The sequence below is a fragment of the Oncorhynchus kisutch genome, unplaced genomic scaffold (genome assembly GCF_002021735.2).
Source record: "Oncorhynchus kisutch isolate 150728-3 unplaced genomic scaffold, Okis_V2 Okis02a-Okis13b_hom, whole genome shotgun sequence".
In the NCBI taxonomy this organism is placed as follows: Eukaryota; Metazoa; Chordata; class Actinopteri; order Salmoniformes; family Salmonidae; genus Oncorhynchus; species Oncorhynchus kisutch.
The window spans coordinates 2113183-2184200 of NW_022261979.1; the positions used below are offsets into that span (position 1 = coordinate 2113183).

At 41.3% G+C, this 71018-nt stretch overlaps 5 protein-coding genes across 7 annotated transcripts; 3 read left to right on the forward strand and 2 right to left on the reverse strand.

Moving 5' to 3' along the window:
* Positions 1-7111: 7111 nt before the first annotated feature.
* LOC116359293 (uncharacterized) lies at positions 7112-13330 on the reverse strand. Of its 2 annotated transcripts, XM_031812067.1 has the most exons (13): positions 13235-13330; positions 10668-10729; positions 10399-10431; positions 10181-10231; positions 10043-10081; positions 9911-9949; positions 9752-9796; positions 9580-9636; positions 9458-9496; positions 9175-9222; positions 8414-8716; positions 8030-8068; positions 7112-7522 (listed from the first exon to the last, which is right to left on the reverse strand). In XM_031812067.1, the coding sequence occupies exons 1-13, from the start codon at positions 13240-13242 to the stop codon at positions 7512-7514; spliced, it is 774 nt and encodes a 257-aa protein (XP_031667927.1). In that variant the 5' UTR covers positions 13243-13330; the 3' UTR covers positions 7112-7511. The 2 variants fall into 2 exon arrangements, with proteins under 2 accessions (XP_031667927.1, XP_031667928.1); XM_031812068.1 differs by lacking the exon at positions 10399-10431.
* Positions 13331-18578: 5248 nt separating this feature from the next.
* Positions 18579-31504, forward strand: csnk2a1 (casein kinase 2, alpha 1 polypeptide). The gene is made up of 15 exons (XM_031812008.1): positions 18579-18688; positions 19451-19547; positions 19779-19853; positions 21020-21148; positions 21290-21401; positions 21491-21592; positions 25267-25317; positions 25426-25485; positions 26392-26475; positions 26727-26837; positions 27021-27122; positions 27522-27622; positions 28023-28171; positions 29302-29391; positions 30335-31504. Exons 4-15 carry the CDS (start codon positions 21048-21050, stop codon positions 30436-30438), a joined length of 1167 nt encoding a protein of 388 aa, XP_031667868.1. The 5' UTR covers positions 18579-18688; positions 19451-19547; positions 19779-19853; positions 21020-21047; the 3' UTR covers positions 30439-31504.
* A 1355-nt stretch (positions 31505-32859) lies between these two features.
* Positions 32860-38875, forward strand: LOC116359295 (serum paraoxonase/arylesterase 2-like). The gene is made up of 9 exons (XM_031812074.1): positions 32860-33157; positions 33654-33724; positions 33907-33962; positions 34085-34253; positions 34476-34602; positions 34908-35108; positions 35540-35621; positions 36150-36278; positions 36911-38875. Exons 1-9 carry the CDS (start codon positions 33081-33083, stop codon positions 37082-37084), a joined length of 1086 nt encoding a protein of 361 aa, XP_031667934.1. The 5' UTR covers positions 32860-33080; the 3' UTR covers positions 37085-38875.
* A 1155-nt stretch (positions 38876-40030) lies between these two features.
* LOC109905505 (serum paraoxonase/arylesterase 2-like) lies at positions 40031-45023 on the forward strand. Its single transcript, XM_031811987.1, has 9 exons — positions 40031-40161; positions 40463-40533; positions 40948-41003; positions 41325-41490; positions 42463-42592; positions 42732-42932; positions 43067-43148; positions 43290-43418; positions 44474-45023. Exons 1-9 carry the CDS (start codon positions 40088-40090, stop codon positions 44633-44635), a joined length of 1071 nt encoding a protein of 356 aa, XP_031667847.1. The 5' UTR covers positions 40031-40087; the 3' UTR covers positions 44636-45023.
* A 154-nt stretch (positions 45024-45177) lies between these two features.
* LOC109905497 (potassium channel subfamily K member 5) lies at positions 45178-55997 on the reverse strand. 2 transcript variants are annotated; one of them, XM_020502899.2, is made up of 5 exons: positions 50650-51216; positions 48458-48569; positions 48140-48306; positions 47159-47327; positions 45178-46947 (listed from the first exon to the last, which is right to left on the reverse strand). In XM_020502899.2, exons 1-5 carry the CDS (start codon positions 50833-50835, stop codon positions 46241-46243), a joined length of 1341 nt encoding a protein of 446 aa, XP_020358488.2. In that variant the 5' UTR covers positions 50836-51216; the 3' UTR covers positions 45178-46240. The 2 variants fall into 2 exon arrangements, with proteins under 2 accessions (XP_020358488.2, XP_031667846.1); XM_031811986.1 differs by lacking the exon at positions 50650-51216 and adding an exon at positions 54178-55997 and having other exon boundaries at positions 45180-46947.
* Between the last annotated feature and the right edge of the window lie 15021 nt (positions 55998-71018).

A 71018-nucleotide genomic window follows, 5' to 3' on the forward strand; every position in this document is an offset into this window, starting at 1 on the left:
ACTAAGCTGATTTAGTCAACGTCACTAAGCTGATTTAACAACGTCACTAAGCTGATTTAATCACTAATCTGATTTAGTCAACGTCACTAAGCTGATTTAGTCAACGTCACTAAGCTGATTTAATCAACGTCACTAAGCTGATTTAATCAACGTCACTAAGCTGATTTAATCAACGCCACTAAGCTGATTTAATCACTAAGCTGATTTAGTCAACATCACTAAGCTGATTTAATCAACGTCACTAAGCTGATTTAATCAACGCCACTAAGCTGATTTAATCACTAAGCTGATTTAGTCAACGTCACTAAGCTGATTTAATCAACGTCACTAAGCTGATTTAATCACTAAGCTGATTTAGTCAATGTCACTAGGCTGATTTAATCAACGTCACTAGGCTGATTTAGTCAACGTCACTAAGCTGATTTAATCAACGTCACTAAGCTGTTTTAATCAACACAGCCAATCAGCAGTGGCCTACTGTAGTCAGTTAGATAGACACATTGACCCCTTCCGGGAGTGGTCAATACTCCACAGCCAATCTGCAGTGGCCTACTGTAGTCAGTTAGATAGACACATTGACCCCTTCCGGGAGTGGTCAATACTCCACAGACAATCTGCAGTGGCCTACTGTAGTCAGTTAGATAGACACATTGACCCCTTCCGGGAGTGGTCAATACTCCACAGCCAATCTGCAGTGGCCTACTGTAGTCAGTTAGACAGATCGGAGACAGTTGACCGTAATAAGAGGTACTAACACTTGTACACAGCTGTGAGCGTTTTATCCTATTACAAGTCCAATGAAACAGGAGGCCCTTCCCATTTTACAAGGCTCCAATCTAATATACATGTTTAGCATATTCCGACATATGTGCACAAGACTTCCAATCCACCGCACCTTTGGGCCCACGGCCCCTTGGCCCTGTAACCAGCTCTGCCTTGCACGTACAATTTTGGAACTGAAAAAAACTGAGCTGATATGTTTTGATTCTAAAGGAAGCATAATGCTCCTCCGGGCTAACCTGTCAGCTCCCAGTGGTTTACCACAAAGCATGGGAGGAGAGGAGAGGAGAGGAGAGGAGAGGAGAGGAGAGGAGAGGAGAGGAGAGGAGAGGAGAGGAGAGGAGAGGAGAGGAGAGGAGAGGAGAGGAGAGGAGAGGAGAAGAGAAGAGAAGAGAAGAGAAGAGAAGAGAAGAGAAGAGAAGAGAAGAGAAGAGAAGAGAAGAGAAGAGAAGAGAAGAGAAGAGAAGACACCACATCCCCTAAAGCCTGTGTACTACAGCCAGTAGCATAATGCCAGGGCCCAGTGCTCTCTGTCCTCTTCAATTGGGCCTGGATTTACAGAGTGGAAAAATCTCTCTGTGCTGTCAATCACTGGATTTAATAAAAACAAAGTATAATATTGCGGTCTCGCTTGCTTTCCGTCCCCTCTGAGAGTTTGAACACGAGGGAGGGTGTTTGCATGCCGAACTGTGAAAATCTATGGCTTTTATTACCCCTCCTCCACTAACGCTTAGGAAAATTGGGATCGTTGCAACAAACCCCCATCTGGTCCACATTAGCTAAACCACCTTGAGTTTTTCTAATCATCAAATGAAACGTTGGTATATTAGAATTAGAAAAAAACCTCAATAGCTCAAAGCTCCTTCTTCAATCCAGACATGGTGCCACTACTTTTTCAATGGTGTTTAAACAGATTTCCTAAAGAAAAATAGCCTTAACCCCCCACATGATACCACCTCCACTTCACTGAGCCTACAGACTGTGTTTGCTTGGCTTTGTGATGGAAAGTCAAACTTGCGGTGGGTCAGTTGTATATTTAGCCAGCGTCTTCCTGAGCCAGCCAGGGATATTGTCTACATCCCAAATAGCACCCTATTCCCCATGTAGTGCACTATTTTTTGCCAGGGCCCCATCCAATTCCCTGTGTAGTGCAGTACCTATAGGGCTTTGGTCAAAAGTAGTGCAGGGGAATAGTGTGCCATTTTGGACGCAGACATTGAGAGGTGTGAGGAGGAAGGGAACATTATAGACAGAGTGGTCTGCTTATATTGTCCCCTACGTCTAATGGAGGTTTGAGTTTGACGTATTTCTTCATGATCCTTTGAATGATGCTCTATTTGTAATGTTTCTGAATGAATAGGTGAAGGGAAGACAGAATGTAAATGACTTGTGATATGGGACCAATAGGGGCATGATAACTGTAATTATAAACTGGGTGGTTCGAGCCCTGAATGCTGATTGGCTGACAGCCGTGGTATATCAGACCAAATGTCACACCCCTTCTGGCCTTATTGCTTAAGTATAGTGTAAACGGTTTGTTAAACTCATTTGTAGGTATGCCTACTATCCACCAAATGACTATTTATTGATATCAGGGTCAGTATGATCATTTCAAAAGCTCATATTCCTAACCCCAGGGTTCATAACACTGATATTTGACATTTTTCAATGACATGTCAAAGAAAAATAGTATTTCTGAAATAGACTGTGTACTGGGTTTAAATCAATGAAAATATATTCTAACCTCATTCTTGGTATTTGGCATTCCCACAAAACCCAGGTATGCACCACAACAGACCAAAATGTCATAGGAAACATTGGCGTTAATATAAGACAAATGCCACACATTCAGAGAACAGGAATGATCCCAATATCGCCGGAGGTGCCTATTACCCAAAACCCAGGTCCAGGTTTCACGTCTCTCTCTACCCAGACATATTAGGCCTGTCTGTGAACTGTCAAACACAGGGGCCAATGACTAATCTGAGAGCACTGCCGTCCTGTGCCTGGTTTCAAGCCAAAGCGCCTTCGAAAAGCAGAAAGAGAGAGCGAGAGAGACCATTTCTGCTCTGACAAATCTACTCAGGACTTGGCTAGCTGGGGTGTGTACTCTTGTGATTTCCCCTTGAACCCCACCTTCCCGTTTTCTCTCCTACAGCTACTGAATAAAACTCTAAGACTAAGAGGTCTGAGGAGAAGGTGAGGAGGAGGAGTGGTGAGGAGGAGGGGGAGAAGGGATGAAGAGGAGGAGGGGTGAGAAGGAGAGGGGATAAGTAGGAGGAGGGGTGAGTAGGAGGGAGGAGGAGGAAGAGGGGAGATGAGGAAGATGGGTAAGGAAGCAGGCTTCTTACAGAAGCCCAGGCAGCCTTTTCATATCCCTCAATGTGTCTTCATTCATTTAACCTTCACCTGGAAAAGTCATTGGAGAGAGAAACGTCTTCCTCCCCAAGAGACCTGACTACAGACACATGTTCTCTTTCAGTCTACAGTAGAGGAAACGTCTGTTTATTCCAGACACACAGGCTGATTCCATGCTTGGTGCTGTAGTTGTAGACAGTTTGTGTTAAGAACCAGAAGAGGTTCAGATGTAACTCTATCCAGTGCCCACAGGTAGGAGGGGAAAGTGGGGGAGGACCAAAGCACTAGACACCAGCCCCCATACTAACGACATTACAGTGACCACAGACAGCTATGAGCTGAAACCTAACCACACTAGGGATTGGATAGGATAAATCTTCATCAGGTTCAGAATGAGATTTATAAATACATGACATGAACACATTAAGATCAGCTGACAAATCACCACAATTGACTGCAAGATAAAACAATGATTTTTCTTGTCATTCTGTATTTGTAACTGCCTACATGGATTGCTACACAGCACACACTACACACACATACAGTCCAATAGGTGACGAGATCTACACAACATTAGACTGGCACATGTTTATTTATTGAACCTTTACTTAACTAGACAAGTCAATTAAGAACTAATTCTTATTTACAATGACAGTCTACCCCGACCAAACCCGGGCGACACTTGGCCAACTGTACGCCTCCCTATGTGACTCCCAATCACGTCCGGATGTGACACAGCCTGGATACGAACCAGGGACTGTAGTGATGCCTCTGAGATGCAGTGTCTTGGACCGCTGCGTCACTCAGGAGCCCACATCAGTCGAGTCAGCTTCATAATATGTTCCCTTCAATATATTCAAAATGATTTCAACATGTTTCCAAGCCAAAGAAAACAGCCAGAAACCAATTAGGATGGCTGCCATTCAAGGTGGCATGGCCTGGCAAATGATCCCAACCACAGTTAAGCATGGTTCAAGGGTTTTCAATCAACTCATTCCCTCTCGTCTGGTTTAATTTACAAGGTTTAACATTCAACAACGCAAAATGGGATGCTTTGGCTACTGCATTTTGATTAGCTGTTACTTAGCTCTACACCAGAACTGTCCAGTTGTTCACTAAATCAACTAACTCCTTATTACGGTCATTACAGCAGAGGCTGAAATACTCAATCTGTCTCTCAGGAATAGGATTGCAACATTTCCCAAAATTCCCTGGTTTTCAAGAAATCCCGGTTGGAAGATTCCCGGAATCAATAGAGGGAATAAGCAGGAAGTCTAATATTTTGGGGAAAGTTACTGTAATTTTGGAACCCTACAGCAGAGACTGAAAGACAAAATCAGTAACATCTCAGGAAAGTCACCTCTTATCCAGGAAGGAGGACCATTTTGTCCTCCTATAAAGGGGTAATTGGTACATTCATTTTGGGACGTTTAATGAACGATATCTACCCATTATATTTTTGTATAAACTACAGATTTCCCCTTTAAGGAGTGACTTTGAAATTGATTTTAAACTGCAGCTACAAATGGCTTCAAAGGAATTATAGTACATTAATAGCTCAAATCCTAATGTATTCTTAATCCAGACGTAATAATGGTAGAAACAGATGGATTGACCAGATTGTGTGAGAACAGCCAAAGCCTGATCTTGCATAGTTCCACTGGACATTGAGAACAAGAGTGCTACCCATTGCCTGACCACAACCACCAGGAAAATGAAGTGTGACCGTATGTGGTCAAGTAGGGGGGAGCTTTTCCCCTGTGGCAAAACCTTACCCCTGTTCAATAAAATCAGTCCATTGATGTTTCCTCGTCTTCTTGGGTCTATTGAATACTAAGACCATGAGGTCTGGATAAATCCAGACACACAAATGTGTGTGTGTTACAAACGAAGCCTGGAGGGCGGACACGGTGCAGTCCTGTCTTCCACCCAGCAGAGCAGTCGGCCCAGGGACACCAGTTCCCCCTGTCTGTTAACCCTCCTCTGACCACAACACTACCGGACAGAATCTACGGTCCAAGTCCACCCATTTAGTGTTAAAGCCATATGGTGTAATAACCAATAGCAATAACCCATAAACCAAATATCTATGTTAACCTCTGTTTAACTTGTTAAGAGAAGGAGCAGCCTGACCTTTCATCTTAGCAGTTTAAGTAGTACGACATGATGCATGGAGGAGAGCCTCCTGTCTGGCCCACTAATGACTGCCTCAGCAGAGGAGAAATCAGACCCGGCAGCGGCTCACAGAGGAACTCAACTGTCAGACACCATCACTTCTCCCATTTAGCACTGGGTTGTAATTCATCCTTCCCAACAACCCGACGACTCAGTTTGGATTTGTTTAGTCTGCCTGTTCAGGTCCTGTCTGAACAATACAAGTGGGATATGTTACGTTTTGCTAAGTTTGTGTTTGTTGAGGTCTTTCTCTCTCTCTCTCTCTACTGTGTGTGTGTGTGTGTGTGTGTGTGTGTGTGTGTGTGTGTGTGTGTGTGTGTGTGTGTGTGTGTGTGTGTGTGTGTGTGTGTGTGTGTGTGTGTGTGTGTGTGTGTGTGTGTGTGTGTGTGAGATTTTACAGTGATTGTCATGTAAAATCAGTTTCATAAGAGAGATAAAGAGATGTCGTACTGTTTAGGACTTGGAGAAATCCATTCGGCTCACTCATTCCCCAAGATGCTGTCCTCTAGATGAGGGGATGGGATATTTCTGTCTAAACATTTGTCTAAGGATTCTTCTTCCTCTCCATAAACCCCAGAGCAGCTGACCATTTGAGACTTCTCTGTCCAGGCACCACACTGTTTCTGGCAGGTTCCAGGTTCTAAGACAGCACAGATAGAAGAGCTAGCTTCCTGTGCAGACTGCTTTTTACAGAAACAGAGTTTTATAAGCATCAGAGCCAGTACATGGAGGTCTGGAAAGGAACACTGAGAATGTAATAGTGGAGGATCTCCGTGGTTGGTATCCACCACAAAATGAAGCCATATTGGAGTGTCACTTCAGATTCCAACTTGTGGTGTGTTTACTATATAAGTAAACAGTGACTTCTCTTACAGCTGGAATCCTTATCGTTGAAACAACCAGGTCTGTTTGGGATATTACAACAACATAGAAGTTACTGGAAACAACCAACACAGTTTTTCCCCTCAGACATTGCAGGTGCGATAGAAAAGCACAATATGTACTGCAGTTGTTTTCATCATGATGATCCTCAGCTGGGCAACAAAAACAACAACAACGGTGTTGGGGCGGCCAGTGGTAATGTTTCCACCTACTGGGGATTCCAGCTGTAAGGTCCAGTGAATTTACCTTCTACCAATCGTGACACAAGACTATGGTAGCCTGCTAAGCTAAAGCCTAGACATCAGCTCAGGGAGCTACCACAAGTCCTCAGGTCTCAGACAAGGTAACTCATCACACGAGGGTCACAAGCTCATCATGTATGTATATTTTGTAATCAGCTGCTCCTCATTCTGTGCCACTGGTTTTGCTCAGCACAGCAGTTGATGTTGAAGCTGTGCCTCAGGCCACAGTACATGTGTTACTGCCTGTGTGCAAACAGCAAGGCTGATGTGTCAGGGCAGTCACCCCATGTCAACTCCAACACATGGGAGAGATCACTATAAAACACTGTTGGATGAGAGAAGCGTTCATGTCTGGAAAATTGCTGCCGCAGCAAGAAGGTAACAGTGACATGTTCTGTCAACATATTTTTCTTCCGTTGTTGAATCACTGACATATTATATTTTATACAAAGTTACCAAATGTTGTTTGTATGGGCCAAGTTGACAGTTGAATGATTGGATGAAGTTGAAATGTAGAAAATGTTCTGTGTAGAATGGTCATGTAGTCCAAGCAGTTGTGTAACACTGTAAGACATTCTGCCTTCAAACAGTGTATTGTCTTTCCTTACAATTGTGAATTAGCATGTATACACAGCCTTTTATTGAATTACCTCGAATTAGTACAACAAACAATGCTTTATGAGAAACCTTTATTTCATCAGATTGATCAGATCAGATTGGAGCCAAACATCTTATTTCCATTCATCTACAATTCAAATTGACTACCGGCAATAAGACCAGGGGGCACAGCTGCTGTCAGAATACCATTTATACCATTTCAAGATCAAGTGAAAAATTGGTGGTAAATATCCACAGATGTACTGACGTCTCTGTCATGAATATAAGTGTGAGAGGGACTCTGCGGTCTGGTAGAGTCGGTGGAGCTTGAGGGAGACGACACACGAGTGAGAGGCAGGGAGATTTACAGGCCCTGCAGGGTAGAGCTGAGCCAACTCTACCTGGAGGAAGCCTCTGGCACTGACAGGCTCCTGGCTGGAGCTCCTGGCTGGGGCTCCTGGCTGGGGCTCCTGGAGGCTAACCAATCACTAGAACACAGAGCAGCCAACATGGAGAACACTCAGTATGATTTAAACATTTTGCCTGTGAGGGGTAAGATAAGTTTGAAAACAGTGGTGTGTTGTTGAATGTGTAATATGGATGTAGGTTGACCTCCGGTAGGTAACACCTCTGCTCTGTTTCTACTTAGGTCTTAGAAGCAGTGGTCTTATTTGAAACAGAAATTGTTATACAAAGTATTCACTGGGGTAATGTTTCGAATTCACCACATCAATGTAAATATTTTTGCAAAACAGGAAATATTTTCAGACCTGCTAGAGAACATTTGTGGGTTTCGCAATACGAGAAAGTGATATTTTCCTCACCAAAGTGTTTCCAGCACATATTTAGGTGGATATAAATAATCTGCTGTTTCTCTGTATCTTCCCTTACCAGAACACATAACCCTACTTACCATCTGAACAGAAGTGCTCAGGGACCTCAGGGGTTTTACTGGGATTGTTTTATTGTTCACCATGTGTTTCCTCTAAACCTACCGACTGGGTTCGTCTCAGTGCTGATGTCATCTCTGGTTTCTGTTAGGATAAAAAGCAATCATTCAGATATTTTTCAATAATATAGGTTCAGTAGTTAAAGAATTCTGCTGTGGATCTTCATTTTTGTAAAGCCGTAGTTTGGAATCATGGTAGAATAGAAGCCAGATGAACCTCTACTCTTGGCTTCATCAGTACCATTGGGTCTACCATTGACATGCTCCATACTGTCCAAGTCCTGCTGTTCTCTGGCTGTGTCCAACACTCCATTCACTACACCCCTACAACTATCCCTACATAGGGCCTGCTCCGTGGCTGTGCCTGTGACCTCTTGGCTTTGGATATCTCTATCTCTACTGTTTAGACTTATATTCTCATCATTTTCACCTCCATTGACTGTAGTCCCCTGCTCTCCGGGCACACAGACAGTACCCTGACAGCCCACCATCACATCCTCTTCACTGTTGAGATCAATGAGCACTCTGCTGGTTCTCTCTCTCCCCACTGTGGGGTCCCTCTGAGTCTCTCTATCCAGCTCCTCGCTCCCATTGGTTGGATCCTGCCTGGTGGTTGTCTGCATGCTGTCGACATGGTCTGGGTTTATGGTTCTCCTTCCTGGAGGTTGTTTGTATTTTCTCACATCACTTGGAGGAGAACTGTCAGTCTCGTCGCTGCTACTGTCGTCTGTCACTGTATTGGGGAAGAAGAGTCGGTTAGAACTGTCAACTGATTCCATTTTGAATTTACTCTTTGTACAAAAATCTATGGATATGAATAAGTGCTATTGGTTTAATATGTTTTTATTCTAAGTATGTTAATTCTATGTTTGATTAAATACACTGTTGGCCAAGGACTTCATCTAGTAGATAATGACATATCTTGAATCTCAGTAGAGGGTTTGGCGCCTGCTACAACCACATGATCTCTGTTGCTGTCCTACAACAAGACAAGCCCAGGTGATGTCATGTTCAGTCTCTTACATAGTGTTAGTTACATGTCTATGGGATGTAATTATAAGAGGCTGGAATTCTGACCAGCAGAATTAGAATCCTGTGGTACCTTCTGCATTTCTGTTTGTGGTAAAAACAGTGACGCTACATCAATTATCTAGCTACCATTTCTTTACATTGATGTAAAACATGACATACCAGTTTGTGTAATCTTTGTATTAGATCCCAGAGAGTCATCATAATCCTCTGAAGAAAGAAAGAAAGAAAGAAAGAAAGAAAGAAAGAAAGAAAGAAAGAAAGAAAGAAAGAAAGAAAGAAAGAAAGAAAGAAAGAAAGAAAGAAAGAAAGAAAGAAAGAAAGAAAGAAAGAAAGAAAGAGAATCAGAATTGGTGTGGCCGTAACAGTCTATGAAATCAATATTACCAGATTCATTTTCCCCTACGGATATTTCAGTGACAGATTATTTTGATATTTAATATACCTCTGCTTTCTGCGGAGTTACTTTCAGATCGTTCTGCATCTGTGGGACATTGAATAAAACAACTCTGAAAATGATATTGAAACTTCCTATATAGCATTATTTTCAAACCATATTCCACACACCTGTAAGATCATCGGAGTTGCATTTCTCTTTGGATCTGGCATCTGAGTCTACAACATCTGATACATGATCAGATAATGATCAATAACACAAAAAACACATGATCAACCACATATCAATAACACTAACTACTGACTATTGATAACTTCCCAGCTCAACCTTCCTCACACTAACCTGTTAAACAAGCAGAGTTTTCAGTCTGTGTAACATTTGAGATTTCTGGAAGACAAATGATTGCGGAGTAATGATTCACGTAATGTAACATTGATTTCATTATATTTCACAACAAAGTTTGACCGTTTGATTATAAACTAAACGTAATAAAAAAACTACCTGCAGAGTTCTCTGTTGGTCTTAAAGGACTTGGTCTTGCTGTTGAACACGGTAATAAATTAGGTCAACATGGCAATAATAGATGCTAGTTAGAAACATTTCCCTCAAACATCAAAATCTACTTTCACTAACCTGGGGTTGGAGCTGGTTTACCAAAGGTGTTCTCAGGACCTGGGGAAAGTAGAGAAGAAAGACGGCAGATCGAGTTAATGATTTTAAAAGTAACAAAAGGAGGATATATAAATAAATATATAAGTATGAAGAATAGACCTTTGATTTTTCCTGAGGTGCTTTGAGTAGCGGGAGCAACATCAAGGGCACCTGTAACAACATCTGAGAATGAGCTACCTAACCAACAGCTTATTAGAATCTCACCACCTCTGATCATTTTTTGAAAATGTGATTTCTCCATCAAGACTGACAACTGTTCGGGTCTCATCAACACAAGACAATAAACAGGTGCATTAGCATGTAGCCAACCATCTCACCATTCAAAAAGCTTAACACATCCTCACTTCTGTCTGAAAAGGAAACAGGACTATTATTAACTGATTGAATCTCCATAACCTCAGTAATATCATGTCATATTACTGTATCAGACCTTTTCACCACAGCTATAAAAGCAGGTTGTTTTTGGCCAGTGTATGACACGCTGAACTATTCACTGGAAACGCTTACTGGAGCAAATCCATATAGGCTGATATATGATCCTTGTTTAGGTGATATATGATCCTTGTTTAGGGAAAATGAAGCTTACCTTTCATTGGTACCATGAACACAACAGCCACTAGCATCAGAACTGACAGAGAACACAGGGAGCTACGAGAAAAATAAAGAGCATTGGCCTTTTCAGTTGAACAGTTGACTAGGTATCCCCCCCATTCCCTTCCCTTTTATAAAGATAGTTGTACAGTTGGCTAGGTATCCCCCCATTCCCTTCCCTTTTATAAAGAAGATAGTTGTACAGTTGACTAGGTATCCCCCCATTCCCTTCCCTTTTATAAAGAAGATAGTTGTACAGTTGGCTAGGTATCCCCCCATTCCCTTCCCTTTTATAAAGAAGATAGTTGTACAGTTGACTAGGTATCCCCCCATTCCCTTCCCTTTTATAAAGAAGATAGTTGTACAGTTGACTAGGTATCCCCCCATTCCCTTCCCTTTTATAAAGAAGATAGTTGTACAGTTGGCTAGGTATCCCCCCATTCCCTTCCCTTTTATAAAGAAGATAGTTGTACAGTTGACTAGGTATCCCCCCATTCCCTTCCCTTTTATAAAGAAGATAGTTGTACTGTTGACTAGGTATCCCCCCATTCCCTTCCCTTTTATAAAGAAGATAGTTGTACAGTTGACTAGGTATCCCCCCATTCCCTTCCCTTTTATAAAGATAGTTGTACAGTTGACTAGGTATCCCCCCATTCCCTTCCCTTTTATAAAGATAGTTGAACAGTTGACTAGGTATCCCCCCATTCCCTTCCCTTTTATAAAGAAGATAGTTGTACTGTTGACTAGGTATCCCCCCATTCCCTTCCCTTTTATAAAGAAGATAGTTGTACAGTTGACTAGGTATCCCCCCATTCCCTTCCCTTTTATAAAGATAGTTGAACAGTTGACTAGGTATCCCCCCATTCCCTTCCCTTTTATAAAGATAGTTGAACAGTTGACTAGGTATCCCCCCATTCCCTTCCCTTTTATAAAGAAGATAGTTGTACTGTTGACTAGGTATCCCCCCATTCCCTTCCCTTTTATAAAGAAGATAGTTGTACAGTTGACTAGGTATCCCCCCATTCCCTTCCCTTTTATAAAGAAGATAGTTGTACTGTTGACTAGGTATCCCCCCATTCCCTTCCCTTTTATAAAGAAGATAGTTGTACTGTTGACTAGGTATCCCCCCATTCCCTTCCCTTTTATAAAGAAGATAGTTGTACTGTTGACTAGGTATCCCCCCATTCCCTTCCCTTTTATAAAGAAGATAGTTGTACAGTTGACTAGGTATCCCCCCATTCCCTTCCCTTTTATAAAGATAGTTGAACAGTTGACTAGGTATCCCCCCATTCCCTTCCCTTTTATAAAGATAGTTGAACAGTTGACTAGGTATCCCCCCATTCCCTTCCCTTTTATAAAGAAGATAGTTGTACTGTTGACTAGGTATCCCCCCATTCCCTTCCCTTTTATAAAGAAGATAGTTGTACAGTTGACTAGGTATCCCCCCATTCCCTTCCCTTTTATAAAGATAGTTGAACAGTTGACTAGGTATCCCCCCATTCCCTTCCCTTTTATAAAGAAGATAGTTGTACTGTTGACTAGGTATCCCCCCATTCCCTTCCCTTTTATAAAGAAGATAGTTGTACAGTTGACTAGGTATCCCCCCATTCCCTTCCCTTTTATAAAGAAGATAGTTGTACAGTTGACTAGGTATCCCCCCATTCCCTTCCCTTTTATAAAGAAGATAGTTGTACAGTTGGCTAGGTATCCCCCCATTCCCTTCCCTTTTATAAAGAAGATAGTTGTACAGTTGACTAGGTATCCCCCCATTCCCTTCCCTTTTATAAAGAAGATAGTTGTACAGTTGACTAGGTATCCCCCCATTCCCTTCCCTTTTATAAAGAAGATAGTTGTACTGTTGACTAGGTATCCCCCCATTCCCTTCCCTTTTATAAAGAAGATAGTTGTACAGTTGACTAGGTATCCCCCCATTCCCTTCCCTTTTATAAAGATAGTTGAACAGTTGACTAGGTATCCCCCCATTCCCTTCCCTTTTATAAAGAAGATAGTTGTACTGTTGACTAGGTATCCCCCCATTCCCTTCCCTTTTATAAAGAAGATAGTTGTACAGTTGACTAGGTATCCCCCCATTCCCTTCCCTTTTATAAAGAAGATAGTTGTACAGTTGACTAGGTATCCCCCCATTCCCTTCCCTTTTATAAAGAAGATAGTTGTACAGTTGACTAGGTATCCCCCCATTCCCTTCCCTTTTATAAAGAAAATAGTTGTACAGTTGGCTAGGTATCCCCCCATTCCCTTCCCTTTTATAAAGAAGATAGTTGTACAGTTGACTAGGTTTCCCCCCATTCCCTTCCCTTTTATAAAGAAGATAGTTGTACAGTTGACTAGGTATCCCCCCATTCCCTTCCCTTTTATAAAGATAGTTGAACAGTTGACTAGGTATCCCCCCATTCCCTTCCCTTTTATAAAGAAGATAGTTGTTCAGTGTTAAATCTAATGCTTTGTAAGACTAAGTCAAGACAACGCACAACATTTCAATTAAATGTTACATGACCTAAATGTTACATTGTTATAAAGAATATATCAATCAAAGTGACTTACAGCTCCATGGTGGGTGGAAGTCATCACACGAGTCCTCTATCTCTTTGTTAAAAGACCCATCAGAGGTTTTATACCTGTCCTTATAGCTGATTGGCTGGAACCACAGAGACAATAGACACAGACCCACTTCTATGAGATAGAATGGGGGCTGTGTCAGGTGTCTCTGCAGGAAACAGTGCATGACCGTGGGAATGTTTTAAGATTGAGGAATCAGATGAGCATTTAAACAAAAAGGTTTACAGTTGACAAATGACTCATTATAATATCAGTCGACAAACAACCCACCGACTTAGAAGACAAATACTCCCAAGATGTGACTGTTCATTCAAGAGGTGTACAAAACAAAGACCTTCTCTTTCTAGACTATGTTGATTATAGGTGACTGGTTCCTGTGGTCAGTGATGCAAACAAAACATGCCTCTGGCATTTCCTTCTCATTGTTACAGCAATTTAGAAGAGGGTAGGCCTACACAATGAGTGGATTAATTGATAACGCACTCTGAAAGTGTAGCATAAGCATATACAGTGAGTGTATGTAACATTAGAAACACCTGGTCTTTCTATGACATAGACTGAGCAGGGGAATCAAGGTGAAAGCTATCTCTTATTGATGTCACCTGTTAAATCCACATCAATCTATTTAGATGAAGGGGAGGAGACAGGTTAAATAATCATTTTTAAGCCTTGAGACAGTTGAGACATGGATTGTGTATGTGTGCCATTCAGAGGGTGGATGGTCAACACAAAATATTTAAGTGCCTTTGAACTGGGTATGCTGGGTTTTTCAGTTTCCCTTGTGTATCAAGAATGGTCCACCACCCAAAGGACATCCAGCCAACTTGACACAACTGTGGGAAGCATTGGAGTCAACATGGGCCAGCATCCCTGTGCAACGCTTTTGACACCTAATAGAGTCCATGCCCTGACAAATTGTGGCTGTTCAGAGGGCAAGATGGGGTGCAACTCAATATTAGGAAGGTGTTCCTAATGTTTTGTCCACTCATTGTACGTGAGTGTACAAAGGCATTCTTCTTTGGTCGTTCAACATTTCTCTGTTTTCAAATTCTTCTTTGGTCATTCAGAACAGCACTGTTTAATTGAACATTGCAAAACCCTCTGATATTGCTGACTACTTTAATGACTTTTTAATTGGCAAGATTAGCAAACATAGGCATGACATGCCAATAACAAACTCTAAACCTTAATTTTCATGCATAACTGAATTTGAATTCTGTAAAGTGAGTGTGGAAGAGGTGAAAATAGTATTGCTGTCTATCAGTAATGACAAACCGTCTGGTACTGACAACTTGGATGGTAGCGGACTATTGCCACTCCTATCTATCTCAGCCTACAGGACAGTGTGTGTCTCAGGGCTGGAGGGAAGTAAAAGTCCTTCCGATACCCAAGAATACCAACTACCAACCCTTAGTAAACTTTTGGGAAAAAATGCGTTTGACCAGGTACAATGCTATTTCACAGTAAACAAATTAACAACAGACTTTCAACTCACTTATAGGGAAGGGCCCTCAACATGTACAGCCTTGACACAAATGACTGATGATTGGCTGAAAGAAACTGATAATAAGAAGATTGTAGGAGCTATTTTGCTAGACTTCAGTGCATCTTTTGACATTATTGATCATAATATGCTGCTGAAAAAACATACACTACCGTTCAAAAGTTTGGGGTCACTTAGAAATGTCCTTGTTTTTGAAAGAAAAGCACATTTTTTGTCCATTAAAATAACATAACATTTATCAGAAATACAGTGTCGACATTGTTAATGTTGTAAATGACTATTGTAGCTGGAAACAGCAGATTTCTTATGGAATATCTACATAGGAATACAGAGGCCCATTATCAGCAAACATCACTCCTGTGTTGATATGGCATGCTGTGTTAGCTAATCCAAGTTTATAATTTTAAAAGGCAAATTTATCATTAGAAAACCCTTTCGCAATTATGTTAGCACTACTGAAAACTTTTGTGCTGATTAAAGAAGCAATAAAACTGGCCTTCGTTAGACTAGTTGAGTATCTGGAGCATCAGCATTTGTGGGTTCGATTACAGGCTCAAAATGGCCAGACACAAAGAACTTTCTTATGAAACTCGTCAGTATATTCTTGTTCTCAGAAATGAAGGCTATTCAATGCAAGACATTGCCAAGAAACTGAAGATCTCGTACAACGCTGTGTACTCCTCCCTTCACAGAACAGTGCAAACTGGCCCTAACCAGAATAGAAAGAGGAGTTGGAGGCCTCTGTGCACAACTGAGCAAGAGGACAAGTACATTAGTGTCTAGTTTGAGAAACAGACGCCTCACAAGTCCCCATCTGGCAGCTTCATTAGTTAGTACCTGCAAAACACCAATCTCAACGTCAACAGTGAAAAGGCGACTCCAGGATGCTGGCCTTCTAGGCAGAGTTGCAAAGAAAAAGCCATATCTCGGACTGGCCAATAAAAAGAAAAGATTAAGATGGGCAAAAGAACACAGACACTGGACAGAAGAACTCTGCCTAGAAGGCCAGCATCCCAGAGTTGCCTCTTCACTGTTGACTTGATACTGGTGTTTTGCAGGTACTATTTAATGAAGCTGCCAGTTGAGGACTTGTGAGGCGTCAACGGCGCCGTTGTTTTGGGTCGCCTACTGCGATCCGATCCATTGTCCTGGGTGGTGGTCGAAACAGAGGATCCACTTCGGTAAAGTTGTATTCCTGGTCGTAATGTTGGTAAGTTGATGTTGCTCTTATACCCAATAGTTCCTCCCGGCTGTATGTAATAAGACTTAAGATTTCCTGGGGTAACAGTGTAAGAAATCATTTGTAAAAAAACTAAATACTGCATAGTTTCCTAAGAACACAAAGCGTTCATCTCTGTCGGCACCAAACACATAGCCGGGGAAACATTTTCTGTTGCTGCAGGATTCATTTCCTGTTGTAGCAAACGGGCTCAAATTAATGTCATACATATGTGATTTTATCACACCTGGACTATGGCCGAGTTATGATCAAATGCTGCAAAGATGGACATACTGAGGGCTAATATCAAGAAAATCAAAGTGAATCTCTCCTGGCACAAAGGGGAGGAGAGATTGTATTCATCACTACTTGATTTTGTGAGAGGTATTGACGTGCTGAAAATACCTAACTGTCTATTCAAACAGCTAACACACCTCAGACAGCAGTGGTCTCTTCACCGTCCCTAAGTCCAGAACAGAGGCTGGGAAACCCACAGTACTACATAGAGCCATGACTACATGGAACTCTATTCCACATTAGGTCATTCAAGCTAGCAATAAAATCAGATTTAAAAACCTCCAGATAAAACAAAACCTCAAGGCACAATGCGAACTGTGAAGAGACACACACCCACACATTGTAATATTGTATTGTTGTAATATTGTACATTTTGTACTGTACATTTGTAAAGGTGGAGCAGATATGCAAATGTGTATAGTGCACAATGTATTGTGTTATGTGTTTTATTTATGATGTAGACTATTGTTTTGTTGTGATGTATTGTTTTGTTCATGTTTGGACCCCAGGAAGAGTAATGGCTGCCTTGGCAGATGCTAATGGAGATTCTAATAAAATACTAATGTTTTGGAGTTGTGCATTAGTTAGATGTACATGGGTCCGGAACGTCATACATACCTGGGGTGCAATTCACTTCGATTAAACAGTAGCTAGGTAGTGTGACAGTTTGTACTGAACAACACATTTCTTCAAAACATTCAACACGTTTCTTCAAAACATTCAACATTTCAACATTCTTGAACAGACGTTGAGGTACGCTTTCTCCGCTTGGTGGGTGTAGTAGGGTGTGGCTTGAAACAATGAGTGACGAAAGGTCAGTGGAGCGTTCCCCAACCCACAACCCAATCCCTCCGTTTTTCAATTGGTCAATCAGAACAGCACCGTTTCCGTTGTGTGTTGTCCCTGTCTGGAACATCATTGGTCTTGTCCCAGTGAGAACATAGATATTTATATTGTGGAAAATAACTAAGGAGGAAGTACGACCATAGTCAATCAACAATATAATAATAACTTTAGTAAGAATATTTATCTTTCATTTACAATCTATATGATTAGATAGGTTCAGAATTTATGTGAAACTGCACAAATATATTGCACATGGAAATCACAAGAGGGAGGTTAACGGAGAGGTGGGATGGACTGAAAGTAGCTGAGTGCTGGGGTTATGTTCGGGATGGACTGAAAGTAGCTGAGTGCTGGGGTTATGTTCGGGATGGACTGAAAGTAGCTGAGTGCTGGGGTTATGTTCGGGATGGACTGAAAGTAGCTGAGTGCTGGGGTTATGTTCGGGATGGACTGAAAGTAGCTGAGTGCTGGGGTTATGTTCGGGATGGACTGAAAGTAGCTGAGTGCTGGGGTTATGTTCGGGATGGACTGAAAGTAGCTGAGTGCTGGGGTTATGTTCGGGATGGACTGAAAGTAGCTGAGTGCTGGGGTTATGTTCGGGATGGACTGAAAGTAGCTGAGTGCTGGGGTTATGTTCGGGATGGACTGAAAGTAGCTGAGTGCTGGGGTTATGTTCGGGATGGACTGAAAGTAGCTGAGTGCTGGGGTTATGTTCGGGATGGACTGAAAGTAGCTGAGTGCTGGGGTTATGTTCGGGATGGACTGAAAGTAGCTGAGTGCTGGGGTTATGTTCGGGATGGACTGAAAGTAGCTGAGTGCTGGGGTTATGTTCGGGATGGACTGAAAGTAGCTGAGTGCTGGGGTTATGTTCGGGATGGACTGAAAGTAGCTGAGTGCTGGGGTTATGTTCGGGATGGTCTGAAAGTAGCTGAGTGCTGGGGTTATGTTCGGGATGGACTGAAAGTAGCTGAGTGCTGGGGTTATGTTCGGGATGGACTGAAAGTAGCTGAGTGCTGGGGTTATGTTCTATAATAGTTATGGCTATAATTGGTTTAAATTAATAAGTACTATCTATCTAGATGTAATATATATATCAAAATATCGAATTACTTTATGTTTGCTGTGTAACTACTGTACAAAATGTGTGTGTGTGATTTACATGTAACAACAAAAGAAAAAGCTGTAAAAACAAAGTTTGTTTTTGACCTTCGAAGTGGGACAATGTATAATGTATATGTAATGTTTTTTTTGGTTCCCCCCCAAAAATAAATTAAACGTACGATGTGGATATGGACTCGCATACACCACCCATCTAATGTCGAAACTTCTGGCATGTGGCGCACTGTGAAAAATAGATATATAATATGTATAACATAATTAGGATTTAATTGTGACACAGAGGTTCTCCCATTTAACCACTAGGTGTCAGTAAGGGTTTTCAGAGAAGTACAGCCTCGTGTTTTCTCTCTCCCATTTTCCACACAAAGAAAGCACAGCGCCCCTCGCAGGAATGGAGGTGCACATTGCCGCTAAACCAAGCATCGCCATATTGATGTCCCAACAACGTCGAGAGGTAATACACGTTAGCTTATTTACCTACTTGAGATGGCCATTGTTTTGAGTCAACTTTGCATGTTATTGCATATAAGACAAATACTCTTAAAGCATACATAAGTATGTTTAGCTTTACTACCATTAGCTATCAAGGTAGCCCACAGAATGTTAGCTAAGGCGTTGTCAGCCAGTTGCCTCGCTAATGCACTCCGTTGTCACTTTTTTTCTTCTGAAAACAAATAATATTTTCTGGCTTGTGGTAGCTAGCCATCTTCAACGTATGTACGTCAGCTAATACTATTTACTGATTTACTAACATTTATAGATAAATACCTGCCCAGCAATTAATGTTTCGTGAATATAACTAGATAACATTTGCTTGTTAGTTAGCTAGCTAACCTAGTATTCCCATCCGGCTTTTGGTGCGGTGCAGTTCATCATGGAAGCAGCTAGCGCCAGCTAGTTGGCTACATGTGCAGGCCATGGCTCGTGCGTGTGTGACTGTCTCGAGGGAGTTTCACCACAGATTATTAAACCGTGTGGGTCCCAGCCGGACACTGGTTATCATAATGAAACTGCTTTGTGCACCACAGATGTTTCTGAACGGTTTCATCATACAGTGAATGATTTTCAGCATCGTTGACACTTGACAGACCGGTAAACAATACCATAGAAATAAAGCTCGTAAGCAGTGACAGGTTTTTGAGTTAAGTCAGAGGTTGAGTCGAGACTCTTTGGCCAAGTATTGTACTAAATCAATCACATGTATGTCTTTCAATAGGGCATATGACAGTGGGAATCCTAGTGATGACTCTACTGAGCCCGGTGCCCCCTGATTAGACTGGTTGGATGTCCTCCTTAACAACTACAACAATCAGGTTTGTTGATTTTAGCAAACTATTATCTTACATTTTTTTGACCAGTATATCAGCGATTTCCAAAACACAGAATAAGCTTAGTCCTGTACTTAATTCATTTCCATGTAGCAGGCTTTTTAGTCTAAGACTGGTCTTAAATTGTGTCTGGGAAACCTGCCCATATCATGATGGCTACCTGACTAAAATATGTAGCTAGCCAACTAACATCTTGTTGTGTGTTTTATCCTGCAGCCTCTACCAAACCAACGTAGCATCAGCTCTGCAGCGACCCCACCTGTCACCTGCAGCTTGGAGGAAACCTCCAAGGTACCATTCACATGGTGATCAATCATTCACACAGTGATCAATCACACTGTCTTATAGGCCTACTGTGCCAAGTCAAGCGAGACAGCAGTCAAATACCTGATGCCAACAGTATGCCAAACAGAATGATTCATTAGTCTACATTACTTTCAATCAGTCACGTAATTCTCCATCTATGGTTATAGATATTTCTTATATATGGATCTTCCTTGATATCGATTAGATAGGTTCAGAATTTATTAGAAACAGCACAGTTGACAAATGGCACATGGAAATCATCAGAGGGTGGTTTACGGCGATAGGTGGGATGGACTGAGAGTAGCTGAGGGGTGGGGTTAGGGAGATAGGTGGGATGAACTGAGAGTACCGGTGGGGTTAGGGAGATAGGTGGGATGAACTGAGAGTACCGGTGGGGTTAGGGAGATAGGTGGGATGAACTGAGAGTACCGGTGGGGTTAGGGAGATAGGTGGGATGAACTGAGAGTACCGGTGGGGTTAGGGAGATAGGTGGGATGAACTGAGAGTACCGGTGGGGTTAGGGAGATAGGTGGGATGAACTGAGAGTACCGGTGGGGTTAGGGAGATAGGCGGGATGAACTGAGAGTAGCGGTGGGGTTAGGGAGATAGGCGGGATGGACTGAGAGTAGCTGTGGGGTTAGGGAGATAGGCGGGATGAACTGAGAGTACCGGAGGGGTGGGGTTAGGGAGATAGGCGGGATGAACTGAGAGTACCGGAGGGGTGGGGTTAGGGAGATAGGCGGGATGAACTGAGAGTACCGGAGGGGTGGGGTTAGGGAGATAGGCGGGATGGACTGAGAGTAGCTGTGGGGTTAGGGAGATAGGTGGGATGAACTGAGAGTAGCTGAGGGGTGGGTTTAAAAGCTCATGTTATATAATAGTTATGACTAAAACACCATTTATAATGTATAAGTACTGTCTATCTAGATGTAAAGTATATCAAATTATTTATTTTTTTGCTATGTATCTACTGTAAAAAAAAAAGTGAATGATTTACATGTAACAACAAAAGAAAAAGCTGTAAAAACAAAGTTTGTTTTTGTCCTTCGGGGGGGCAAAAAATTACATTAAAGTGCGATGTTGACTCACATACACCACCCCTATCATGTTTGTTTTTATTATAATAGGTGTGTCTATTTTCTATGTCCCAGGTGATCCAGAGAACATCCTGTGTATAATATGTCCGGCTCTGTCCCAAGCCGCTCTCGAGTTTACCCTGATGTAAACACACAGAGGCCTCGGGAGTACTGGGACTACGAGTCCCATGTGGTGGAATGGGGGTACGTAGTGCGTGTGTGGTTCAAAGCTGAACACATTGTTTTCTGTTGCATGTTCTGATATGTGTTAGATTCTAGTTGGTGTTACCTAGCTGAAATTGTCACGCCATCACATTGCTTGCCAATTCTCAATTCACTATGTAGGAACCAAGATGACTACCAGCTGGTGCGCAAACTAGGACGAGGCAAATACAGTGAGGTGTTTGAAGCCATAAATATCACCAACAATGAGAAGGTTGTTGTCAAAATACTCAAGGTTGGTACCATATTCATTTTAATTTCGCTCCTCGCCAAAGAGACGTACTGTATGAAGTCCTGATGGTATTTTATTATGCTTGTCGATAGCCAGTCAAAAAGAAGAAAATCAAGAGAGAAATCAAGATTCTAGAAAACTTGCGAGGCGGTCCCAACATCATCTCACTTTTAGATATCGTCAAAGATCCTGTGGTGAGTGGAGCTCATGATCCTAATTTCTATAAGTCTGTCCTAGTAAAGTGTAAATCATAACACAACCACATGCTTGTTTTTTGTGTGCCTTTTTTTACAATGGCTGTTGCTCAATCACTAAGCAGAAACAATGTGGTTCATATTCTGCTACCTCCATCCAGAGTTTCCCCCAGGATTTTTTTCAGCAGCTGTGGCAAAGTTAGCGGGGCGTGGCCAATGGCGCCGGTTTACTGGCCCTCTTAGCCGCAGAGACAAAATGTTGCTGTTTTAAATGGGGATGCACGAGATATCAGTGAACATATCGGAATCGGCCAATATTAGCTAAAAATGCCAACGCTGGAATCGGCCCGATGTCTAGATTAAAGCAGATGTTTAAAACCGGTGTCAAAGCTGATGTACATACCTATATAACGTAGGTAGATGAGGTACATACAGTGCCTTGCGAAAGTATTCGGCCCCCTTGAACTTTGCGACCTTTTGCCACATTTCAGGCTTCAAACATAAAGATATAAAACTGTATTTTTTTGTGAAGAATCAACAACAAGTGGGACACAATCATGAAGTGGAACGACATTTATTGGATATTTCAAACTTTTTTAACAAATCAAAAACTGAAAAATTGGGCGTGCAAAATTATTCAGCCCCCTTAAGTTAATACTTTGTAGCGCCACCTTTTGCTGCGATTACAGCTGTAAGTCGCTTGGGGTATGTCTCTTATCAGTTTTGCACATCGAGAGACTGAATTTTTTTCCCATTCCTCCTTGCAAAACAGCTCGAGCTCAGTGAGGTTGGATGGAGAGCATTTGTGAACAGCAGTTTTCAGTTCTTTCCACAGATTCTCGATTGGATTCAGGTCTGGACTTTGACTTGGCCATTCTAACACCTGGATATGTTTATTTTTGAACCATTCCATTGTAGATTTTGCTTTATGTTTTGGATCATTGTCTTGTTGGAAGACAAATCTCCGTCCCAGTCTCAGGTCTTTTGCAGACTCCATCAGGTTTTCTTCCAGAATGGTCCTGTATTTGGCTCCATCCACCTTCCCATCAATTTTAACCATCTTCCCTGTCCCTGCTGAAGAAAAGCAGGCCCAAACCATGATGCTGCCACCACCATGTTTGACAGTGGGGATGGTGTGTTCAGGGTGATGAGCTGTGTTGCTTTTACACCAAGGGTTTTGCATTGTTGCCAAAAGTTCAATTTTGGTTTCATCTGACCAGAGCACCTTCTTCCACATGTTTGGTGTGTCTCCCAGGTGGCTTTTGGCAAACTTTAAACAACACTTTTTATGGATATCTTTAAGAAATGGCTTTCTTCTTGCCACTCTTCCATAAAGGCCAGATTTGTGCAATATGACTGATTGTTGTCCTACGGACAGAGTCTCCCACCTCAGCTGTAGATCTCTGCAGTTCATCCAGAGTGATCATGGGCCTCTTGGCTGCATCTCTGATCAGTCTTCTCCTTGTATGAGCTGAAAGTTTAGAGGGACGGCCAGGTCTTGGTAGATTTGCAGTGGTCTGATACTCCTTCCATTTCAATATTATCGCTTGCACAGTGCTCCTTGGGATGTTTAAAGCTTGGGAAATCTTTTTGTATCCAAATCCAGCTTTAAACTTCTTCACAACAGTATCTCGGACCTGCCTGGTGTGTTCCTTGTTCTTCATGATGCTCTCTGCGCTTTTAACGGACCTCTGAGACTATCACAGTGCAGGTGCATTTATACGGAGACTTGATTACACACAGGTGGATTGTATTTATCATCATTAGTCATTTAGGTCAACATTGGATCATTCAGAGATCCTCACTGAACTTCTGGAGAGAGTTTGCTGCACTGAAAGTAAAGGGGCTGAATAATTTTGCACGCCCAATTTTTCCGTTTTTGATTTGTTAAAAAAGTTTGAAATATCCAATAAATGTCGTTCCACTTCATGATTGTGTCCCACTTGTTGTTGATTCTTCACAAAAAAATACAGTTTTATATCTTTATGTTTGAAGCCTGAAATGTGGCAAAAGGTCGCAAAGTTCAAGGGGGCCGAATACTTTCGCAAGGAACTGTACCTATATAACGTAGGTAGATGAGGTACATACCTATATACCGTAGGTAGATGACGTAATGATGCCACGTAAAATGTTGCGCTACACGTGCAACACAGCATGCCTAACCTAGCCCACAATGCATGCTGTGTGGATCGAGCAGTCAACAAGTCGAGCAGTCATATGAAAGAGTAAGAACATTTCAGCGAGACATCTCAAACGCAAAATCCATTAAAGCCAAGATAATGGAATTCATTGCCCTTGACAATCCAACTGTTCTCTGTCGTGGGTGATATTGGCTTTCGGCGACTGGTAGAGCACCGGTACACACTACCAATTGCTCTATTTTTCAGATGTTGCCCTACCGGAGCAGCCAGCTAGCTTCATCTGGCTAGTGAGGCTTGACCGGAGCGGCTTATGTGTTGTGAAGCTAGCCACAATACGGATTAGGCACAATAGTGCAATTTGTGCTTTGCCTTTCAAAATAAAAGTATGTCATTGACTGATGCAAATGTATACAAATAGAATTATGCCATACTTTTATTTTGAAGGCCAACCACAAAGTTCACTAGTGTGGCTAATCCTTATTGTGGCTAGCTTCACATAGATGGGTCTGACCACCATTAATCAAATAACCCTAATTTATCAGACAGTTCTTATTTTAGATGATGACACGTAGCTATATAGTTAGCTAGCTAACGGTAGCTACTGAAACATGATGTTGTTTTGCTATGTTTTTGGTAAATAATTACATTGTTTGCATCCATGAGCTAGCTAGCTTTTTTTTTTCATGACCAGCACCATAGGTGCGCGAGACAACTTTACCAGCATCATAGCATACGTATTGATGAATCCCTTGTGACACAAAATAATGAATGAACGCGTTAAATTATTATTTGACGTGCAGTCATATTCAGGTCCTGATTGGTCAACAAGCTTATTTGACACGCAAAGACAAAACAGGGGTTCCTAAGAAATCCTGGTTGAGAATGAAACGAGTGAACAACACTGCGTCCATGTGTGTGTGTGTGTTAACTATTTAACTGTACTAGAATGCTTAAAAAGCCGCAAAAATGTTAAAATATCGGTTATCGGTATTGGGGTTTTTTTTGACGAGGAAAATATCGGATATCGGCCAAAAATGTCATATCGGTGCATCACTAGATTTAAAGCTAATTTCCTGCAATTCTACCTATTTTGTCATTGGGCGGAGAGAACAATTGCAGTTTCAAAGCAAATTTCCTGCAATTCAACACATTTCTGAAACGGCTGTGAGAAGATGTGCAGTTTTAAAGCTAATTTCCTGTAATTCTCCACATTTTGCCATGGCTTATGCCTTGTTCTTCTGCTATCTGAGAGACTCAAATGTTATAATAAAATCAATGCCATGTCATTTTTATTTGATTTATTCTCCCTGACTGTCTAGTTTTTAATTTTGGTGGTTGTTAGTTGTCAAAGATGATCTTATTTTAAAATATATTGCTTTTCTACTTTCTACCTGGTTTTAATCATTTGAGTTTACATTGGAAATGTTTTACCATCCCGATTCTTCTTCTTTCAACTGTATTTGTTGTGTGTTCTGGTTGAGTGAATGATTGTAGTTATTGTAGTTCCTCATGCCTTTTCTTATGTCTTCTCAGTCTCGAACTCCCGCGCTGGTTTTTGAGCATGTCAACAACACTGATTTCAAGGTGAGGAGAGAGACCATGTTCATCTGTCTGTACAGAATTCTAATAAACCTTACATTCTGAACCGATGTCCAGCCATCTCACTTTGATTTTTTTTTCTCTGTATTTCAGCAACTGTATCAAACTTTATCAGACTTCGACATACGGTTCTACATGTTTGAAATCTTGAAGGTAAGGGATGGTTTCAAAAAACACACACCTCACTGCACAACGCCTCTCCCCATATGACCTACTTGTTGTGTGTAAGTACTGACATGCGACCTAGTTGTTGTGTGTTTGTACTGACATGTGACCTACTTGTTGTGTGTTTGTACTGACATGCGACCTAGTTGTTGTGTGTTTGTACTGACATGTGACCTACTTGTTGTGTGTATGTACTGACATGTGACCTACTTGTTGTGTGTATGTACTGACATGTGACCTACTTGTGTGTATGTACTGACATGTGACCTACTTGTTGTGTGTATGTACTGACATGTGACCTACTTGTTGTGTGTATGTACTGACATGTGACCTACTTGTTGTGTGTATGTACTGACATGTGATCTACTTGTTGTGTGTATGTACTGACATGCGACCTACTTGTTGTGTGTATGTACTGACATGTGACCTACTTGTTGTGTGTATGTACTGACATGTGACCTACTTGTTGTGTGTATGTACTGACATGTGACCTACTTGTGTGTATGTACTGACATGTGACCTACTTGTTGTGTGTATGTACTGACATGTGACCTACTTGTTGTGTGTATGTACTGACATGTGACCTACTTGTTGTGTGTATGTACTGACATGTGACCTACTTGTTCTGTGTATGTACTGACATGCGACCTACTTGTTGTGTGTATGTACTGACATGTATGTGTAACTGATAGATGCACACACACTACATGTTAATGTTTTTAAATATGTATTTTGTCTGTAATGTCTGTTGTTATGTCGGACCCCAGTAAGACTAACTGTCTCCATTGACGTCGACTAATGGGGATCCTAATAAATCAAATCTCAGATCCCAATGATACATCTCGCATTTAGACTACTGTTAGCTTAAACCATGACCTAATTGTTCCTTCTCAGGCCCTTGACTACTGTCACAGTATGGGGATCATGCACAGAGATGTGAAGCCACACAATGTGATGATTGATCATGAACACAGAAAGGTATGGATTCAGGCTCCTCCTTTCATTCATTCTGTTACTATAGCTTGGATCACTACCATAATTAACCAGCCCACTTTGTTAGATGTTTTTGTTTCCTTATTGTTGCTTATTGTAAAGTGTCTTTGGGTTTTAGAAAAGCTCTATATAAGACCTGTGTATTAATAGTGTTATTGTCATAGAACTAGAACTCAGAATTAGGAATTAGAACTTATTAACTAAAGAAACAAGCAATAATGACTATTCTCTTGTAGCTCCGCCTGATCGACTGGGGCTTGGCAGAGTTCTACCACCCTAACCAGGAGTACAATGTGAGAGTGGCCTCTCGCTACTTCAAAGGACCTGAGCTGCTGGTAGACTACCAGGTGAGACCACTCAATACAGTCTGACAAGACTAGTTAGAAACATTAAACTAACTAGTCTAGTTGGCCACATCTATAGTAGCATGTTGTTAATGTAGTTATAATAATGTAGGTGTAAGTTGATACAGTAATGTAGTCATTGTTGTTTTAAGCACAGCGCTCACCCCCTCTCTCTCTTTATGTCAGATGTATGACTACAGTTTAGACATGTGGAGTTTGGGCTGTATGTTGGCCAGCATGATCTTCAGGAAGGAGCCTTTCTTCCATGGACACGACAACTACGACCAGGTAGAATTGTCTCTCATGGTGCTGATCACATTGTCTTGATATTGAATCCTGGTGCACCAGTCTCTACTACAACAGCACTGATTTGAGCTATCAAGTTGATGTCTTGTTGCTCTCTTAGTTGACTGCCAGTTGAATTGCAACTTTCTGTAGGATTACAAGTAAGTGTTTTGGTTTGTCTACAATCAGGTGAGAAGAATTGAGTCTCTCAGTGCTGATGAACAACCCTCAAACAATGTGTTGATCATGATGAGACGACAGTCTTTACAACAAGGCTGATGGTTGATATTTAGTGCCTACTTCTAGCCCTCTTACTTGACTGCCAGTTGAATTCCAGATTTAGGCCTTAGGCTTTTGTTTTAGTTTGTCTTCCCTCTAAAATGTTCTGTTTCTGTTTTACAGCTCGTACGGATTGCTAAAGTCCTCGGCACAGAGGACTTGTATGACTACATCGACAAGTACAACATTGAACTAGACCCACGGTTTAATGACATTCTGGGCAGGTAAGAATATCCAACATTTCATCGTCAGATTACTTCAACAGAACTGGGCTTCAGAATGTATTACTAAATGGTCCAAATACTCAATGTGAATGTCAATTTATACCTGACCCCTGCCTTGAGTAATTCAGGTTAATAATGCCCAATATATTGACCCATTTAACAAAGAGTTGAACAGCGAAAGCCCCTCAGACATGACAATTTAACAGAGTACTCATGGGTACAGTCCATTTGGCCACCAGTCTCTTTCCGTCTATTCATATGACTTGTTCATTTTTTTTTGTCTCCCTTTTCCCCCAAACTTCTTTGTAAAGTGTATTGAGAGAACTTTGTGAATCTACACTCTGAATGAATGTTGACTTGATTTTATGTATTGACCTCTCTCTCCTGGTCCATTCTCCAGACACTCCCGTAAGAGGTGGGAGAGGTTTGTGCACAGTGAGAACCAGCACCTGGTGAGCACCGAGGCTCTGGACTTCCTGGACAAGCTGCTGCGGTACGACCACAACGCTCGCCTCACGGCCCGGGAGGCCATGGAACACCCATACTTCTGTGAGTTTCCCCTCCGCCTCCACTCAGACTTCTACATATAGGCCTGCTGCATAAGATGCCTAACTGAATGTTTAAGTGTTAGAACCCTCGCTTGATCTTAAGATTATGGTGCTAAATTATGCCTCAATACAATACACTTTTCTTTTTTAAGTACTTGTTAAAAAAAGAAGGTTCATATTCAGTGGATTCTCTTGCAGCCATTGAACACATTGAAGCAGAAGGCTTTTGAACAGATATTTACAGTTTCGTCAGAGGAGTTCATGTGACTACAGTATACATTTGACATTTTAGCCCTTTAGCCGATGCTCTTATCCACAGCGACTTACAATTAGTGCATTCATCTTAAGATGTATTGTCGTCTCACCAAGTTATCACAATCATATCAAGTACACTTTCCCTCGAAGTGTCGGTGGGAGGGCCAATAGACCAGAGGTGGTGGAACGGAGGGCTCGGGTTGGGATGTAGGGTTTTCAAATAAGCCTGATGGTAGGGAAGGACAGGTCCTCTTGCTGCTGCGTAGGCAAGCATCAGGGTCTTGGAGATGATGCCAGCTTCGACTGGAAGCCAGTGGCGTGTGCGGAGGAACCAGGTCACATGGGAGAACTAGGTCAGAGATGACACGCTCAAAGTGTTTTGGGGGGAAAAAGAAGACGTAACCGGTCTGTTCTTGACGTCAGACAGTTTGAGTGTTGCTATCATAGCTGTCGGTGGATTGGGTTAATGAGTGTTGGTATCATAGCTGTCAGTGGAGAGTGTTGGTATCATAGCTGTCGGTGGATTGTGTTGGTATCATAGCTGTCGGTGGATTGTGTTGGTATCATAGCTGTCGGTGGATTGGGTTAATGGGTGTTGGTATCATAGTTGGTGGATTGGGTTAATGAGTGTTGGTATCATAGCTGTCGGGGGATTGTGTTGGTATCATAGCTGTCGGGGGATTGTGTTGGTATCATAGCTGGCGGTGGATTGTGTTGGTATCATAGCTGGCGGTGGATTGTGTTAATGAGTGCTGCTATCATAGCTGTCGGTGGGTTGTGTTAATGAGTGTTGGTATCATAGCTGTCGGTGGATTGGGTTAATGAGTGTTGATTTAGAAGATATCTGATTGTCTCTCTCTCTCTCTCTGATGCCAGACTCCGTTGTTAAAGATCAGGGAAGGGGCAGCACTCCTGGAGGAATAGTTACCAGCTCCACTCCAGTCAGCTCTTCCAGTATGATGGCAGGTAAGTCATCCAACCCTGCATTTTGGTCTTTGGGCTTTGGTCAAAAGTAGTGCACTATTTAGGGTATAGGGTGCCACTCCCTGGGAAGATGTGCTGTTATCATTACACTTTGTATATTGTTTGAATGGTTTCCCAACACCAGTTTTTTATTTGTGATCTATGTTGAATAATCCTGACTAGGGCTGTTGCAGTGATCATATTACCGGCAGTCACGAGTCATGAAGGCAGTCAAATTCCACATGACCGTTTAGTCACAGTAATTAGACTTCTCCAAGCTCTGATGCTGCTGCTGGTCATTAGTAGCCTACCAAATTTGCTAACTGCCTGGTACTCCGCACTCTATTGTCCCTCTAATCACTCTGACATCAATGCAAATGTAATCGAAAATCTAATTAAACATTTCATGGGAGCCCATGAGCTCATGGTGCGCAACATTTCTATAGGCTATGCAATTGTGCGAGAAAACAGAGTGATGGCCTCTACTAAATAGAGGAGGATCCCGTCAGCTTTCTATAGGCTAGGCCTACTTTATTTCTCAACTTTCCTAATATTAAGCAAATTGTTTATATTTACAACATTTATTTACAACATTTTCATGCCAGCTAGCCTACCTGGCTTTAGACCTGTCTAAAATAAATCATGGATTTATTGTGATGATGTAGGCTATATTTATTAGACTTTTTACAATGTAAATGTCCCTAACATCTGCATCAGTGGCCTGAAGGCTATGTGTGGAAGCCAGAAGATGCTAAATGTGTTTGTTAATTAACGGTCAATTACCGTGAGACCAACAGTTATTTGCTTGACAATCACCGGCTGATTTCGTGACCGCCACAGCCCTACTCCTGACCATAGATCACACTGCTCTCTTCTTTCACTTCCTGTCAATAAGTGTACTGACAGTAGAAGTCATTGGTGAGAATGTGTCCACTATCTCTTCTAGGTATCACCTCCACAAAGGCACTGGCTAACAACGCTGGATCACCTGTCATTTCTGCCCCCAACACTCTGGCCCCACAAGTCCCAGCGGCCGGGGCACAGCCCTGAAAGCTCCACCCCCTCCTCCCAGCGGCTGCCGGGGCACAGCCCTGAAAGCTCCACCCCCTCCTCCCAGCGGCTGCCGGGGAACAGCCCTGAAACCTCCACCCCCTCCTCCCAGCGGCTGCCGGGGCACAGCCCTGAAACCTCCACCACCTCCCCCCAGCGGCTGCCGGGCACAGCCCTGAAACCTCCACCACCTCCCCCCAGCGGCTGCCGGGGCACAGCCCTGAAACCTCCACCCCCTCCTCCCAGCGGCTGCCGGGGACAGCCCTGAAACCTCCACCTCCCATCAGCCACCGGAGCACAGCCCTGAAACCACCACCTCCTCATGGGACCTCCTCACCTATGTTTGTGTGGGCCCGTGGGTCGGTTCAGCCCACCCCACTCTCTACTATGTGTTGGCCTGGCCAGTGGGTTTCCTTTTTATTACGTTGAGAAGAATGACGGAGAAAAGATGTTGAAATTGCTTTTCCCTGTATAGTTATATTTTGAGATCTGGACTTGACATCATTTTTTATTTGTCACACCTGTCTGGATGATTTGGTCTAGGAATTCTAATACAATGTAGACATGATGAAGAAGAAGAAGAAGAGAATGGATAATAACATTTATTTTGTATGTCCCAAATATACAGTCTAGCTTGAAACAGTTTGTTTGGGGATTCCTGCTGTTGCAATACACTGAACCTGTAGACAACTTCCCAAAACGAGACAGGATTCTCTGATGTAGCCCCCACTTGGCAGTGCTGGATAGTTGCTCACACACTACTGTTAAGTGCAGGAGTTACCGGTGTTTTGAAGTTGTTAGAAGCTATCGTACTTGGATTGGACATCTGTAGATACTCTACAGTAACTGTTAGGTTGCATGCACCAAATGCTGACTATCACAGGGTCAATAGTTTGCCAATTTGGTGTTACTTTTACTTCTGTATACGTGTTTGTTTTTTAATGCGGTCTCTTACACATGATTTTGAATACATAGGCAATTTTGTAACTTTTTGTTTTTATTTTGGGAGGAGTCTTATCACTTGCAAAAAAAATCGACTTCATAAATAAACAATTTCAAACAGGCAGGTATGAATAGTCCTTTATCATTGTATGTTTTCTGTTCTTTCTGTGAAATGTACAGACATTGATGCTGTAGAAACCCTGGGAAATATATGCACGGTTAGATTGGTGTAAAAGCAACACAGACAGATGAATTGATTTCAACTAGCCCAGCCTAACATGTTATTATGTTATCTAAACAACAAATGTTTTCTATTTTATTTAACCTTTCTTTAACTAGGCTAGGCAGTTAAGAACAAATCCTTATTTGAAATGACGTCCTACCCCAGCCAAACCCTCCACTAACCCGGATGACGCAGTGCCAATTGTGCACCACCCAATGGGACTCCCGATCACGGCCGGTTGTGATACAGCCCGGGATCAAACCAGGGTCTGTAGTGACTCCTCTAGCACTGCGATTCAGTGCCTTAGACGGCTGCACCACTCTGGAGCTTAAATTCACTGGCACTAATGCCATGTAATTTCTAAAATATCAAATAGTTTGGACCTTGCAAACAGATTTAACTGAGAATGAGTTCTTTGGTGTTCAAGTTCAAGAAGGGGTAATTAATTGGGTTACTCGGCATTTTATTTGTCTCGAGGAAAAAAGCCCCCAAAAAATTCCCACACAACAGTATTACACATTGAGCATTGTTGCATGGTGACCTATCGCCACCTTCCTACTGCATTGATACCAGGATATATTAGTATTGATTTCCACTACTGTATTGATAACAGGATATGTTGTATTCTGTTCTATGAGTGATTTCAGCTGTTCATGTGCAGATTGAGATTTTAAAATCAAATTCACTATTGTCCTAAAATATGTTCTATTGGTTCTGGGGGGAGAGTCTGTAATTGATTGAATAGCCTATAATGTAAGGTAATATTCTGGTACCAAGGAAAAGTCTACTATATCACATCAGTACAGTGTATGCACTAATAATGTATCTAAGCCCTGGATTGCTGACCCTCTCCTATTGGCCATTGAGAGGCTTTGAAGCAACCATATTAGCACTCCCCAGTGGGAGCAGTCCTCCATAGGAATGAATGGAATTCTACAGTATTTCAATTCAATGTTTCAAGGAAAAAATTGCATGTATTTATGTATTTTTTTTCTTGTGTGGACAGTAACGGTACTAAAAAAACAACTATGGAAATGTTTTAATATATTTTTCATTTTGTATTTGTATGTTTAGCTCACATAAATATTATTTAAAAGTATGTATGAAGGTGTCTGGAATAGAATAAAAATGTCACAAACTAATGTAGACATTAATACATGCATTTCTATAGCTCCCAAAATAAAAAGTACAACGGAGAAGGAATACCAAGATGGCTTCAATAAAGCGCTCCCTGTTAGGCATCCAGAGTTTATACACAACATTGGAATGCACATCGCACACATTCAGTGGCAACATTTGACATCAGCCACTGCTCGTGTTAACATTTGACATCAACTACAGTTGCATTGTTGCCGCTCAGTGAGTGTCTGCGGGAGACAGGGGTCGCCTCTGGGCGGGGCGGAGATGGCAGGTCTTCAACAGAACATGTGAAGTTATCTCGAAAGTTGCTCAATTTACTACTATCTAATTATTCAAAATGGGGAAGCTGGTTGTCATATCACTTTTTGTTGCTGCTTTATCAGCATTTCTTGGAGAGAGAATTATTAACTTAAGGTAGGCTGTGGTTATGTAGTTGTAGCTTTTTTAGCTGGAATAAAATTGCATGCTAGCTGTTATAGTAGCTAGCTAGCCAATTTAGTGTTTTTGCTAGCAACCTCAAAAAGTAGTTTTGTTGACAGCAAGCAATATAAGCCAACTAACCTGTTTTTCTATTTAGCTTTCCTTTATTAGCCAGTGCTTTATTACTGAGTAATAATGGTTTGGGTTATTTTCACTTTTCTGAACTTATAAATTGAGAGATTGAGGGTCACTACATGTTGTTGACAAACAGCAATGCTGTGCGCCAAGCAAATCTGATCTCACTGCTCAAGTTACAGTAGTCTGAGGCTATACTAAATGTGATAGCTGACTAGGCTATATTTATGATTGTTTGTACATAGACACATAAAAATGCCCTAAGTCATAACTACAGTGTTAAAATCGCAGTGTTATTCTGGAGTTTGAACCATTTGAAGGGATGTAACTATGAACCTTATTTTACATGTTGCAGGAAAAGGACTCTTGCTTCCAGAAAGCTTGTCCAAACCCACCTCCCAAACTGCCATCCAATCAAAAGCCTTGGTACGTACAGTACACATGAATGTACAGGACATCGGGAACTTTAACAGTGCTGGCATGGATATAAAAGGCATGCCTTTCCATAAGCTCTATGCCACAGGTTCAATGGTATTATATGAAGTAACTGTACAACGTTATTTGCCTGTAAAGCCATATCTGAACACATGTGATTTGATTTCTGACAGAGTACGGATCAGAGGACCTCACAATACTTCCCAATGGACTTGCTATTATTAGCACTGTGAGTTACAACATTGACTTGGCCCTATATGAAACACGCAACATAAAAAATGTAGTCGTAAATAAATGTATTAGGCTATCAACATATCCTAATATTAATCTTAATATTATTGGAATTACTAGGGCTTGAAGGATCCTGTATTGCCGTCCTATTCAGATGACCCTGGAAAGATGTACACCCTTGATATGAGTGAAGATTCTAGGATGAAACCAGTGGAGCTCCGCATGGGGAGAGGCTTTGACCTGGACTCCTTCAATCCACATGGAATCAGTGTATACACAGATGAGACGGGTAAATAAAACCCATAATCTGTGTCACAAATGGCACACTATTCCCTATAGGGCTCTGGTCAAAAGTAGTGCGCTATATGGGGAATAGGGTGCCATTTTGGGACGCAAACAGGTTTTGAAATGCATCTGCTGCTCTTCCCAATCTTCTCTTGTGTGAAAAGAGAACTGTCAAAAACACAAGACGGATCAATTGATTGAGCTGAATCTTTTCTCCACTTTCCAGATAACTCAGTATACCTGTTTGTGGTCAATCACCCTCAACAAAAAACACAAGTGGAGATCTTTCTGTTTGTTGAGGAGGACCACTCCCTTGTCTATGTGAAAACCATAAAGCATGAATTCCTTCACAGGTATGCAAGAGCTAAAGTCATGTCATTGCTTCAAAACAATTTGGTTTGTTACCTAGATTGTCGGTAGAGTTTCATATTACAGCAGGGCTAAAAGTGTCAATTACATGGTAACAATATGGAAATGTAGCCTATCCTCCTAAACTTGGCTACTCTAAAGACTGAGAGTTTGGAGAAATTAGGGATATTTGAACTGAGCACAAACTAGTGCTCATTTTTGTTTTGTCATGTTGTTATGCATCCAACAGTTCTTTAATATGCCATTTAGAGTAAATAGTGATTTAAGTTGATCTGTGGTTTTCTCTTAGTGTGAATGACATTGTGGCTGTGGGAGTGGAGAGCTTCTATGCCACCAACGATCACTATTTCAGTGGAGGCACTCTGAATACTCTGGAGGTACTTCTGGCTCAGCCCTGGTCTAACGTTGTGTATTACAGCCCTGAAGAGGTCAAAGTAGTGGCTGAGGGATTCTACATGGCAAATGGCATCAACATCTCACCTGACAAAAGGTACAATAATTAGATAAATAATGTATTCAACTTCTATAGCGCTATTCAAGTATTCAGTCCCGTGTAGCTCAGTCCTGTGTAGCTCAGTTGAGCATGGCACCAGGGTTGTGGGTTTGATTCCCATTGGTGACCAGTATGACACAAAAAAAAATATTTAAAAAAGTACTCGAATGTATGCACTCACTACTGTAAGTCGCTCTGTATAAGGGTGTCTGATAAAATTACAATTTAAAAAATAATGACATTACACAAAGAATTTCTAAGCGCTTTGAATACTGTCCTGTGTACACACAGTTCAATAATCCTGTCCATATGGGCAGTCAATCCTGTTATGTGTTTGATTATAGAGTGGATATCACATGTTGACACGATAAGGTCTGTTGATGTAACTAATGTGATGTTATGTAACATATAACTATGTTTTCATGTAGGCACATATATGTGGCTGACTTATTTGACCACAACATACATGTTTTGGAGCGACTGGAAAGCAATGGTTTGGCCCCAGTGAAGGTAAAATATAAGGAATGGCAGATTTGTTTTACACCTGGTAAATAGTCAAATGGACTATTGAAACATGCTGCTCTGTTGAAAGCCTAAATCTGATGTGTTTATTCTCTCCCATTGCTTGTGTATCTGAATCCAGAATAGGCTCTTTAAAACTCATTTCATGATATTATTATTTTAAAAAGCATGAGCTGGCGCACACCCAAAGAAAATGATTTAGTGTAGAGGTGTTGACTAACGGCGAATAAACTATGTCTAAAAATATAGAGAGTCGCACACCGAATATATATAAACTCCCAGTAATTTATTGGGTAAAAAAAAAAACGTTTTGGTATTCACTGTGTCCTGAAGAAAGCACCCTGAAGAAGGCATCCTCTGCTCTCAGGCACCCTCTGCTCTCAGGCGCCTTGAAGAAGGCCCAGTGATGCCGAAACGTTAGGTGTTTTACCCAATAAATGACTGGGAGTTTATATATATAGAGTGTGTGACTCTCTTTATTTTTATAGCTTACGTGATATTATTCTTTGTCACCAGGTCGTGGAAGTGGGCTCTCTTGTTGACAACATTTATGTTGACCCTGAGACTGGCGACTTATGGATAGGTTGTCACCCTAATGGCTGGAAACTATTTCGAAATGATCCTGAGGATCTTCCTGGATCTGAGGTTCGTACACCTGCCGTGTGCTATTGAAACTTCCTGAGTGAACTGCTTTCTGGATCATATACCAGCAGTGTATCTCTGTACTATACACCAACATTGTTTTCACATGTTCACACCTCTACTATGCTATAGGTAAAAGCTGCTGGACTACAGTACATTCCAACTACTGTACGAGAGGAAACACACCAGCGCAATGGACTTAGAGTGGATATGGACTGGACTTAAAGTGGACTTAGAGTGGATATGGACTGGACTTAAAGTGGTCTTAGAGTGGATATGGACTGGACTTAAAGTGGTCTTAGAGTGGACTCAGAGTGGACTTAGAGTGGTCTTGGAGTGGGCATGGACTGGGCTTGGAGTGGACTTGGAGTGTACTCAGAGTGGACTTAGAGTGGACTTGGGGTGGATTTGCAGTGGACATTGAGTGGACTTAAAATGGTCTTAGAGTGTACTAAGAGTGGACTTAGAGTGGACTTGGACTGGACTTGGAGTGGACTTGGAGTGGACATTGAGTGGACTTGGAGTGGACATTGAGTGGACTTGGGGTGGACTTGGACTGGACCTGGGGTGGGTGTTTTTCTCTGTAATGCTCACTGTCTGGTATACATCTACATTTCATGATATTGTTTTCACAGGTGATTCAGATTAAAGACATCCACTCTGAGAAGCCAGTGGTGACCCAGGTCTATGCTGATGATGGCAGTGTGCTCATAGGATCCTCTGTAGCAGCTCCCTACGGAGGAAAGCTTCTCATTGGAACAATCTACCAGAAAGCCTTGGTCTGTGATCTAGCCAAGGTAGACCAGTAGCCAATGCTTTATGTAGAAAACAGGCTTCCGACGTGGGTTGTGGTCGGAAGAGTGCAAGTGTGCAACATACTGAATGTTGCAGATGGAAATGCAATGAATGGAGTTAACAAGATTCCTTACTCTATATGACAGGGAGGGATGTCTGTTCTGCATAATATATATCTAGCTGAAAGTTCCTCAATGTTGTGCCGTACTGAATTCTGCCGTGGCCTGTGGGGTTCAACTTGCCAAGTAAAAAAAATATTTTAAAGTTCATTCATTGCACGCTCCGTTTAATCACAGGAAGTTAGATTTGCAATAAAGTTGACAAAATGATATGTCAAAGATAACGCTGGTGCACTGAACAAGACCTGTAACGATACATAGTAATGTTGCAAGTGCCACATTGTATAAAAGTTGATAAATGACAGGAGAAATTACTTGATAAGAATAATCTGACTGTTAAGGACCCTTTAAAAAAATGTTTGGCCTAAAATGACATTCCCAAATATAACTGCCTGTAGCTCAGGAGCTGAAGCAAGGATATGCATATTATTGATACCATTTGAAAGGAAACACTTTGAAGTGTTTGTGATGTGAAATTGATGTAGGAGAATATAACACATTAGATCTGGTAAAAGATCATACAAAGGGGGGGGGGGGGAAATCCCCCCCCATCTTTGAAATGCAATAGAAAGGCTAATATCTCACTTAGGAGTTTAGGTGCAATTCTGATTTTGGCCACTAGATGGCAGCCGTGTATGTACAACGTTTTAGACTGATCCAATGAACCGTTGCATTACTGTTCAAAATGTTGTTTCAAGTCTGCCCAAATGTGCCGAATTGGTCAAATGACACAAGTACATAACTATAGAGAACATACAAAAAATGATATGGTAATAAAAAATGTAAATTTACACACTTCTAGGAATGTCATAAATTATGGATAATTAGCTTCCCTACAGAAAAGACACCAACCTTCACACATCTAGATGTGATGTTTTTAATATAAAAATGGATTTTATCAAACAAAACTAAGCTACATTTTATCTCTGGATGACAAATCAGAGCAAGATTCTGAATGTAAGTACATTATTTACCTTCAGAGGTGAATATATCAAACCAGTTGCTGTGATAAAAATGTTTTTGTTGTTGTGCACTCTCCTCAAACAATAGCATGGTATTTTTTCACTGTAAATTGGACAATGCAGTTAGATTAACAAGAATTTAAGCTTTCAGCTTTCTGCCCATACAAGACATGTCTATGTCCTGGGAAATGTTCTTGTTACTAATGAAGAGGGTTAAACCAAGGCCTTATACCTTTTAAAGGGTTAATCAATTATGTTATGATAAACTGTAAGGTCTCCTCTTCAGGAGACCTCTGTGTGTGTGTTAACCTGTTTTTGAGTGATGTGACCTTCAGACATTCAGACTCCTCCTGTCTGGATCCCACCGTGGCTATCTGGTTTTCTGAGAACACAAGGCTGTCACAGACCTGATAAAACCAGCCACCTATCAGAAGATGCTTACACTCGTTCATACTTGTGATGACAGGTCAAGTTTCGGTTAAACCCACTTCTGAGCTTTTAATTGCTGATAAGATCGTTACTGCTGTCAGAGGGAGGTTAGATTTATTAAAATGTTGTTGCCAGGGAAACTCATGCAAGGAGGACTGGGAGAGGCTATATGAGTTGCAGGATGTCTTACACATTTTGCAGAACTTGGGGAGAACTATCATGTACTGCTATACTGTACTCTGTACCAACTTCTGCCTACAATTGTATTACTAAAATGAGTATTTTAATACTTAAACTAAGAGTCTGTGTTTCCTTTCCATTACTAATGTATGTTTGATAATTATATAGCCCTGATCATCTGTTGAAGAGATTGACCAACACTTACAACGTCATGCTAATCACATTAGCGCTCTTTATTTCAACTAGCGCTCTTTATTTCAACTGTCCCGTCGGGGGGACCGATCCCATAGAGGCAGTGGTTGAAAAAGTACCCAATTGTCACACTTGAGTAAACGTATAGATACCTTAATAGAAAGTTACTCAAGTAAAAGGAAAAGTCTCCCAGTAAAATACTACTTGAGTAAAAGTATAAAAGTATTTGGTTATAAATATACTTAAGTATCCAAAGTAAATGTAATTGCAAAAATGTACTTAAGTATCAAAAGAAAAGGTAGAAGTGTAAATCATTTCAAATTCCTTCTTTTAAGCAAAGCAGACGGCACCATTTCCTTGTTTTTAAAATGTATGGATAGCCAGGGGCACACTCCAACACTCAGGTATAATTTATGAAAGATGCATTTGTGTTTAGTGAGTCCATCAAATCAGAGGCAGAAGGGATGACCATGTGTTGTCTTGATAAGTACGTGAATTGGTCATTTTCCTGTCCTGCTAAGCATTCAAAATGTAACTTTTGGGTGTTAGGTAAACTCTATGGAGTAAAAGTACATTCTTTTCTTTAGGAATGTAGTGTTAAAAGTTTAAAAATATATATAAATAGTAAAGTAAAGATACCCCAAAAAACTACTTAAGTAGTACTTTAAAGTATGTTTACTTAAGTACTTTACACCCCTGCGTAGAGGTTAAAGTTATGTTTAAATTACAGGAACATCTCACTGATTTGACATGGAAAACAAGTATTTGATATGTTTTTTACCCTCTTTGTAAAGTGAACTAGATTCAGTTGTGATGTAACTGAATATTGTTTTCTTCACAAGTGTGTTAACTTCTTTACATTAAATGTGGGCCGCTAATTTGGCATGCAAGTCTCAACTGTTGTTTAGTTGTCAACTCATTTGTCTGAAAAGCAGCGAACAAGTGATGTGGACAATATCATCATCATGAACCCGGGGATCACAGTTTTGGGACTGCAGATTTGACCTCCCTCTAGGAACTGCTAAACTACAGCTCGCCCCATGGTTCAACTGTGCAATTACACTCTGCCTGTACACAACACACCCACATTTTGCACACGGCTTTCATAACCTTTGACCAAGGGAAAGAGTTTGCCATGATGTGGGTGCTTGTTACCATCTGCATTGCTGCATTGGCAGCTCTTTTGGGGCAAAGACTTCTTAAATTGAGGTAGGCTGCATGGTTGCTGAACATTTGAACATTATAGGGCATGTATCTTCTTTGGAATGTCTTCTTTGGAATCATGCTACATTTTCCTGATCAGAGTTTACAATATTGACCTGATTGGCATTGTCAACAGAGGCCTCAGACATTAAAAGTGATATTTTAAAAATAGGCTTTTAGCAACTTTGAAGTGAACTACTTTAGGTGAATTGAGCAGTGGTGTGAGAGTGTCAAAAGCTGAATTCAGAATGATCTGTGTTGCTCTTGCTTTCACACCAAAGTAATATTAACCAGGTTCTATTTGCAGTGAAATAGCCCTTGCCAACAGAGAAGTGCCTGTAAAACGCCTCCCCAACTGTCAACTATTAAAGAATATAGGTATGTCTGAACCAGTCCATTAAATTGTAATCATATTGACATTATAACAGTTCATGCTTTAATTAATACATATAGTATAGTTCTTCTATGTTTCACATCGGTGTGAGATAGATACCAATGTAATGTTGAAATAGCCTGTTCTACTTTGAGCCTGTTCCAGTTATTCCAGTAGGCTGAAAATAATGAGTCTTCTCAGTATGTGTGATGAGATCAGGCTGTATAACCGCTAGTTGGGCAAGTGTCAGGGCTGAAGTTCATTAGACTAATAGTCCAAGAATCAACGTGTCCCAGCATGCTTTGTTTGGTGTCATGATGATGATGTTATGTTTAATGACGGCCTTTGGCCTATGGGATAAAAATAATACATTGATTTAGGCTATTGCTAATGGTTTGTGGACAATCCTATATGTACAGAATATGGAGCAGAGGACTTCACCATACTTCGAGATGGACTGGCCATCATAAGCACCGTAAGTAAAATCCATTGTCATGATGCGATCCTTCATGGCAAGCATATTCTGGTAAGGCACACTGAATAATAAAATATTGTCCTCAATTCATAATATTGCATGTTGAACATACCTCCCTCACACTGATGATAAAATAACTATTTTTACAAAATAAAACAGCTGTTTTTAATAATACATTATATACAACCTATTGTATCCCAAACGGTACCCTATTCCCTACATAGTGCACTAATTTGGTCAAAAGTAGTGCACTATATAGGGAATAGGGTGCCATTTAGGACGTAACCCTGTCACTCATGTCAAATCAATACCCCCACCCAGGGCTTGAAATATCCTGGAATGCCCTCCTTCTCTGATGACCCAGGGAAGATCTATACCCTGGACCTGTTGGACCCCAGACTGATCCCTGTGGAGCTGACAATCAAAGGAGACCTGGACCGGGACTCCTTCAACCCCCATGGAATCAGTGTCTACATTGACGAAACAGGTAAAGTATGGGAGATTTAGCTCTCACATATGAAATTTGTGGTAACTTTACAAAGTGGACCAGTGAGCTTTGTGTAATCACCCACCCAACCAATAAAATCCACAGCGTATATAGAGACACACTTTGACTGTGAATCTCTCTGCCAGACACTTTCCCTCATCAAGATCGGCTAGACCGTAATGGCCAGCTGTTTGATTCAACAACATACAAAAATGGAAATTACACAAGATATGTTTATAATATATTTTATTAATAAAATATAAGTACAATATACAGTACCAGTCAAAAGTTTGGACACACCTGCTCATTCAAGGGTTTTTCTGTTTTTTAAAAACTATTTTCTACATTGTAGAGTAATAGCGAAGACATCACAACTATGAAATAACACATATGGAATCATGAGGTAACCAAAAAGTGTTAAACAAATCTAAATATATTTTAGATTCTTCAAATTAGCCCCCTTTGCCTTGATGACAGCTTTGCACACTTTGGCATAAAGAAAAACCCTTGAATGAATAGGTGTGTCCAAATATTTGACTGGTACTATATAGCAAAACAGTGCAGTATACAGTAAAACAATACAGTATACAGTAAAACAGTACAGTATACAGTAAAACAGTACAGTATACAGTAAACAGTACAGTATACAGTACAACAGTACACAGTAAAAGAGTACAGTATAAAACATGTGCCAGCAATTATTCTATTCAGAAATCGCAGCAAATTCCTCCATTCCAGACCAGATTATCCCAAATTGGAACACTCTTCAGACCATTGCCTATGGAATTATGAACACTACTGTGTGTGTGTGTGTGTGTGTGTGTGTGTGTGTGTGTGTGTGTGTGTGTGTGTGTGTGTGTGTGTGTGTGTGTGTGTGTGTGTGTCTTCCCTGTCAATCAATAGAGAGCCTTAGACACCAGAGGACACAGTAGATACCATATTTCTCACTGCTGAACTCCCATCTCCTTCCAGATAAAACCATCCATCTGTTTGTTGTCAATCACCCTCAACATTACACGAGCCAGGTAGAGATCTTTCTATTTGTCGAAGAGGACAACACCATTGTGCACCTGAAAACTATAAAGCATGATCTCCTTCATAGGTAGGTGTGAGATGTTTACATTTACATGATGTGGATGAACCACATTGGCTATGTACTGTACAGTATGACCAGTGAGAGTTCCACTGTGGTGTGTTTCTGCTTGGCTAACTCTGTATGTTTTTGCCCTTTACTCTCTCAGTGTGAATGACATTGTGGCTGTGGGAGTGGAGAGCTTCTATGCCACCAACGATCACTCCTATCCCAGTGCAGTGCTACACATGCTGGCTGTGTTCCTGGGTCTACCCTGGGCTGATGTGGTTTACTACAGCCCTGGAGGAGTGAAGGCAGTGGGCGATGGCTTCCTATCTGCAAACGGCATCAACATGTCACCCGACAAAAGGTGCCTTCTTTGTTTCCACAATTGTAGTAAAGTCTACACAATTGAGAATCAAACAGTTTAAAATGTACAAATCGGTTGTGCTCTTTGGAAGTGTGTTATGCAGTAAAACAATAAATGTGTTTTTTTCCTCCCAGGTATCTATACGTGTCTGCTATTTTGGACCATGAGATTGCTGTTTTTGAGATAAAGAAAAACAAAGACTTGGTACATGTCAAGGTAAAACGTTTTCACTACATCAAATATGAACGCAAACTTCTTTACGGGCATAATATTATATTTTGTATTGTTTCTAGAGATGGTCCAACCGCTGTAATAAAATCAGCCATCACATTCCTAATGATGTCTGTCTCCAACCAGTCTGTAGCCGTTGGGTCTCTCTGTGACAACATCGAGGTGGACCAAGTAACAGGTGACCTATGGCTGGGTTGTCACCCTAATGGAGCAAAGGTAGCCGTATATGACCCTGAGGATCTACCTGGATCCGAGGTTAGTACGTCATTTACCATGTCCTCTCTAGTTCTATTATATTATAGGAATAAATTCACTCTGAACTCAGTTCCAAATGGCACCCTATTCCCTATAGCAGTGGTTCCCACACTTTTTATAGTCCCGTACCCCTTCAAACATTCAACCTCCAGCTGTGTACCCCCTCTAGCACCAGGGTCAGCACACTCTCAAATGTCTTTTGCCACCATTGTAAGCCTGCCACCCACACACTATACAATACATTTATTAAACATAAGAATGAGTGTGAGTTGTCGTCACAACACGGCTCGTGGGAAGTGACAAAGAGCTCTTATAGGACCAGGGCACAAATAATAATAGTCAATAATTTTGCTTTTTATTTAACCATCTTAGATATTAAACCTTATTTGTTCATTGAAAATTGTGCATAACTCACCACAAGTTAATGAGAAGGGTGTGCTTGAAAGGATGCACATAACTCTGCAATGTTAGGTTGTATTGGAGAGAGTCTCGGTCTTAAATCATTTTCCACACACAATCTGTGCCTGTATTTAGTTTTCATGCTAATGAGGGCCGAGAATCCACTCTCACATAGGTACGTGGTTGCAAAGGGCATCAGTGTTTTAACAGCATGATTTGCCAAGGCAGGATATTCTGAGCGCAGCCCAATCCAGAAATCTGGCAGTGGTTTCTGATTAAATTCTATTTTCACAGAACCGCTTGTTACAATGTTTATGAGTCTCTCTTGTTCAGATATCGGTAATTGGACTGGAGGCAGGGGATGAAAGGGATAACCAATCCAGTTGTTTGTGTCATCCGTTTCGGGAAAGTATCTGCGTAATTTCACACCCAACTCACTCAGGTGCTTCACTATATCACATCACCAGTTTGGGAATACCTGCCCTATAGAGTATATATCACCCCAGTCTGGGAATACCTGCTCTATAGAGTATACTCCCTATGGGCCTTGGCCAAAAGTAGTGTAGTGCACTGTATAGGGAATAGACTGCCATTTGGGACACAGCCCATGTACCAAAAGCTTTAATTGGTTTTCTTTATCATAATTTGTTTTATAGGTCATTAGGATTCAGGACATCCACTATGAGAAGCCAGTGGTGACCCAGGTCTATGCTGATGATGGCAGTGTGCTCATAGGATCCTCTGTAGCAGCTCCCTATGAAGGAAAGCTTCTCATAGGAACAGTCTACCACAAAGCCCTGGTCTGTGATCTGAAGTAGCCAATGATTCCTTCCAGACATCTGATTTCCAAAGTCTGTGTGTGTATATATAGATGCAGTAATGACACTCAAACTGTATTGTACTCAAAGTCTGTGCTGTTTCTGTATAGTACATCTTGTCTGGTGTAATATGATTGAAAAGTATAAATATTCCACATGGTTGCCACAATATAACACTGCAATTGCTGTGATGCATGGCATGTGTAATTATGTTAAATGATAAGAGGCCGTCTGGGCTTTTTTAAGTTCCTTAGTACTCAATAGTGTCTGTTCCAGGTGCGTAGGAGTCAAAATAAGAATACTGGAAAAGATGAGAGACCTGCACACTGTCGAAAATGGTGGACTATTTGTAATGATTAAACAGTTATATTTCATTATTTTACTTTGACATATTGTTGATCATCGATCTTTGGGGGATTATTTTTCGGGGGGGGGGGGGGGTAATGACAAAGCAAAAAATACAAAATTATTCTATATCTTATATCTCCTTTTTCAAGTCCACAACCACTACATCTACTCATATAAAAAACATAGAAATTGCATAGAAACTCATGTAAACTTTATTTCTGAAGGCAGTTTGTAACAATAGACAAACTACATTGCTTTCAATTTCTCATTTTAGAGTCAGGTAAATCACACTGGCAACTCTAAGGAGTCCATTGTTTGCTATATTTTCCTTCTTTTACTTTTCCCACAGACCAAAATGTGTGTTTAACATCGAGATAAAGATAACAGAGAAGACAGGAAGTTGTCCAGACTGTGCTCATGATCTTAGGCCTTGATAATCTTGGGTCATACATTTCACTGATCACGATGTTAAGGAAAACCGTTGAAAATGTGTTTCCACTCCTCACCACAGGGGAATGTGACCAATCCTAACTCTGCCATAGTCTCTGGTTGTCCCAGGACCTTGTTATGATGCTTCTACATCATTCAGATCAGATGGATAAAAAGGTGTGATGGGGTGATAAATTGAAAGGTGTGATGGGGTAATAAATTAAAAGGTGTGATGGGGTGATAAATAAAACGGTGATGGGGGATGATAAATAAAACTGTGATGGGGGATGATAAATAAAAAGGTGTTATGTGGGATGATAAATAAAATGGTGTGATGGGGGATGATAAATTAAAAGGTGTGATGGGGGATGATAAATAAAAAGGTGTGATGGGGATGATAAATAAAAAGGTGTGATGGGGATGATAAATAAAAAGGTGTGATGGGGGATGATAAATAAAAAGGTGTGATGGGGGATGATAAATAAAAAGGTGTGATGGGGATGATAAATAAAAAGGTGTGATGGGGATGATAAATAAAAAGGTGTGATGGGGATGATAAATAAAAAGGTGTGATGGGGGATGATAAATAAAAAGGTGTGATGGGGGATGATAAATTAAAAGGTGTGATGGGGGATGATAAATTAAAAGGTGTGATGGGTACAATAAATAAAAAGTGTTGATGATCCGCGGACCCATCACAGACCCATCACACCTTTTTATTTTTCTGAATTCACAGGTTTTACGCACCAACCAAACTTCTATGAGAGCGCGATAGTCCCCTTTTGATTACATCATTCAGTTCTCCATGAAGAGGATGGATCCAAGGCTTCAGCCTTTCTCATCATTCTCCTCTCCCGAATCCCCCTCCACTACCTTTGATACAGTAAACCTATTCTCTCCACCATCTTGATTCTGAACATTCTCCTCTTTGTTGATGTTAGGACCTAGATCGGCGGGGTTTAGGTTCTCTTTTGAGTTGGACACATAAACAGCCTTCGCTCTAGTGTCCCTATCCAGACAGTTCTCCTCAAACACAGGGTCTTTCATAAAGACAGGGTCATCCTCAATAAGCCTCTGCCCCTCCTCTCCCATCCCAAAGCTGCTTAGTAACATATTGTGACTGATGCTGAGGTGGCGCCTCAGGCGGCGTGGGGAATGCTCCAGGGTTTGGATATTTGTCCCCAGGATGTCACTACAGCTCTTTGAACGACTCAACTCCTTGAATTCCGGCTTCGGCTTCGCGGCAGCGCCAATCTGCCTGATGGCGGTGCTGTAGTCCTCATGCTTCTCAGACAGGAAGTTGAAGATGTCGACGGCGGTGGGGACGCGGCGAGGGCTGCGGATGTCGTCCTTCTCGAGCTGCCATCGGTGGTCCATCCTGTGTCTCTGCCTTCTCTTCTTCAGGACCTTGTGAGCCGACACAACCATGTGGACGTTCCAGCTGAAGAACAGAGACAGCCAGGCCAGACCCATGTAGATCCACACCTCTGCAAACACCCGGTACAGCCTTGGGTAGTCTATGTTTGGATTGATACCTGTGGAGTCAAAAAGAGAACATAGTTTAATGAAGTATATGTCACCCTTTCTTCAGCTTGGACAAAGCAGGATTGCACCAGGCAATGAATCCAACTCCAAATAACTTTATGATCCTCTAACGTGAATTAGGTGATATCATGATATCTCTTAAACATAAACTAATATTTCCTGAGGAATGCCATCTACTTCATGAAAAGCCTATGTAACTACCTGCGACGTAGTCCCCGAAGCCGACAGTGGTGAGGGTGATGAAGGAGAAGTAGAAGCCCTCCAGGTACGACCATCCCTCCAGGGACATGAACACAAACGGGGGGATCACCAGGTGTACCAGCAGACCCCACAGGAGGAAGATGGCCGTGCAGATCAACTGGACCTTTTTCTGCAGACGTCACACGGGGAGAATCAATCAATCATTAAAATGTATTTAAAGAACTTTGTGACAACTGCTGATGTAAAAAGGGCTTCACAGTGAGCCGGCCCAGACCCCAGAGAGCAACCAAAGCAGCAGCTAAAGCACAGTGAGCCGGCCCAGACCCCAGAGAGCAACCAAAGCAGCAGCTAAAGCACAGTGAGCCGGCCCAGACCCCAGAGAGCAACCAAAGCAGCAGCTAAAGCACAGTGAGCCGGCCCAGACCCCAGAGAGCAACCAAAGCAGCAGCTAAAGCACAGTGAGCCGGCCCAGACCCCAGAGAGCAACCAAAGCAGCAGCTAAAGCACAGTGAGCCGGCCCAGACCCCAGAGAGCAACCAAAGCAGCAGCTAAAGCACAGTGAGCCGGCCCAGACCCCAGAGAGCAACCAAAGCAGCAGCTAAAGCACAGTGAGCCGGCCCAGACCCCAGAGAGCAACCAAAGCAGCAGCTAAAGCACAGTGAGAAGAACAAGCATCGGCATGTGACACAAGTGACAATGTTAGACCAATCCCTTTGATTTGACCATGTCAATTGTCATTTTTGAGTGTTCCACCAGATCTGGTGATAAGGCTAACATGTCTTGTAGGCTAACACTTCTCCATTAGTTGGACCATTCAGGATTCAGTCATTAGTACGCAGCTACAGTGGCTAAATGTGGCTTACTATTGGCTAATCCGCTGTTAATAAATGCTTAAGTCATGTATTGCACCTCCCCAGAAGTCATTGATAGAAATCCAAATCAGCACATTAGACGTGCTGAGAGACTCCCAGTGAGTCTTACCACACTAAGGCCTTTGAGTACCAGGACCTGTCCCAGGCGCTTGGCTCTGTCTCCGAAGAACGAGCCCAGCTCACTAATCCAGGTGAGGCAGAGAGGGATCCCACACAGGCCATACAGGATGCAGAATATACGGCCGCCAGCCGTCTTTGGGGCAACATTACCATAACCTGCAAATCACAAACGTATAGGCTTTCAGACAGGGGTGGCAGCTTAATTTCTGCTATGGTTAGACATTGGGTAACTGAGTTAGCAGCTGTTATCGGAGAGAGATGAACATGATTCAATGTTTCCAGTGTTGTATTCAAGATATTGCACTACCTATGGTAGTGACAATAGTGGCAGCAAAGACAACCGAATTGGTCCAGTCCCAGTTGTTGTAGGTATTCTCTCCAGTGATGGTCACACCTTGTCCAGCAGCGTCTGACACCACCTAGGGAACAGAGTGGGTTATCACACTGTACAAACAGAGCTGATCGTAAATGTTAACGGGTTTCATTGGGATTCATTTCAGGAGTCTTCACACTCTAGGTAAACACAGAGTTACTTTGGGAATCTAAATCCACTGAGATTGAGCAAATACAAATATAATATGTTCCCACTTTGATTTGTTTGAAAAGTATATTTTAGTCATTACACACAAACAATAGACCCCTGTTATATATTTCCAGAACCTTCAAATAGAAGGACACAACCGTAATGAAGGGACTGACAACGCCCTCTGTAGTCTAATAAACACGATCCTAGACAGCAGTGGCATTGAAACATTGGAGGCAACCCGGATATCTAGAGAGACAACGCCCTCTGAAAATATTCTACCCCTTTGGCTATTCCACAGTAGCAGAGTGGCACTGAGACTCTGATTTGACACTATAAAATGGATGATTGCAAAGATTACAAAACATACAACTCTGCACAAGGACTACTTTTAACCATTTCCACTGAAAACATATTGGCTTGAAGAACAGTGCAGACGCAAAGTTTAGCAACATAATGACTGCAATCTTCTGACGTCATTCTGTTACCAACGTTGCATCTGCACTGTTATCGGAGCAAAGAAAATGGCAAACCAGTTCTTCTGAACTGTCCCAACATGCTGACTTGGCTCCTTTGTTAAAGAGCACAGAGATGATGAAAACGCATGTAGGCTCATCAGTGATGTGTTCTGTTGCTATAATTGAAACTTGATTTATAAGCGTAGTAGTACTCCAAGCTTTTACTGCTACAGTGGAAATAATATATTCATAATAACATATAAAAATACAAATATGCACATCTATTATCAATAACACAGCCACATCAGTACTGACAAGGACTGAAATGTCCCAACTTGACAGGCTTTGTTTAGATGAAATCATTTCAGATGACCTACAATGTTATTTTTTCATGTAAAATTACCCACAAAGCATTTGACATCAGGCATTGCCTTTTGGACGTCTTTTTCTGATCCTCCATATTTTGGGGGTATTTTTTGGAGCCCTGATTTCAATGTCCACGAACGTGGATTTTTGGTCCAGTCCGGATCAAATCTGAACCAATCATAGTTGTCCGGACCGGCCTATATTTGGCCCAAACACAGACATGGATCTGGTCCACACAGATCAGATGTGTACTTTATCATTAGAACAATACCCAGCTAGTGTTTGTTTTTACATGTATATTTTGGACATTCAGCAGATGCTCTTATCCAGAGTGACTTACAGTCAGTGTATTCAACTAAGGTAGATAAACAACAACATATCACAGTCATAGCAAGAAAAAATATTCTGTAAACGTTACTCAGAATGTTATTGTAGTTAAAGTGGTCTGTTGGTTCATTCTGTATGCTGGCCTACTTTGATCATCATTGCAGCCAGTTTTAAAGGATTTGGAAAAGCTAACATTACTGCATGTGATAGATGGGAGCAATAATACATATTTGGTTTCTTAATTAATAGAACATGTATAGCATTTAATTTTTTGCCATAGAATAAATGTCTGACATATACATATTTTCTACGTATTTTTGACATCCATATAACACTTGGGTATGTTTATTATCCAGGGACAACGTCCATGGGACTAAATAGATGTCGAACAGTAGGCCTAAAACATAGTGGCAATTCTACGGTAACAGAGGGATTCTGAGACTCGGATTTTTTTCACTTTAAAATAAACAAAAAACAATGATTGCAAAAAAGTTCAACAAACCACACAACTCCATGCACAAGGACTACTTTTAACAACTTCCACTGAAATGTTTACAATACACTTGCTTGAAGAACTAAAGTGCATAGAGTTGTACGGTTTGTTTAACTTTGCAATTATTGTTTTTTGTTTGACATACATTTGAAAGTGAAAATTCCGACTTTCAGCAATAGCTGTTACACCTTGGAATCGCCCATAGTGTAAAATACAGTTTTAGAGACATAATAAAGTTCCAATGCTGACCAAGCTGACAACACAGTAATGATAATCATTAAAACGCCGATTGGGAAGATAATACATGTATTCTAAATTGAATCCCTACATACCCCCAAAATATAGTTCAGATCTTCTTTAGTCAAGCACGGATATGTTTTAAGAATGTTTTCCTTTTGACGGGAATATTCGGATTTGGCCAGTTTCCAATTGGGTTCTTCAAGTATTTGAAATATTGCTGCCCCGATCGATAGGTAAAAAATGATACCTGACGTTAATACAGGACCCTTATCAGACATTGCCGATCACTTAAAAGTAATCCTCATTATAAACTCGCTTCAGAATTGTTGCCCAAAACAAAAAATAGGACGCGTGTTGCATTCAAACTTCTCTTCCTGGTTCCTGTGCTGGGTAATTACAAACGTGGGAGACTGGGATTGTGATAATACAATGGAGGAGGACAAATTCAACCCAGTCCACATACGAGACATCGTTTCAGGTGTGCGCCATTGTTTAGCCTATAGTATCATTTTCAAAGAGACAGAAAAACGTTATGTGCCTTTCTGATTTCCACAACCTAGCTATATGGGTTTAAAGCTGGAATCCGTAGCTGTGAAACTGCCACGTTAGGCTAGCTACTTCAAACAACGAACACTGTTTTTTCCCCCTCAGACATCATTGCACATCATTGCAGTGCGATATAACAGCAGATTATGTACTTCTCAAGCTTCATAATCAAAGCAAAATCAATAAGAAACGCGACCAGTGGCACTGTTCACTGTATGCTGATCTCAGATGTAATGCTGTGTGGATTAAATGTCTCAAATTAAATATCTTTATTGAGTTTTGACTGATTGAAAGACTCTGGCTGGGGATGTGTTTATGGAAAACAGCCACATAGACGTCTACCTTTACGAAAAAAGAATGCAGTATAACTGGTGTATGCTGCAAATACTGCGTCCAAAATAACACCGTTTTTTTACTGCAGTAATTTTGCAGTGTATTTGCAGTTCAACTTCAGTACACTGGTTATTCTGCAATTACTGCGTCCAAAATACCAAAGTTGACTGCAGTTACTGCACTTTTACAGCTGTTTCAAAACGGTACTCTTTTTTGTAAGGGTATAATTGGTTCAGATTTGGTCTGGTCCATTTGCCCGCCAACACAGATGACTAAATTTTGTTTGGACAGCACAGTACAGTAGAGAACTATACAGTAACCGACTGTACATTGCATTAAAAAAGTAGGGTACAGTACAATACAGTATAGTTCAGTACAGTATAATGTACTGAATTGTATCCTACTTTACTCTAATGTACTCTACTTAATTAAACTACGTACTCTACTGAATCAAACTCTACTGTACTGTACTGTACTATCCTGTGCTCTACTGTACTGAACTGTGTCATACTGTGCTGTTCAGATTTGTGAAGCATAGCCTAGACGTCTATGATTCGTTCAGATTTGGTCCGGTCCGGAGCAACCACATTTGTACTTGTTTGGGGGCCGAAGCTCATTAGTATAATCTCCAGTTTGCAAGTATTTGTTTTTTCCATTTACATTTTGGTCATTCAGCAGATGCTCTTATTCAGAGCCACATACAGTCAGTGCATTCAACTAAGGTAGATAAACAACATATCACAGTCATAGAAAGACAAAAATAATGACTGAGAATATTACTGAGAATGTTATTGTAGTTGATGTGGTCTGATGGTTTATTCTGTAGGCTGGACTACTTTGAACATCATTGCTGCCAGTTTGTAAGCTTTTGGAAAGCTAACATAAGTGCATGTTTACAGATGGGAGCAATAATATATATTCTATGTTGCAATCTTCGCTCGACTCCTCTTTCCTATATTAAATGGATTTCAAATGTATTCTTGTGATATTACGTTTACTTCATTGAGAATGTATGTACAGTTTAAATTTGGTCAATGATGTCTTTTCACCTTTCATTCAGAACTGAAAATGGACCTGATTTCAACATCCGGAAAATATGTATTTTCAGCTTTCATTTAGAACCTAAAATGAACTTAACTTCAACGTCAGGAAAATACGTATTTACAGCGTCATTTTGCTTACTGGGCATGTATAATGTTATTAACCTATATGTAGGCTACATTATTGACATATAATAACATTATATGTAGGCTATAATAACATAATAGCCTACATTATTGCCTTTCATAAAATACAGATACACACACACATTTACTTGCAGGCATTGCCTACACACAAGTGCACAATAGAGGCACTAATAGAGTTGGCCAGCTTGTAGTCCCAAAAAACAGAAATTAGTTACCTCTGGTTCGTTCAGCTATAAAGGGAAAGGAATCGGGAAAGAATGGGTTTTTGGGAAAAACGCCAAAAATAAGGTCTGAGGCTAACACAGACTCAGGAGATCTCATACATTTTGTTTTATGAGATATCAGTCAGTTAATGTGACTATGAATTATGAAGCCTTTATGTGCTTGTTTTGATTACATAAATGCTTCAAAATTCACAAAAGGTGATGTTAGCTGAGATTATCTCATAGAACAAAAGGTATAAGAGCTCCCAAAACATGAATTTCCACATATGTTTGGGCCAACGAGACATTGTGGAGTTAGTGTCTACAAAAAGACACCATTTACTATAGCTCTCTATAGAGTACCACAGTATGAGTCATAATACCCATAACAAACAGGGAAATGGTTCCAATCGTTTTTCTACCAGTCATTTTCCCCACAAGGTATTTTAGAAACACTTCAAATAAGGCATGTGTTTTGTGTAGGCTTACCCTGGTGTGATGTTTTGATAACAGTGTAAATATCTCTATGACAAAGCTACTTTTATCAATGTATTTGCCTGTATTTACCCCCCCCCCACCCCCCACCCCTAATGAAATGTTAATTAGCTGCTAATGTGGCTATCATAAAGAACTCCAAATCCCATGATGATCTGGACGAGCCTGCCGAATCGAGGCAAAGGTTAAAAAAAACTATTCTGGATGAACTATCTAATGTTAGCTAAATGTAGTAATTCATAAATTGGCTAATTCTCTTTAATTTGACAACTCTGTGAACTGTCTTTTGCAAGTTTGAATTTGACACAATACCTGTTAGCAAAGATGTCAGCTACAGATGACGTGCAGGAGCTTGCAGGGATTTGTAGTCTTGCATGATGACTAATTTGATGCTAATTAGCACTTTGGAATCTGAGTGTAAATAAAGCCGAATATATTGATAAAAGTCACCTTGTCTGAAAAAGATTTACATGGTTATTAAAACATCACACCAGGGTAAGCATGACTTGCCTAGTTAAATAACGGTTAAATAAGATGTTTAAAAGCCTACACGTAACACAGACCTTATTTTTAGTGTTTCTAAAATCCCCTATAGTAAAAATGAATGGTTGAAAAATTATTGGAACCATTTCCTGGGCGCCCGAAACGTGGATGTCGATTATGGCAGCCCCCCGCACCTCTCTGATTCAGAGGGGTTGGGTTAAATGCAGAAGACACTTTTCAGTTGAATGCATTCAGTTGAACAACTGACTAGGTATCCCCCTTTCCCTTTCCCTGTTTGACCGCTAGGTTTTTGTGGGTATTATGACACCTCCACTGTGGGGCTCAACATTCTCAACGTTACAATATTACTCACTCTGGAGTCAATAGGAGGGACCGCCCCATTCACCATTATCGTGTTGAGCAGGGGAGAATCGCCCTTGTGTTGGGTAGATTAGCTTCTAAACTGACCAGCCCTTTTGGAGCTCACACACACACAAACACACACACAATCACACACACAAACAGAGATAAGAGCAACCGTCATGACACACACACATTTTCTCACTGTACTGAAAAACAAGTGAGAGAGGTGTATCTTCTCTAATGAGGGCTTTTGAAAAGGTCACTCACTGTATGACATCTTTCCTGTTAGTCTAAGAAAAAAGAACTAATGTAGCCTATACCGGAAACCTCTGAAAACTCATATTAGAAAATGTATATCTTATTTTATGAAACTATAACAGTTATCAACAGTTGATAATATATGCGCATATATATTTATGCATATTACTAGTAATATATTTCTAAACGATAGCATGCTCAAAGAGTTGTGGAAAATAAGAATGAGGCCTTAATCTTACTCAGATAATTCATAGAGAAAACAAGAAGGTTTAGGACAAAAGCAGATGAGGGGGAAAGAATGCATTAATGTGGTCAGGTGGGGAAAAGACAGCATTAATGTGGTCAGGTGGGGAAAAGAGAGCATTAATGTGGTCAGGTGGGGAAAAGAGAGCATTTCTGTGGTCAGGTAGGGACAAGAGAGCATTAATATGGTCAGGTGGGGAAAAGAGAGCATTAATGTGGTCAGGTGGGGAAAAGAGAGCATTAATGTGGTCAGGTGGGGAAAAGAGAGCATTAATGTGGTCAGTTGGGGAAAAGAGAGCATTAATGTGGTCAGGTGGGGAAAATAGAGCATTTCTGTGGTCAGGTAGGGAAAAGAGAGCATTAATGTGGTCAGGTGGGGAAAAGAGAGCATTCATGTGGTCATGTGGGGAAAAGAGAGCCTTTCTGTGGTCAGGTGGGGAAAAGAGAGCATTTCTGTGGTCAGGTGGGGAAAAGAGAGCATTTCTGTGGTCAGGTGGGGAAAAGAGAGCATTAATGTGGTCACTCAGGTCAGATTAAATACCATATACTATGGTGCTGAACCAGTCAGATAGGTTATGTCATTGTGTTATTTTTGTACCAAGAGAATGTGCCAGGAATGGCCACTGGGACTTAGTAGTAATATTGGGACAGATGCTCAGACAGCACAGCTGTTTAAATGAAATGTCCCTAAAGCTGCTTGAACTGTGCTTAGTGCTCACTGCTTTACCCAGAGACAGGGCTTTCAAATGCATACCTCTTTGAGGGCTTTCAAATGCATACCTCTTTGAGGGCTTTCAAATGCATACCTCTTTGATGGCTTTCAAATGCATACCTCTTTGATGGCTTTCAAATGCATACCTCTTTGAGGGCTTTCAAATGCATACCTCTTTGAGGGCTTTCAAATGCATACCTCTTTGAGGGCTTTCAGATGCATACCTCTTTGAGGGCTTTCAAATGCATACCTCTTTGAGGGCTTTCAAATGCATACCTCTTTGAGGGCTTTCAAATGCATACCTCTTTGAGGGCTTTCAAATGCATACCTATTTGAGGGCTTTCAAATGCATACCTCTTTGAGGGCTTTCAAATGCATACCTCTTTGAGGGCTTTCAAATGCATACCTCTTTGAGGGCTTTCAAATGCATACCTCTTTGAGGGCTTTCAAATGCATACCTCTTTGAGGGCTTTCAAATGCATACCTCTTTGAGGGCTTTCAAATGCATACCTCTTTGAGGGCTTTCAAATGCATACCTCTTTGAGGGCTTTCAAATGCATACCTCTTTGAGGGCTTTCAAATGCATACCTCTTTGAGGAGGACTGTCATACATTTTTCATCATATTAATTGTGAATGAAAAAAGTTTAACATTTTATTTTAGATGAATACACTAGCCTTATTACGAAGGTTATTAAAATATACGAGGGTAGCGGAATCCAGGATAGTTTGAAGTCAAAAAGTATTGGCTCCTTGACATGTAGATTCGTGCAAGTGTGTTATACCCCGTATACACAGCGGGATTAAAACTGAAGATCCCACAACAGAGAGAGAGAGAAATCACGCTGGCACAAGGCCCAGTTGAACAAAGCGTTCTTTGACCACACATTCCAAACCTGTTATGCACTCCACTGCATAAACCTGATGGCACGGTGGTCAGGTAAATAGTATCCCAGCATTGACAAGAAAAGCTACCTGCTCCAATGCTCCCATCCAGCAACATTAGGTTACCATCTATTTTATTTACCCCGCAAGTAGAGCGCATATCATCTAGTATCACTCAAGGTTTGGTTTCTATTGGAGTGAGCACCTGACCTAGTCCACAGGGGTATCCCCACCCACCCTCAACTGCCTGCGACCAGCAGAGACGTGCTTCGTCATTGCAAGACGCGTCACTGGAATACTCGGATCAATATGCTGTAACTTCTGAAGGCGCCGGGAAACACTTGAATTATGATGGCGGAATAATACCAGGAAGAAAACAGGAAGAAACGTCTCACCTCTCAGGTAAATAAAAACCAGAGTGCCATGTTAGGGAAACATCGAAAGTCTAATATAATCTAATATGGAAGGCAAAAATCGGTTTATTTTTTTGCGCAGCGGTCAATTCAGTTCGCTTTAAGTTCAAATTGCGCCGTGTTTGTGGGAATGGGGGGGTGAGACTATGTCAAACACCAGAGGGATATTGCAGTTTATTTTCTAAATGCAAGTAAGGAAATGAAAATATATGGACATTAAACGTATAAATGATCGAATGCTATTCCCATCCAAAGAATGGTGGACTGCTGTTCTGGAATTTTTATTCGTTGTTTGGACTGATCTTGTTTGACATCTGGCCCATAGACCCGTACAGAGACAACAAGAATGTTAACAATTGGTGTAATTATCGGTGTCCAAACGTGTCATTGGTGGACTACAATTGGGATGGTGTCTGACTACTCAGCCGTTTAGTCAAAATATTTCGCTTTTCTTCACAAACAGCGTTGCAATTGATCCAAATATAGCCCTAGACGTTGTGTTATTTCAATAATAACTATTACATTTATCAGACTTGCCTCCCTTTGAGATCCGAATTTTGCTTTACTAGCCTATTTCTACATTGATGTTGAACAGGTGTTTCTGAGCCTACCACAGAAAGCCTTTGCGCTTGGCCTTGTCAAGACAGTCCACTTGCTTATATTTGGAATACCTCCGTTTAATACAATAATACCTATTATTATTGTTATTTAATATTTTGCTGATTTGTATTAGGCTATTTGATTTTTAAAAATATATATAATATAGACCTCTTTGGTGTGTGTGTGTATTTTTTTAAACCCAGAGTCCAGTACCCACCGAGCAGAGGAGCCATATACTTTATTTCTTGACAGTTTTACAATTTAATTAAACATTTAAAGCTGAAATGTCTTAAGTCAATAACTATTCAACCCCTTTGTTATGGTAAGCCTAAATGCGTTCAGGAGTAAAAATTAGCTTAGCGTGGATTTTTAGCTTACACTAATAGTGTTTAACATGATTTCGAATGACTCATCTCTGTACCCCACACATACAATTATCTGTAAGGTCCCTCAGTCGAGCAGGGAATTTCAAACACAAATTCAACCACAAAGACCCGGGAGGTTTTCCAATGCTTTGCAAAGAAGGGCACCTATTGGCGGATGGGTAAAAAATAAAATTGACGTGAATGTCTGTTTGAACATGGTCAATTTATTAATTTCACTTTGGATGTTGTATCAAAACACAGAGTCACTACAAAGATACAGGCATCCTTCCTAACTCAGTTGCCAGAGAGGAAGGAAACTGCTCAGGGATTTCACCGTGAGGCCAATGGTGACGTTAAAACAGTTTAACGGCTATGATAGGAGGAAACTGAGGATGGATCTACAACATTGTAGTTACTCCACCATTCTAACCTAATTGACAGAATGTAAAGAAAGAAGCATGTACAGAATAAGAATATTCCAAAACATGCATCCTGTTTGCAACAAGGCACTAAAGTAGTACTGCAAAAAAATGTGGCAAAGCAATTTACTTTACTCTCCTGAATACAAAGTGTTATGTTTGGGGCAAATCCAATACAACACATAACTGAGTGTTACTCCATATTTTCAAGCATAGTGGTGGCTTCATCATGTTATGGGTATGCTTGTAATCGTTAAAGACAGTGTAGTTTTTCAGGATAAAAAAATTAACTAAATGGAGGAAATTCCTAGAGGAGAGATTAATACACCTTTCAGCAGGACAATAACCTAAAACACAAGGCCAAATTTACACTGAAGTGGCTTAAGAAGACAGTGAATGTTCCTGAGTGGCTGAGTTACAGTTTTGACTTAAATCTGCTTGAAAACCTATGGCAAGACCTGGAAATGGTTGTCTAGCAATGATCAACAACCAATTTGACAGAGCTTGAAGAATTTTGAAAAGAATAATGGGCAAATGTTGCACAATCCAGGTGTGGAAAGCTCTTAGAGCCTTATACAGAAAGACTGTAATCGTTTGTTGTAATGATTGTTGTAATCATTACCAAAGGTGAATCGAACATGTATTGACTCAGGGGGCGAATACTTATCAAATCAAGATATATTAGTGTTTTATTTTTCATTAATTTGTTACAAATGTCAGAATTTGTCTTCTACTTTGACATTACAGAGTATTTTGTTTAGATCGTCGACAAAAAAAAAGACAATTAAATACATTTTAAGGTCGTCATTGTAAAATATGATTTTGTTCTTAACTGACTTGCCTAATTAAATAAAGGTAAAAAAGAAGAATCCCACTTTGTAACACAACAAAATGTGAAAGTCCAGGGGTGTGAATCCATTCTAAAGGCACTGACATTTCACAGAGAAAAGCTGACCAATACAACTATGCAATGCAAGATGGCCAGTTTTGTCATATTATATGTATTTCATACATAACATTGTGAACATTTGTGAAATAGAATTCATTGGGAAGGAATATGCCGAATATGTCACTAATTGCACCTTATTACCTATATAGTTACTACTTTTGACCAGGGCCCATAGCTCTGGTAGTGCACAGGGAATAGGGAGCTATAATATATATTTCAACCCTTCCTGATCTATTTTACTGATGCTATTCCTTTCTCTCACTCGTCTGGACTGGATCCCTGTACCTCGTCCTGTCTGGGATGTCTCCTGTGTTTCCATGCTGATGTTTGGTGAGTATCCAATTCTATTTTCAGTGCTGCTAAAAGCTGCTCTTTAGAATCATTGGAGTAGGCTGTTTCATGTGTTTATTTTACATCATGTGCTAAATGTTTTACTTGTAGGCAGACAGGAACATGACTGAAGGGCCTGTATTTTGGTCTATGGGAGTCAGAAATACAATATCCCCTTGTTTGAATATTTGAGCTCTAATCCCACCAAGCATAGAGCTACATATGTAGGATCTTAATTTGAGCCAGTTTGCTACAACTGATCTGATGTGTGAGTATGTCTTCTGGCATGCCTGTGCTTTGGTGCTGCGCACCCAGGCTGAAGTAGGGAGTGGTGGCATCACATCTGGCTGAGACCTTCTGGCGTCTTTATCTCTCCCAAACACTTGCCGTCCCAACATGCATTGCGGCATCGTGGCGTAATGGAAAAAGTGTTCCCTTCTATGGGTTTCCCCTATGACTCTCAACTGGTGCTGTTAGCACACAACGTGCCAGAATTTTGGTCTTTATCTAATGTGGATTTCATCTAAATAACTGTGTGTTCTAGAGTAGTAATAACTATCACATATAACTGACCAGAACATAACCTGCAATGGAGCATTTCTGCTGAAGAAGGCCAACACCACTTTCAAAGACAACCCTGTCAGGAATACTCTTGGGGGAAGCTTTCTGTATTTGGTTGAGCCAAGAACTGTCGTTGTCTCTTTAGCCACCAGGTGGAAGCACAAACTCAGGGATGATTCTACTGGCACAGATACAGGAGGATGAACACTGAATACAGCAAGAACATGAATAGATATAAACACAAAGGCTGTGGTGCACATAGCTTCATAATGCCTATAAAGTGGATTAAGCTGTTTCATAATAGATGGAGCAATGCCTTGACACAGGCCCGTGTCTTTGACTGTTGTTGAATCTGAGAGCGTGCATCATCACCAAGGTTTTAGAAACCCTCTGATCTCAGTGATGCAGACAGGGCAGACGTTTTCATTGGCGTGGCTATTTTCAGTCATCTCACTTGTCTGTATTAAATGTTTAGCTCTGTAAGAAAACCTCGGGTGCGTTCAGTGGGTGTGAACCGGGAGAAAACTTACTGAAACAGAGCAGATACTACCTGAGCTTGTTCAATAACCATTTATTTTCTTTTTCCCCCCTTCAAATGTTTTTCTCTCATTGGTTCCTACTGAACATGATGACCCTAATGTTGTGCAACTAGACTAGCACGTCTCCCTGAAGCATCCAAACTGGGCATGGGCGGGGAGGGGCAACACAGCTACTGCTCCTATAGTATGCTATCTACTGGGAGAATACTGCAGAAACATGGAACATTCCTGCTTCATAAATACTTCATACCATAATGGTGCACTATGAATATTAATGTGCGGTTAGCCTACCATCCATCCATCCATGCCCTTAGTGCTTTCTAGAGCTTAGATCTCCAACCACAAACTAAGTCTCATAAATCATGCTACAGACAGTACTATATGTGCCGACTGGCATTATTTTATGAATACCAGATGTTCACAGCCGCAAATATTGTTTTACCTATTGTAGATATATTGTGTGATGCAAAACAAGGTGTTAGATGTCTCTAACCATGATGCAGTAGCTAACAGGACAGAGGAAGGAAGGCAACGGGAGGGGGGAGGGGGGAGGGAGGGGTATAGGGGCCGTTATGTAATCCGTGATGGAGCCAAAGAGAGGGATGAAGACGAGAGATATAAACACACTCCATGTGCCCAACTAAAGGTGTGTGTGTGTGGTGATGACTTTCTTAGAGTGAGAGGTTTTGTGTCTTGGCTGTCTGTGTCTGTCAGAGTCTCTGGTGAGGGTGCATCTGTGAGTGGTGCCCTCCCCTCTCCTCATCTCTCTGGGGTCCAGCCCAGCACCTGCTCCCTGCATTAGGGAGAGGGGAAGGGAGGGGTTTCTAGGCAACTGGAGGGTGGAGGGAGGGCTGTGTGTAGTAAAACACACCTATCTGTCTGTCTACATTCCTTCTGCCCTTGTCATGTTGTGACCATGTCCAGTAATTATTTTGGATTATGTTACAGTACGACATCAGAGTAAAAAAAGAACAATATTCTTGTAAACTGTATCCGTATATACACCACAGGCTTGTTAATGCCATTTCAACATTCCCCCTTGTTTCCTGCTCTGCACTTGAGGTCAGTAACAATGCTATAATGATAGATACAGAAACTGATTTGCCCCATATTTGGTCAATCTCAATACTGTAAAAACAGGAACAGACCTATAGTATTTCCAGATGCCATGGCCCAGTTTGACAGTCGTCTGTGATCTCATGCCACATGAAGTTGGTCTGGAGAGACAAAGGTGACAGTGGCTAACCCTGTACACTAATCCTGTACCCTAACCATGTACTCTGTACCCTAACCATGTACCCTGTACCCTAACCTTGTACCCTAACCATGTACTCTGTATCCTGTACCCTAACTCGAATCCAGGCTGCATCACATCCGGCCGTGATTGGTTGGGGTAGGCCGTCATTGTAAATAATAATTTGTTCTTAACTGACTTGCCTAGTTAAATAAAGGTTAAATAATATATATATATATATATAAAAAACTAAAACCTGTACCCTGTAGTCTCCCTCTATGGGTTGTTTAGAGAATATTGAACCCGACTACCCACTCCCCCTGCCTCCCCAACCCCAGCCTCTCCATGAGCCGTATGGCACTAATGGGGTCAGACAGATGGGTGGGGACCATGTCATCCCCAATAAAGAGAGTCTGTGTGTGTGTGTAGCAGGGGGCACTACATAAAATGAGCAGTGCTGGCCCATTACACTTGAAAATGGGGAGACACTTCTGAAGATTGGTTGGAGGCAGATCCTATGTGTCTCTGTCTCACACAGCATGGTAGCCAATAGCAGAGGGAGTTCTAGGGGGTGACTCCCTTACACAGCATGGTAGCCAATAGCAGAGGGAGTTCTGGGGGGCGACTCCCTCACACAGCATGGTAGCCAATAGCAGTGGGAGTTCTAGGGGGCGACTCCGTCACACAGCATGGTTGCCTACAGCAGAGGGAGTTCTAGGGGGCGACTCCCTCACACAGCATGGTAGCCAATAGCAGTGGGAGTTCTAGGGGGCGACTCCGTCACACAGCATGGTTGCCTACAGCAGAGGGAGTTCTAGGGGGCGACTCCCTCACTCAGCATGGTAGCCAATAGCAGAGGGAGTTCTAGGTGGTGACTCTCACACAGCATGGAAGCCTACAGCAGAAAGAAAAGTGCTGGGGCGCTGCCTGAAAAGGACTTGGATGGAGGGTTGTGTAGTGTAGACCAGTTCTCCTGATGCTTCTTTATCTGCCTCCCTCCTGTTCTTGGGCTGTGTGCTGTGCCTAATGACACAGCACTAACCTAGGACGGCTCATTCATTGGCCAGCCCTGCCTAGTGGGAGGATGGTGGATACATGTGCTGCTGTGGATTCATTTGATAGTGTAATTGATTTACTGCTTATTAAAATTAGGTGATTAATTGAGAAGTGAGAGGCTGGGAGGATAATGCTGATGAATTATCGCTATAGGCCTTTTATTTATTTAACTAGGCAAGTCAGTTAAGAACAAATTCTTATTTACAATGAAGGCCTACCCCCCCCCCGGCCAAACCCTCCCTTAACCCGGACGACGTTGGGCCAATTGTGCACCGCCCTATGGGACTCCCGATCACGGCCGGTTGTGATTCAGCCTGGGATCGAACCAGGGTCTGTAGTGACGCCTCAGACCGCTGCGCCACTCTGGAGCACTATAGGCTATTCATTATATGGTGTTACAATGAATTGTTGTTCATCAATGGGAAATAAGTGAGTGATGGAGACTAGCTCTCGAATTAGCATGACTTTGCATTCATATTTTTTGTAGGACCATGATAAATCATTTATTTATGCTTAGGCTCTAAGTCTATTTCAATCGTCTGTAGTTTCAAAGTTTATTTGTCACGTGCACAGGATACAGCAGGTGTAAAACAGTAAACGCTTACTTACGAGCTCTTTCCCAACAATGCAGTAATAAAATAATATAGATAAGAAAAACCCGAGAAATAGAATAGGTTATTGTTTCGGCGCTTCATCCTGTCATAGGTGTTGGACCAAACTCTCAGGATCATTTCTGAGAATTTGGTGATTAATTACGAAGCACTCAATTCAAACATCGTTATCGAAATGGACCATATGATTCAACATCTCCCCCACTTCTCATAGGTTAATCTAGAATTTAGCAGTGTTCAATACGGTTAACAAAGTCCGATACTTCAGTATGGTGACTCCTCCCCTTTACTAGCGCGGATAAGCATCTTCAACACAACAAAGCATGCGTCCGGTTTCTGCAACGTTGTAACTTCATTATTGTAACTTCACTGGATGAACGGAATATTCGGTTGCGTTGGATTTAACTAATTATAGTTCTTCATTGATGGTATTTCTATTTTAGGTAAGCGCACTTTTGAATGTATTTCTGGCGGCTGATGGGATTTAGAGTTGGTGTTTATTTGTTTTCTACATTCGGCGCCATTTTCATACTAAGATGATTTAAATGCCTGCGCTATGAGCATCGCGGTGTAGCTGACGCGCACACGGGAGATAGTGTTAAAAAAAAATCACACCTTAAATAAATCAATGTTTTGTAAAAAGTTGAAAGAGATCTGCGTTTGGACTACCTCCAAATTCCAATATCTTCAGTTAAAAACTAGTGAATGAATGGTCATGATGATTAGAATGGGCACGCCAAGGTATTTAATTTGCCTGGCCGCTCACTGCTCCAGGGTCTTTTATCCATATCGTGTGGCATTTGTTTGTGGCCCAATGAATGTGAAATAAATAACTCGACCTAATTCAACATTTTTCTTACAGTAATTGAATACAATTTCCTAACATTTTTAGATGGCTATTTGTACTGCAGTGTTTTTGGATTCAAATCAGGACAATGAGGACATGCATTTATTCAAATATTACAATGTTACAAACACTTCTGGTTCCTTTTCTTCATTTGACGTTTCTTTAGCAAGATGGAGTGATCTACTACTGTATGTTAACTGTGCTCAATAGTCATTCATCCCATTGGCCATCACTAGCCTACTATCAATCTCTTGATGAGAAGTTAAATGGCTTTTGTGTGTGCAGATTTTCAACACAAAAACATGGGCAGGAAAAGGTCCTATGTAGAGCTCAGAAGCAGTCCGGGCCATGCCGACAATCATCACACCTTACCATTGCACTTGACATAACTTTGTGGGGGGAAATCAGACTAAAGACTTTGACACTTTACTCCATTTTTCCTGTGGTTGTAAAATATTGAGCCTGGCCTTGTTGCTAAAATGACAAGAACAGACTAATTGGTTTATTCTGTGTCTAGGAAAGTGTCCCACAACCTTAGTGTCTTTTGTTTTAACACCGTAGCCAATACACCACCATTCACCATGTTGTTCTCTGTGTGCTCTGCCTGCAATCGTCTTTCAGAACACAACTATGTCTGAGAAGACCTCTGCTCTGTTATCGTTCATGCTGTCAGTTATTTGAGCCGCTTTTGGTTTAAATGTGATTGACATGATTCATTCTTCGGCGTGTTAAGTATAAATCCAACTCTGCAGTAGCCAGGAGGCTATCCTGAGTACAGTAATGTGTATCTGTATAAATCCAACTCTGCAGTAGCCAGGAGGCTATCCTGAGTACAGTAATGTGTATCTGTATAAATCCATCTCTGCAGTAGCCAGGAGGCTATCCTGAGTACAGTAATGTGTATCTGCTGCTGCTGCCTGTAACACACTGAAGGGGAACTCATCCAGTAAGCCCATCCTCCATTGATACTGCTGGGATATATATATATAGCAAGATAATCTGTTATGAAAGGATGAAAACATGATGTGGGAGGGGCAAGAGAACACTGAGAGACACCTGAACGAGAGGGAGATCTGAGAGAGAGCAAGTGTGAGTGTGAGAGAGAAAAAGTTTTAGTGTATTAGTGAGAGAGAAAGTTTTAGTGTATTAGTGAGAGAGAAAGTTTTAGTGTATTAGTGAGAGTGGACTGGTGAAGAAGAGTTAGGAAGGAGAAAGAGTGACGTTGCATTAGTTTAGTAAATTACTACTGTGTGGTTTGTTTGTGCCAAGTAGGGTTGGGCACTATCTAGATTTTCATGTCGTCATGGCAGAGTAGCCTAGTGGTTAGAGCGTTGGACTAGTAACCGAAAGGTTGCAAGTTGCAATCCCCGAGCTGACAAGGTACAAATCTGTCGTTCTGCCCCTGAACAGGCAGTTAACTCACTGTTCCTAGGCCGTCATTGAAAATAAGAATTTGTTCTTAACTGACTTGCCTAGTAAAATAAAGGTAAAATAAAATAAAAATACCTTCCTTCTGTCGTCCTGGGATTTATGGTATTACTGGTTTCGTACACAAGGGGACGCCAAAACAAACCTATTGTACGTCTATTACCAGAATGCTGACAAAATTAAAAGCTCATTTCTATGGAGGCTGCTAGCTAAATATGCTAAAATGCAGAAATGAAAATAAACAAATTGCAAAGACAGGCAATACCAGCTCATAAAGTTATACATATATAGGTAGGAACTAGCGAATGGCATTTTTGGTGAGTTTGTACATTTCCAAGTGATTGTGAACGAGAGACATTGTGCAAATGAACAAAGTTTTGACACATGCTTGTCTGAAGGAAGAACAGCACTGGCTCTGGAGCAGCATGTGTAGGCTACATGCTGTGTCTGTGTGGAGTCTGGAGTCGCTAGGGCAACGGACCTGCCTGCTCAGAGAATAGGGGGTAGGAGGAGATGGGCTGAGAACAGAGAGGAGGAAAAAACGCTAGTAAATAACTCATTCAAAGGGATTTGACTGTTTCATTGTAAGTTCATTTACTGGCTGCCAGCCAGATAGTGTTGCACTTCTGTTGTCATCTGAGGAAAATGAAGCTATTTTCTGCTGAATGTGTTGCACCAATGTATTTTCTGTGAAGGAAAGCTATAGTTGCACGTCCCTGATCACTCTATTGACTTTCAATATGAAACAGGTTCATGTCAACACACAGCTGGACTCACCTGCTCCCGTTTTCTCCTGTTGTGCCATTTCCAAACAAACACGTGACTGGCTCAACTGTTCTGGGGAACTACGGTGAGCTTCATAATGTACAATAATGTGACTGGCTCAACTGTTCTGGGGAACTACGGTGAGCTTCATAATGTACAATAATGTGACTGGCTCAACTGTTCTGGGGAACTACGGTGAGCTTCATAATGTACAATAATGTGACTGGCTCAACTGTTCTGGGGAACTACGGTGAGCTTCATAATGTACAATAATGTGACTGTCTCAACTGTTCTGGTGAACTACGGTGAGCTTCATAATGTACAATAATGTGACTGGCTCAACTGTTCTGGGGAACTACGGTGAGCTTCATAATGTACAATAATGTGACTGGCTCAACTGTTCTGGGGAACTACGGTGAGCTTCATAATGTACAATAATGTGACTGGCTCAACTGTTCTGGGGAACTACGGTGAGCTTCATAATGTACAATAATGTGACTGGCTCAACTGTTCTGGGGAACTACGGTGAGCTTCATAATGTACAATAATGTGACTGTCTCAACTGTTCTGGTGAACTACGGTGAGCTTCATAATGTGACTGGCTCAACTGTTCTGGGGAACTACGGTGAGCTTCATAATGTACAATAATGTGACTGTCTCAACTGTTCTGGGGAACTACGGTGAGCTTCATAATGTACAATAATGTGACTGGCTCAACTGTTCTGGTGAACTACGGTGAGCTTCATAATGTACAATAATGTGACTGGCTCAACTGTTCTGGGGAACTACGGTGAGCTTCATAATGTACAATAATGTGACTGGCTCAACTGTTCTGGGGAACTACGGTGAGCTTCATAATGTACAATAATGTGACTGTCTCAACTGTTCTGGGGAACTACGGTGAGCTTCATAATGTACAATAATGTGACTGTCTCAACTGTTCTGGGGAACTACGGTGAGCTTCATAATGTACAATAATGTGACTGGCTCAACTGTTCTGGGGAACTACGGTGAGCTTCATAATGTACAATAATGTGACTGTCTCAACTGTTCTGGGGAACTACGGTGAGCTTCATAATGTACAATAATGTGACTGGCTCAACTGTTCTGGGGAACTACGGTGAGCTTCATAATGTACAATAATGTGACTGTCTCAACTGTTCTGGGGAACTACGGTGAGCTTCATAATGTACAATAATGTGACTGTCTCAACTGTTCTGGGGAACTACGGTGAGCTTCATAATGTACAATAATGTGACTCTCAACTGTTCTGGTGAACTACGGTGAGCTTCATAATGTGAAAGGTGAAATGAAGAAAGCGAGCTGCTTGATCTCCTAACACATTGCACAAGTTGACTGCAGGTATCTACTTAAAGTAGCCACCAATATTAAAACTTCAAAGAGGTATTGAAAAACCATCCTATGGCTATTTCCAAATACCCTGGTATACGGTGTATACAGTCTAACGCCCAAGCCTAGTGCCAAGGGCCAATACTCTGCACACAGTACAAGATACGAAGTCACTTGCTCTGTTTTTTAAGAGTGATGTTTTTTTCTCTGATAAGATCTAGAGTTTCCAATTTCCAATAAAGTGGCAAGAAAAAAGTATGAGAACCCTTTGGAATTACCTGGATTTCTGCGTAAATTGGTCATTAAATTTGATCTGATCTTCATCGAAGTCACAACAATAGACAAACATAGTGTGCTTAAATTAATAACACACAAATTATTGTATTTTTCTTGTCTATATTGAATATATAATTTAAACGTTCACAGTGTAGGTTGGGAAAAGTATGTGAACTCCAAGGCTAATGACTTCTCCAAAAGATAATTGGAGTCAGGAGTCCGCTAACCTGGAGTCTGATCAATGAGACAAGATTGGAGATGTTGGTTAGAGCTGCCTCCTATAAAAACACTCACAAAATGTGAGTTTGCTATTCACAAGAAGCATTGCCTGATGTGAAACAAGCCTCGAACAAAAGAGATCTCAGAAGACCTAAGATTAAGAATTGTTGACTTGCATAAAGCTGGAATAGGTTACAAAACTATCTCTAAAAGCCTTGCTGTTCATGAGTCCACGGTAAGAAAAATGGTCTATAAATGGAGAAAGTTCAGCACTGTTGCTACTCCCTAGGAGTAGCCGTCCTGCAAAGATGACTACAAGAGCACAGTGCAGAATGATCAATGATGTTAAGAAGAATCCTAGTGTTAGCTGAAGACTTAGAGAAATCTCTGGAACATGCTAACATCTCTGTTGACGAGTCTACGATATGTAGGACACTGAACAAGAATGGTGTTCATGGGAGGATACCACAGAAGAAGCCACTGCTGTCCAAAAAAACAGGTTTGAGGCTGCTTTCCTGGGGCTGTTTGCTGCCTCAGGGCCTGGACAGCTTGCTACCACCGACAGAAAAATGAATTCCCAAGTTTATCAAGACACTTTGCAGGAGAATGTTAGGCCAATTGAATCAGAAGTTGGCTGATGCAACAGGACAGTGACCCAAAACACAGAAGTAAATCAACAACAGAATGGCTTCAACAGAAGAAAATACGCCTTTTGGAGTGGCCCAGTCAGAGTCCTGACCTCAACCCGATTTTGAGATGCTGTGGCATGACTTTGGGAGCAGTTCACACCAGACATCCCAAGAATATTGCTGAACTGAAACCGTTTTATAAAGACGAATGGTCCAGAATTCCTCCTCAACGTTGTGCAGTTCTGATCCGCAACTACAGAAAAGGTTTGGTTGAGGGTTCACATACTTTTCCCACCCTGCACTGTGAATGTGTGTTCAATAAAGACATGACAACGTGTCATTCGTTGTGTTTTATTAGTTTAAGCAGACTGTGTTTGTCTATTGTTGTGACGTAGATGATCAGATCACATTTTATAACCAATTTATGCAGAAATCCAGGTATTTCCAAAGGGTTCACATACTTTTTCTTGCCACTATGTCTTTATTCCACATGTGACTGGAGTGGACTGTGAACTTGTTGTATATCCACAGCATGTCTAGATACTGTTATAGGCACGATCATTGACAGACATGTCATCGATACTTTACATTTACAATGATGTATTATTGACAAACACATGGATATTATCCATTGACAATTACAGCATATAAAAAATTAAATGTTGTATTGTCACATAAATCTGGAAAGGTGCAGTGAAATGTGTTGTTTTACAGGGTCTAACCCCTAGAGCTAATTAGGGTTAAGTGCCTTGCTCAAGGGCACATCGGCAGATTTTTCACCTTGTCCGCTCGGGTATTCAAACCAGCAACCTTTTGCTTACTACCCAACACTTTAACCGCCGGCTACCTGTCGCCCTATTGACAGACACGTCATGGAAACAAATATGAATTCTCTCTGGTACCATAAGACACACAGACATGAACACTAATATACAGATTTCACCTTCAATCAATTGGCTTTGGCTGAAGTCCGGTTTAAACTGGATTGAATTTAAGTGTAGGCTTGGTCTGCTCCTTCAGCCCAAACACAGTCGATCAATGGGATGACTCCATTCAGCCTGGTCCCCAAGCGGTTCACGTTACAACATCAGAACCATCTGTGGGGGTATTGATTAGGTTGAAACAGAGAGCTGGAGATAAAGTTACAGACTAGAAGACCAACAGACCTACATGGGACCGTACCCATTATAGCTGAGAGTTTAAGAACTAACCAGTGTAAAGCCCTTTGCACTGCTTTTCTGTTTTAAATCAATGGGTTTAGTGTTAGAGGTTTCTATATCAACGTTGCTGAGAGCATTGGGAATGTTCTTTTGAAACCATTTCCATATTCCATTTTTGTGTATGTCTATGTGAATGACTGCAGCCGTGAATCGGTGAGTATCTGTGTGGGCATGTGATAGGATGCATGTTTGTTTGTAAATGTGTTTGTGCGTGGGCATGTGAGAGCCTGCCTGTATACCGCTGTGCAAGCGCATGTGTTTACAGATATCTTTGGCATTTATTTCCTTTAATTTTGACTTTTGGCCAGGTGGGAGGGGCTAATAGGTGGGCGGGACTTAGCATAAGCCATGAATCAGCACAGCTGATCACAACCTGCCATTTTCTCTGAGAGAGAGAGAGAGGGGAGTGAGATAAAGAGAGAAAGCGAGAACAGAAGGAGAGAAGGGAGAGAGCGAAGAGGGGGGGGAAGAAGAGATGGGGGAGAGAGAATAGAAAGAGGAGAGGGAGGGAGGGGAGGAAGAGATAATCTCACTTGGAGCCTGATTAACACTAAACTCCAGGCTAAATCCCACTCACTAAATTCACTCTCAGCACCTACCACGGATGTTTCTGTTTCTCAGTTCCCCTGTAGGGCAAATATGATCCAACGTGCTTAAGGGCCGGCGGTATTAGTGTTGGTGCTGGGGGATGTGGTTGAGATGGGGATGGCTGCTACTCAGATTCACACCAACTATGAATGAATGAATGAAGAAATGTCCTCTGCCTGATACCACCGATTTAGATTACACTGCTTAGTGTTGTGTGTGTCTACGTCTGAGTGAGAGCGAAATTGTGAGGGAATGCGTGTGTGTGCACTGCAGTCAGTGACATGAGATATCCTAATGAGTCGACAACATCCTGAGAACCTGCAGCTCTTATACCCGTTCTCCACAAGCTCTGCTCA

Bases quoted from the DNA above. Each gene is read 5' to 3' on its own strand.
- LOC116359295 (XM_031812074.1), top strand. From the start codon at position 33,081: ATGGGGAAGCTGGTTGTCATATCACTTTTTGTTGCTGCTTTATCAGCA. The intron at 33,725-33,906 runs GTACGTACAGTA...GATTTCTGACAG, and splicing joins CCATCCAATCAAAAGCCTTG to AGTACGGATCAGAGGACCTC. The intron at 34,603-34,907 runs GTATGCAAGAGC...GTTTTCTCTTAG, and splicing joins AAGCATGAATTCCTTCACAG to TGTGAATGACATTGTGGCTG.
- csnk2a1 (XM_031812008.1), top strand. From the start codon at position 21,048: ATGTCCGGCTCTGTCCCAAGCCGCTCTCGAGTTTACCCTGATGTAAAC. The intron at 21,593-25,266 runs GTGAGTGGAGCT...ATGTCTTCTCAG, and splicing joins ATATCGTCAAAGATCCTGTG to TCTCGAACTCCCGCGCTGGT. The intron at 28,172-29,301 runs GTGAGTTTCCCC...CTCTGATGCCAG, and splicing joins CATGGAACACCCATACTTCT to ACTCCGTTGTTAAAGATCAG.
- LOC116359293 (XM_031812067.1), bottom strand. The intron at 10,432-10,667 runs GTAAGCTTCATT...TTTCCTTTTCAG, and splicing joins GTTCATGGTACCAATGAAAG to ACAGAAGTGAGGATGTGTTA. The intron at 9,637-9,751 runs GTTAGTGTGAGG...ATCATGTATCAG, and splicing joins AAACTCTGCTTGTTTAACAG to ATGTTGTAGACTCAGATGCC.
- LOC109905497 (XM_020502899.2), bottom strand. From the start codon at position 50,835: ATGTCTGATAAGGGTCCTGTATTAACGTCAGGTATCATTTTTTACCTA. The intron at 48,570-50,649 runs GTATGTAGGGAT...TCTGTTCCCTAG, and splicing joins ATCTGAACTATATTTTGGGG to GTGGTGTCAGACGCTGCTGG. The intron at 46,948-47,158 runs GTAGTTACATAG...TTGACTCCACAG, and splicing joins CTTCGGGGACTACGTCGCAG to GTATCAATCCAAACATAGAC.
- LOC109905505 (XM_031811987.1), top strand. From the start codon at position 40,088: ATGATGTGGGTGCTTGTTACCATCTGCATTGCTGCATTGGCAGCTCTT. The intron at 40,534-40,947 runs GTATGTCTGAAC...CTATATGTACAG, and splicing joins TCAACTATTAAAGAATATAG to AATATGGAGCAGAGGACTTC. The intron at 42,933-43,066 runs GTGCCTTCTTTG...TTTTCCTCCCAG, and splicing joins AACATGTCACCCGACAAAAG to GTATCTATACGTGTCTGCTA.